Source organism: Mastigoproctus giganteus, chromosome 10 (assembly GCF_048544385.1).
Source record: "Mastigoproctus giganteus isolate SK-2022 chromosome 10, ASM4854438v1, whole genome shotgun sequence".
In the NCBI taxonomy this organism is placed as follows: Eukaryota; Metazoa; Arthropoda; class Arachnida; order Uropygi; family Thelyphonidae; genus Mastigoproctus; species Mastigoproctus giganteus.
Window position 1 is genome coordinate 213,249,522 of NC_143584.1, and position 72,089 is coordinate 213,321,610.

Consider the following 72,089-nt stretch of genomic DNA (forward strand, 5'->3'; position numbering starts at 1 on the left):
TTAATATTTTTGAAACAATGTGTATTAATTATCCTAGTTGACAACCACTGTTTTAGATCATTGAATTAACTGTTTCCTAGCATTGTGGTGAGATTATCTCTTGCTTCTATATGATTAGCAAAAGCCCAAGATTCCAATCATTAATTTATAGATTAACATAGTTATGTGCTCTTAAAAATAAAAGCAATCTTTTGCTAATTGCCTAGAATCAGGGAAGAGGATTAAAATACAGTGTTTTCCATCTTATTAGTGGGATATAATCCTATATTTAAAAGGTCTAGGGATTATTTTTGAGATATTGTTGTTGAAAGCAGTTCTTTTTCTGTTCCTGCTTGTTCAAATTAGTTTTAACCATTATATCATGTTTTTCATCTCCACTAAATTTAAAAAATAAATTCATATGTAACATCAGTTGTTTTCTACTAGTTATAATAACACTCAGATAGCATGTTCATCAGATTATTATCCATATGAAATGTTGTTTAATAACAATCAGTAATTGCTACCCATGCTGCTATTTGTTTCAAATACTCATTGCCTTAAACTTGAAAAATTTGAACTGTCAAAGTCCAATAATCTGGCGTATGCTGGCCTATATTTTTCTGTAGATACACGAGCACTGTTATGAATTCTGTAATTTTCCCCACTCTCTTCTATGAAGTTCGAATACTTGCCACAGTCAGTCAGCATCCATTTACTGGCCAAATTCAAATCCACCAAACCAACTTTTCTTCCTCATTTATCCCTTCAACTTCTGATTTCTGGGGAAGCCTTCCTTCACACAATTTTTTAAATTGCAATCTACAGAAATTTCAAATCTAATGTCAACAAATATCTTTGGCTTGTCAACCTTTAACCCAACCCATGCACAGTAGTAAGTATTATAGGTTCCAATACCTTTTTTGTATGTGGCTTTTCGTAAACAAACTTAAAAAAAACAAATATATATATTTGTTTGCATGCTAGACTGTTGGGCTTACACTGTACTTAATTTGTAGATCTATTGCTTTATATATTATTCTATCTGAATAAACGACCTCTGTAGCCGAGTGGTCAGGAGTGGGAGTGCAGTAGCATACGCTCTTTGAGTAGACCGGGGTTCAAGCCCCTGACTGCTGAATACGTCGATCTGCCAACCCGCACTGGACCAGCATGGCAGATTATGGTCCGTTTCCCTCAGCATGAATTGTTGAGGAGGCTTCCATCCTGCAGTGGGTTGATAATGGCTGCACTTTACTTTTTTTTACTATCTGAATAACAGTACCACAAGTGGTTGTCCAAGTTGCTTGCAGCTTGAACTGGCCCTGACTGTACCTATATTCAATAAAGTTTTTAATCTAAATACAGGAAATGCCTGTTATGCTTTCAGAGAGATTAGCACCAAAGAACACCATAAGCAGGGACTATTTTTAATTTTTTATCAATATTTTGGTAGATAACATTTGACTTTTTTTGCAGTGTTTATCAAGCAATGGTTTATATGTAAGTTTAAAAAAAGAAGTAATCTCACCATTTGGATACCTGAAAAATTGTATATCTGCACACTTAATGTACTACCTTTTTGCTTTTTAACAACAACTGTTTTTTTGCTTAAAAAGGATAAATTTTTAAAAAAGATTTCATTAAATTAAACCAAATGCTTAATATTGCATATGCATAATAATAATACTGTCATTAATGAAATTTATTGATGCCATGTTGAACATGCAAAAAGACTAATTACTGTAGTAGTAAGGAAAGTGGCAAATGTTGAATTTTAAAAATAAAACTGATGAGGATGTATGCATCACATGCTCTTCTCAATATTTTCGTAAATGCAACATTTTAAGTTCTCTGTACTGGTGAAACAAGGCACAGAGTTTTAAAGAGTGGCCTATTTTACTTCAGTTTTGGTTCAAGTTAAATATGAAATAAATGTCACATGCACAGGGAATGATTTCTGTGATGTTACCAAACTGCACAAATAAAGATTTTATTCTCTAGCATATATGTATCTTAGAATTTGTTCTCTATTACCCTTTCCCAAAGCCAATAGTAAAGAGAAAAAAGGGGTTATCATATTTGGGATTTATTTTGGGACCTTAAAAAAAAAGCAATGTAAACAGGAAAGCATTTATACTGGATTCTATAACCACTAAAAATGCCTGGAACTTAATGAGTGACCATAAGCCAGAAGAAAGCATTAAAATCAGGATAGTGCTATAAGTGAGTGCATCATATTGGGAGTTCACTGTATTATTTAGACATATTGAGGTGTGACCATAAAGTAATGAGACTACTTAAGTGTATAAATATATATATCCTTATTGCTATACATAATTGAACTTTCATCTTCAGAATTCAAGGGAAGCTATACTCTTGAACAATGAGTGACATCACTGGTTCATCATAATGTTGAAAACATTTGTGATCTTCATATGTAATATCTTTCAGAATGCTTTGTTTTCAATATTGGGAAATCTTTTTCAGTCACTGAATTTTTCTGTTTAGGAAAAAGTGGGAGAAGAGTGGTTCTAATATAGTTGGGGAAGGACATTATGTGGTTGTTACCATTAAGAATTATATGTATAATTAACCACTCTTTTACCGTGTGGAGGTTTTAATATATATTTTATTAAGCATAGCCTAAACTAATATATACAATAGTGTGACGTTTCTGATATCTTGCTGATACCCATTATCAGACCAGTATAGGCAAGATACCCAAAACGTCACACTATTGTATATGTTAGTTTGTTAATATATATATTAAACTCCACGTGGTAAAAGAGTGGTTATCAATGGACACTGCTCTTGGACTAATGTTATTAGTGGAGTCACCCAGGTTTCTGTGCTTTTTTTTTTCTATTGTTTTTCCTTTTGTTTTCTATATTGATTAATGATATTGAAGTCATATCAGGCTTAATGTATAGTTTTGCAGATGATACAAAGGTTGACAGGATAGTTAATCACAGTAATTGGGATAAACTGCTGTAACAAAACCTAGACAAATTAGGTAGATGGGCTTGAGGAGAAGGATTCAAGTTTTAATATTGACAGATGCAAAGTACTGCATATGGGTAGTAATCCCAGAGTAACGTTTCAACCACATGGTTACTACACTTGGGATAGTGGAAAATGAAAAAGACCAGTCTGCAGGGATCTTCTTGAATTCAAGGATGCTCTCATAATTATGGCTAAGCATTTGCTTACTCCCTTTGCTGCCTCCCTTAATATAATTGGATAGATTCCATCCGCCCCAGATGCTTTTTTAATGTTTACCTTCAACAATTTCTGTTCCACTTCCCTCTCAGTTATTACAAAATAATTGAGTTCCCTGTTAGTTTGAAAAACTCCTGGCATCCCCTTCTCTAAAGAATTCCTCATGTGTGAATTGTAGATACAAAATACTCATTCAGTTTGTCAGCAACCTGATCAGGATCATCAATAGTCAAACCATCTATCATGTGGACCAATTTGATTCATTCCCTTCCTTCTAGTGTTTACATAAGTAAAGAAGTCTTTGCAGTTTTTCTTCATCTTTTGCCAAAGGCTTCTCATCTGCCTTTGCTTGCTTGTCCTTTGACTTGATTACAGACTAGTTTATATCTACCATAGGCTTTTGTGTTGCCTGATAATTTATATATGCATCCCATGCACTCTTCATCTTTGCCATAAGTTTCATCAGTTCATCTGACATCCATTTAGGTCTATACCTAGAAGTGTATTTTTTAGTTGGTACAAAAAGCCTAGTAGTTTCTATAATTAATTCCTTGAATACTTCCCATTTAGAATTTGCTGATTATAACATCATCAGTTGGTCCCACTCCATAGAATTTAAAAACTCGGACCACTGTAGTCGCCTTTACGAAAGCAAAAACCCTTTATCCTTGATGGTAGTTACAAATTTAAACAAATCGCAAATCAATACACTGATTGCTTCCACCTAGTAGTTCTTTTATTGGCATATTCGTAATGCATGAATAGTCACTGCTGATATTCAGATCAAGAGTATTACTCTCTCTAACATGCTTCTGTAGAAAACAATCATCCAATAAATCCACAAAGGTCTTGCTATTCTGGGAATGACCAACCCACAAGTTCCAATCAATATCTGGAAATTTAAAATCCCCCTCATAAGAAGTTTTGATTTACTGCCCCACTATTTCTCTGTTCAGCTGTTCATTGTATATTCATCAGAGCCATTAGGCCTATAACACACTTCTACTCACTCTGATTTTTGCTTTTCCTGTTTTCCTGTGCTCATGTCTCACCAAACTGACTCAAAAATTGCACTGGCCACCCATGTCAACTGGATGCACTGCTTAAGATGTTGTGCTTCTTAACTAAAGCATAACCCCCCCCTCCTATCCTGTCTGCTATTTCGGTGTATATTGTACTACCCATATTCATATTCTGAATCCCTTATATCTGAGTGACTCCATGTCTCTAAAATCCAGTGTCTGCATTTGATGTCAAGACATCAGATGCAGACATTTGATGTATGATTGCACCTTTCTTGCTCTTAGTTACCCTACACAACCCATATTTACTTATTTCTCGATGACTCCCAGCATTTCTTGAAGTCCACTCCACCTTGCTTTCAATGGCACTTCTCATTCCAATAGAAGCAATGCTAGAATCACTTTTGCCTCTTTTGTCTTCAAGAGGCAAAAGTTGTTTTAGAGCAACTCTCACCTTTAAGGACAAAAAAATATTGTTGTACACATTGGTACTATTGATATTAAGATTAGGTCTGAGGTGGTATAGGACATGGTGTATGTTGACAAAAGGTATCTGTATGGTATATATTGTAAAGGAGTATGTTGACAAAAAGTCATGGGTTAGGATTAAATTTGAAAGTGTCTGCAGTTCTGCCCAGATACAATACATGATGAAAAATTGTTTAATCATGTACTACCACATGGCCCTTGCATAATTCTCTCCAAATTGATTGATAATCAATTTGGAGAGAATTATGCAAGGGCCATGGGGTAGAATTTTTCCCAGCATAGTCTGTGTGCGCTTGTTAACAGAAGAAACTGTTTATATAGGGATAGGATACACTTAAATGGAAGCTCAGGAATATGTGCTGTTGCTATAGAGGCAGCATTAGATGTTTCTGAAAACTATTAGCTTGAGAAGATGCATAGACTAACAGCAGCCACAAGCAGAAGTGAAAATAAAATTTTTGCTGCTCCTATTGCAACATGCATCTGCCCAATGCCAGGAGTATAGGGAAAAAAACAATTTGAAGTATTAAATTGTTATTTAATTTGAAGTATTAAATTGTTATTAAATATGGATATTGTGGAGACATCAGAAACCTGATGCCACTCAGACATAAGGGATGTAGAATTTGAATATTGTGAGTACAATCTTTATAAAAAGGATAGATAGGATAGCAGGTTGGAGGAGTTATGCCCATGGTTAAGAAGCATATAGAATCTAACACAGTGCACCCAGTTGATGTTAGCTGCAACATTGAGTTAGTTTGGTGTCACATAAGCACTGGGAAAACAAAAATGAGGGTAGAAGTTTGTTATAGGCTAAATGACTGTGATGGGTGTAACAAACATGAATAAAAACAAATAGTGGGCCAGCAAATCAGAATGTCTTATAGTGGAGGATTTTACCTTTCCAAATGTTGACGGTAACTTGTGGTTTGGTCACTCACAGTAGTAGAACTTTTCTGAATTTATTGGAAGACCTATTTTCTACAGAAACTTGTTACAGATATAACAAGAGAAAGCAACACTCTTGATCTGATTATCAGCAGTAAATCTTTATGCATCAAGAAGAGGAATCTCAAAGGCAAATTTCCTCTCATCTAGAGGAAATTTGCCTTTAGCCAGCGGGTGGTTGGTTGGTGGAACAGACTTCCATCCCTTGTCGTGGAAGTTGATAGCCTAAATAAGTTTAAGGCTCAGCTGGACAGGTATTTCGAACGAACAGAGGGATGAAGTGGAAGTGGTTATTTTTTATTTATTTATTTTATTTTATTATTTTATTTTTTTTTTTGGCTGATGCTGCATAAGCTTGCTTTCTTGCATCAAATGCCTCTACTAATGCTAATGCTAAAGAATTTCCAGATAAAGGAACCACTAGGTGGCAGTGACCATAGTTTATTGATGTGATTTAGTTAAAGCTATAACTACTGTCACAAGTGAAGTGAAGGCATTTTGCTTTCAGAAATGAGATTGCAAATGGCCTTGGACAGTTTTTAAAGATTCTTTTCAGTAGTACCAATTGCAAATTCTAAATGTGAAGCATTCAGGGAATCATAGAAGCTTCTAAGGTGTTTAGACATAAATGGATGTCAGATGAACTGATGAGATTAGTGGCAGAAAAGAAAAATGCATGGGTTGATTATAAAATAACAGGGGCATAGAAACCTAAAGTAAGCACAAAACTACTTTGCAATTGAGTCACTGTGGGGACTAGGCAAGCTTAAAAGACGATTATGATAAAACTCAGCATGAATTGTTGAGGAGGATACATTGTTCCATCCTGCAGTGGTTGATAATGGCTGCAGTTTACCTTTATGAATACAAATAAAAGTAGCAAAGAATTTTTTGCTTACATAATGTAAAGGAACAGGATTAATAGCATAACTATTGATGGTCCTCTTCAGATTGTTGGAGAGCCAAATATTTTGTATCTACATTGCACATTAAGTTTTAAGGATGGGAATACCAGAAGTATATCATGCTTACTGTGAAGTACTGAGAAGTGGAAGAGAAATTGTTGAATCTAAAAGTAAATAAGGTGCCTGAGGTTGATGGGATCTGTTCAGTTATATTTAAAGAAGCAGAAAAAGAGGTAAGCAAACTTTTGGCTGTAATTATGAGAGCATCCTTAGAGGCAGGGAAGTACCCTATAGATTGGAGGTGTGCAAATGTCACTCCTATTCACAAAGGAGGGATCAAAGGGCAAAGTGAGTAATTGCACACTTGCAAGCTAGACTTCTGTTCCAGAGAAGTTGAAGTTAGAAGTATTGCGGGATCATGTTCACAGGAATGGAGTTATACAGAAATCTCAAAATGGATAAAGGGAGATCTTGTCTGACCAATCTGATTAGCTACTATGGCAAAAGAACTGGATGCAAAAAAATTATTTTGACATCATATATTGGCTTTCAGTAATGCTTTTGACACCATTCCACTTCAAAGACTGCTGTACAAATTGAAGCACTGGCATTTAAAGGAAAGTTACTGGGAGAATGAGAATGAGAATTTTAAATGGGCACTTCTCTTCTTGGAATAAAGCTATTAGTGGAGTCCCTTGTGGTTCAGTGTTGAGACATTTACTGTTTTGAATATTTATTAACAATATTCATGAAGGCAGATCAAGCTTATTGTCCTAAGTTTGCAGATAATATAAAGGTTAGCAGGATGGGTAATGACAGCAATCAAGGTGTATTGCAAAAAACGTAGAAAAATTAGTAAAGGCAAAAATTTGAGAATAACATACCATTTGAATGGAACACACTCAAGGTGGTGGAGAATGAACATGACCTAGGGGTAACTGTACAATCCAACGTCAAGTTTTCTGAACAGTGCAGACAGCCTGCCAAGATAGCTTGGAGTTCTGTCAGTAGTATACAGAAATTTTGCCAGCAGAGACAAGGTGATTATTACATTGTCTATCAGTAGACAATGTGTACAATGTTGTAGTTTACTACTAGTAAACTACAACATAGTAGTCAGGGCAGGCCCAAGGTATTCCTGTACCCCCTTCCAGACAGAAAAAATTTAAAGACTTGTTTTTATTGAGTTAATATTTTTATTTTTGCTAGAGAAAAGTTAAAAAGACAAATGTAAACACACAAAAGAACCAGAATATTTGTTTTAATTGTCATATTAAAATATTAACAATAAAAATTTTACAAAAGAGTCAATTTTTTTATAAGGATATTTATCAAAATACTAACAGTTACGTTTGCCTTTAATTTATATAATAATAATTTTCTATAATTAAATTTCAGCCACTCGTGTGAAAAATGGGATGCGCACAGGATTGTAGCCAATCGCCTATATTTATACCAAATTTCAAATCGGTGTCCCATCTGTGAAAGTGGGACACAGATTTGAAAGATTGAGACAGACTGACACTTGACAATACTTAATAGTAGATGCTTACAGAATAAATATAGATTTTACCTTACAAGTTACATCAAAGCTATTTAAAAATACAAAACAAAATTTTAAGAATTTATTGTTATTAACACCAAATGTCATATTTTTGAGTGCCAAAACGAAATTCCTTTCTGTGATTTTATATCAGAAAATTTATTAATGACATTGATAAAATCCAAATTTGCAGCCACATCAATTTTTAATTGATAGTATTGCTAATCAATTTAATCTTGTCTGTGACATTGATCGCAAATGTTTTGATTAGCTTTAATTTGCTAAAATTCCTTTTCCCACTTGCTACAGCTAGTGGAATTGTCAGCATAGCTCTCAATGCTACCCATAAATTTGGCAATGTGTCTTGTAATTTATTGTTATTTATAAATTTAAAAATACTTGTCTTTATCAAGTACCTTACAGGAAAAAGCCTTATCAGCATCTAGATTTCCTGACACAAATCTTCACTATTTACATCACACTCACTTTTAACACTTAATTTAATTTCATGTGCATTACACATTTTGAATAGATCATCATGGTTTACATTTTTTTTTAATGGTTGTACAAAAATTCAAGTATCATCCATTTTTGCTAAAAACCTTTGAAAGGCGGAGGGCCTTTGCATCGGACGCATGCCACTTGGCTGGTGCATTTTTGACTGTTTACTGCACTATAGAAAAAGAAGGGGACAAAGAAATGGCCTCCACATCTTTCCCTAAATATTTAATTTTCCTCCCTTCCACAAAGCATTGAGCTTTCTCAAACCTTCAATGCCTCCAAAGCGTCAGTGCCTCGGGCGACTGCCCAGCTCGCCCATAGATTGGGCTGGTCCTGGCAGTAGTGAACTACAACAGCAGTATGAGAGGCATCAATTTAATTGTATCTCATATTGCAACTACCGAGAATAAGTAACACTTCAAGTTCTGTAGTGAATTTCTAATTTGAAGTGTATTGCACCTTCTGCATTTATTTTCTTAGTATTGCATACATTGTATACAGCAGTGGTTAGGCTACATCTTGACTAGTGCATACAGTTCTGAAAGCCTCCTTTTAAGAACAGTATTGGATATGTTGGGATGGGTGCAAAGAAGAGCAACAAGTCATGGATACAAGAGTACATTTCACTGTTAAAGATGGTTGTGCGAATTGCATCTCTTGGAAAGCCTCCTTTTAAGAAGGATGTGGATATGGTAGAATGCTGCAAATAACAGCAACAAGGTTAGTCATGGACACAAAAGGATACTCTTGCCATGAAAGATGTTGATTGTACAAATTGCACTTTTTAGAAACTAGGCACTTGAGGACTTCATTGAAGTGTTTTAAGGCATTAAATGCATTGAGTAAACTAAATGTTAATAGCAAACTAAATGTTAATAGCATTAAAAAGGGGGTGATAAATGTGAATTGATAAAGGATGGTTGCGGGATAGATGTATGAAAATTTGCTTTCAGCCACGGTGGTTGGTTTTTTTTTTTTTTTTTTTTTTTTTTCAACAAATTTCCATTCTGGTGCTGTGGAAGTGAAGGATTGGAATAAATTAAGGAAGAATTAGATATTAGAGGGGATGGTGTTTTTTTTTTTTTTTTTGCTGAGGCTGTATATGCTTGCTTCCTTAACAACACTTTCTACTACTAATATAAAGCAATAATATAATTCAATGATTGCATAATGCTAATCAGAGGAAATGGTTGGAAAAGTGGGATGCAAGGAATTGGCACTTTTATGTTGCTACAACTCTCCTGCACTCTTTACTTTTCCTTCAAGAGTTCCTTATGAAGCATTCCTTCACTGTGGTTCCTTATCTGCCATACTGATTGGAATTTGCCTCTTGTGATTTTTTTTTTTTTTTTTTTTCCTATTGAAGCCTAAAGCCTCCCTGGAAGATCACAGATTTGCAACAACTGAGGTAATTATTCAGAATGCAACACAGGGACTATTAGTAATTATGAAAGGAGTTATCACAACCACTTCCAGAAGAATCATTCCTGATACCCTTTTAAAAAGAGGGTTGAATTGAATATCAGTTTATGAAAATGGTAATGATATGGTCCACTACTTCCAGCTTTTCTAGATCACAAATTCATTCACATATTTGAAAATGAATACATGGATAAAGTCGTGTGATCTTATAATGGCATCGTATAAGTATGTTAAGAGCCTGTCACTTGTGTGAAATTTGGTTGCTAAAGGCAATGTCATTGCAAGTTACCTATGTTGCAACTGTGTTATATTACATCTTAATTTGTTTATTTTCATCAGTGTAAACTAAACTTAATTTAATAAACTTTGTTAGTTGGTTTCCTTTTAAACCCTTTTTTTTTTAATAATACAAAGTACACAGAAATCGTTTACTAATTTCGTTGTCAAACAGCAATATATGCTGAAATGCAGGTTGTATCTATAAATGCAATCAGTGTAGGCCAATTTGCATGGGATGAAAAAAAAAAAAAAAAACTGATAATTTGCAGGCATAACCCTACACTTCCTTCTTAAATGAACTAGTATTAACTCTATGGTACAAGGAAATTTGAGGCTTTTGCTGCACCGGCCAAAAAACAAAATTAATAATAAAGTAAAAAAACTACTGACCTGACTTCCTCCTCACATAGCTATCTATATAGCTGTCAACCTTGACCACCCAGGGGGGCAACCTTTTCCAGTAATTAACAACTTGTTGGCTAAAAGAAAACTTTGTGCACTCTAGTCTAAATCCCCCACCTTCCAAGTAATTTTAATTTGTGGTCCTTCATTCTGGAATTATTTATAACAGTCAATTTTACCCTCATTCTTACTTTCTCCTCTCTTCCTCTAAGGTGCTTAGTTACCAAACTGTAGTTCAGATTGAAACTACCTTTATAGAAATTGTCTTGTGAATAATTTAAACCCCATGCATAGCAATGAACCATTATGCAAAGATATAGCTGTGTGCTCTAATGAAAATAAAATAACCTAGTTCCCCCCCCTATGTTAAAAGATATGGCAAAATTATGAATTATATACTGATTGGCACATATTAAAATGTTCCACATAATAATCTAATAGCAAAGAGATTCCCCCCCACCAAGCCTTCAGAACAGCCTGAATTCATCTTGAAATGGATTCAATGGAATGAATTCAAGGTGTTGAAAGCATGTTAGAGGAATGCTGGACCATACTGTTGTAGGGTTTTAGGCACATCAGCAGCCTAGGCCATGCTTAACCCCAGAGGCTCACATCTGGTGAGTTATGGGCTTGGCACACCCAGGGTCCTGAGCTGGATATCATCATTCTTTTCTTTTCTTTCTTGGTGATTCTCTTCCCTTCTACTTCTCTCTCTCTCTATCTCTCAGGGTAATTCTGTAAATTGCATGTGTTCTGTGGTCAGTTTGCTGAATGAAAAACTAGTTCATCTAGCAAACAGCAAATGAACCACAGGACACATCTTTCATTTCTGGGAGAGAAAAACCCATGCTACCCTACCCTTGCCTGATGCCAACTAATTCAACTGCATTGTGAAAAGGACCTATTCTATTGCATCACTGATAGGATTTGTACTCTGGTCTTTTCCACACTGTGGGGAGGACAGTGATTATACTAACTGTGCTACCCATGAGGGTGGTCACTGCTGACTTAACTTCCCAGTTATTTTAGATTGCTGATCTCTGCTCTGAACAGCTTGTTTCAGCTCATCCCATCTGTGCTCATTTGGATTTAAATCTAGTGACTGTGGAGTCACTAGATTTTGCTGATTTCAGTCTTATTTTTGGAGCTAGTCCTGTGCAATTCTGGCATGGTACATTATCCTGTTGGAAAAGCCCATTTGCAGATGGATACACTGCAGCCATGAATGGAATCTGCCTATTGAGAAATAATTTCCACTCCCCACACCCATTGGTACAACCAGCCTGCATTGTTGACATCTGTCAGGATGGATCCATGGATTTGTTTTTGCTGTATTCTGGTCCTCACACCAGGCAATGCTTAAATGTTTTTCCACTCCTCTGTCCAGTGTTGCTATTCCTGAGCTTACTGTAACTACGTCCTTGTTTTTTTTTTTTTTTTTTTTTTCTGACAGGTGTGGAACCTGGTTTGTTTGTAAGCTGAAGTACCCTATACATGACAAAGTATGGTTGAATGCTTCTTTCAGTTGATTGGATGTTTAGTTAGACCAATCTTGATACTCCTTTGGCAGTCATATATGAAAACCCCTACCATGTGGCATGGTAGTAGGTATGTCTGGAATCTGCTACCATTCCACATTCATCTTTTGTCTTTCATATTTTGCACTGAACTGTACACAGCATTAATACATATCTGCCCACCTTTATATTACATGGCATGAGTATATGATGATGGTACTGAAGGAGTGCTCTTTCACAAAAATATAGATCTACTCAATGTTCAGTGTATGAATGGAGTTTTTTTTTTTTTTGGGGGGGAGGGGAGAGCAGATGCAGAATAAGTTTGCTTCCTTGCAATACTTACACCATTTTGATACTCCTATTGAAATAGTTTGTTTGCTTCCTTCAGTGAACAAGCTCAAAGAAAACTTTTATATGCTCTCAGTTCAGTATAGGCTGAACGTTTTGGTAATTTACATTAGATGATGTAATTTTTGTTAAACTTACATCATCCAAATAATTTCCCACCATTGCTGCAAAATGAAACAGTTAAAATGCAGGCTGACTACATTTAAAATTAATATATATGTATATATTTTTTTGTTATAGTTTTTCATTGCATAGCATAAGTATTTTTTTAAATTTCTTTGAACAGGAAAATTGATTTATGTAGCTGCTTTCCATTTCCATAATCTTTAGCCATGGAGACAGTAAAGAAAGTTGATATATTAATATCAAATGACTCACATGAAAGTTTGTGTGCTGGAGCTTTAAAAGTACTAAAGCATGTGAAAAACTGGGATGTTGGTCAAGTAAAATTTGAGGTAAGTTAAGCATTTAATTTATATTTGAATGCTGTGGTGATGACATGCTAACCATATCAATAATACTGGAATGGAAAGAGTGAATGAACTTGTACATATAGAATTTGACTGAGTGTTTCATGGTCTTGAAATTAAATGATTATTCAGCTTCATTTTTAAGAGTCCATTAAGTTGTAATTTTATTGTGGTGTATATTATGGGAATAAGAAGTTCTGCATTATAATTAAGGGAGGAATATAGGCCTCTGTAGCCGAGTGGTCAGGGGCGGGAGTGCAGTAGCACACGCTCTTTGAGTAGACCGGGGTTCAAGCTCCTGACTGCTAAATACGGTCGATCTGCCAACCCCCACTGGACCAGCGTGGCAGATTATGGTCCATTTCCCTCAGCATGAATTGTTGAGGAGGCTTCCATCCTGCAGTGGGTTGATAATGGCTGCACTTTACCTTTATATGGACCTTAATTTGTTTTCATCTGTATATAAATTGTATGAGATGGTTCCTGCATTGATATTTCTAGATACATTTTGATCTGAGGATTTATACCATAGCATATGCATGCAAGTTGCAGAATTGGCATGTGAATGGTTTCTGTATCTAATTTTTTTTCCAGAACAGAATCTGACCATGTTTGTTTCACTTTGTATTTATAACAATTGTGGAAAAGTGGATATGTATAGTAACAATAAAACTTCACTAACTCAGAATTTATGTAAATTGGACTGCCTTCTGTTTTTTTATTTATGCAAAACAGATCTATGCTAAATAAAAATAGTGATACAACTCAGACATTAGAGTTGTATCATTAATTCAGGACATTTGAAAAAATATATGAAGGAATGTGTGGTGTTATGAACTTGATTTGCAATTAATTTAACATTTATACCACGTGGGAAATTTTGCTATAGACTACAACAGGATAATGCTAGTGAGATACTAGCATTGGTATACTGTAATTAAGCAGCCTTGAACACACACGGATAAAATATCTAAAATAAAGAATGAAATTGAAAGATAATACTTGAAACAGGAAGCACAACTGCAAAGAGCTATGCATGAGGTGGTGCAATTGCACCATCTTATGTGAAGCCAGGAACACTCCCAACATGTGCAAACTTAAAGGCAAAATGTTAATCATAACTTCAAGTAGAGAAGAAGAAAGATAAACAAAGAACAGAGGATATACAACCTCTTCATCAGGGTGGTATTGGGGTCACTGTGGGTTCCAAATGATTGTATTTCGGATGTGGTCTGCTTGGGAGAAAGCAAACTAGGTGTAGATATCCTTATACAATTTTAAAAAAAAAAAAAAAAAAAAAAAGGAAGAGAACCATGCATAAACATGGAAGGCATCCTTGTAAAATCCAAAGCAACTGAGAAGAAAAGGGAAAACAAAGAATCATTAATTGAAGCTGTGAAAAATACAATTTGGAAATAAATAATTTTAAAATAAGTAAAATTAAACAAAGCCAAAACTCATTAAAGGAATCACAATAGCATAGAGATACTCACATAATTAGGTGGTGCAAGTGCAACCAGAGAAAGAGGATATTCAAAACACGTGCAAACCTAGAAACAAATCTACCCTCATGTAAAGCATAAATACATAAAAACCTGAAACAACCCAGAAAGGAAAACAAAGTTTTAATAAAAGCAAAGGAAAGCAAGATAAAGCTGTAATGAAATTAAATTGTGTTAATAGAAAGTAAAGATTGAAACAACCTCAAATTGCAGTAGGAACAACTAAAACAAAGACCATCATTTAGTAGTGGCATGTGATGCAAGAAAGCAAGTGTATGAGCTTATGCAGCATCAGCCAAAAAAAAATCACACCATTAACCTATCAACTTCCACAACGACAGATGGAAGTTTGTTCCAGCAATTAACTACCTGCTGGTTAAAGGAAAATTTCCGCACATCTATTCTACATCTGTCTTTTCATAATTTGAATTTATGTCCCCTTAGGTTCATAATCTGAACAAGTGGAAGGATCCCATCAGAATTCAGCATGCTCAATCCATTCAAGGCCTTATACACCTCAATCAGATCCCCGCACAGGTGCCTAGTCTCCAGCCACTGCAATTTGCATAACTTAAGCCTCTCTTGGTAAGAGGATCCCTTCATTCCCCTCACCAATCTTGTTGCCCTTCTCTGTACATGCTCAAGAAAATCTACATCCTTTCTAAAATGAGGCCTCCAGACCTGTACGCTGTACTCAAGGTGTGGCCTGACCATTGCCTTATACAGAGGGACAATCACCTCCTTTTCCCTGCTAGCAAAATTCCTATATATCATTGACAAAACCCCATGACCTGCCCTGGCAGCCTGTCTGCATTGCTCAGAAAACTTCATATCTGACTGCACAATTACTCCCAGGTCTCTTTCATTTTCTACCACCTTAAGTGTAGTACCACACAGTTGGTATGTTTCTCTGGGGTTACTTCTACCCGTATGCAGTACTTTGCATTTGTCAAGGTTAAACTTCAGTTGCCACTTAGCCCATCTGCCCAAATTATCTAGATCCTGTTGCAGTAGCACACTGCCATTACTGGTATTAACTACCCTGCCAACCTTTGTATCATCTGCAAACTTTGACACTAAGCCTGATATACCTTCATCAATATCATTGATAAATATACAAAACAACAGAGGGAGGATGGTTGAAAAACTAAAAGGAAAAAAAAATAGCCAAAAGAACTGTGCTCTCCCATAAGAAACAACATTAGAAAAAATATATGGAGGCATACTGGAAAAAAAAAATGACGGCATATATATAAAGATTAATAATTCAATCTAACACTTTTACCACATGGAAAATTTTTCTGCAAACTGCAACAAAATAACTATTAGTGAGGTGATACCTGCTGGTATGGCATGCTGTAATTAAACAGGAGTGGGAAGTGTGAAAGAGCAAGGGCAAACAAGCAACTTTGGGACTTAGTGACCGTATCACCCTGATGAAGAGGTTAACTTGTTCCTCCCCTGTTCTTTATCTGTTTTCTTTACTTGAAGTGAGGGTCGATATTTTGCCTTTAGGTTTGCACATGTTTGGAAGTCTTTTTCCTTTTCATGGCTGCAGGGCCTCCCACCACCCTGTGGAAGACCCTTCACATTTGTGCTTCCTAACATGAGTATTGATATTTCAGTTTCATTCTGTATTTTCTATATTTTAAATCTTTTAATTCTTCCTCTTTAGTCTTTGTTTAAGCTGTTTAATTACAGCACACCATGCTAGCAGGAAGCTGTAGCCACCTCACTAGCATTATCCTGTTGTAGTTTGCAGAAAAATTTTCTGTGATATAAAAGTGTAAAATTGAATTGCTAACCTTTTCAGAATGGTTTCACAATTGCTTTATAAAATAAATAATTATTCGAAAGGAAAAATTAAATGAAAACAAAAGCATAAAGAACAAAACTAGAAATATTTTTAATTTCTTAAAAACAAATTACAGTAGGAAGACCATCTATATCTGATTAAATTTATAGTTAATGTTTAACAGTAAAGTTTAGTGTTAAAAAACTGCAATATTCTATTTCATCTGAACTTCATTTTTTTTTTCATATTTTGTTCTTTTCTTTTTTTTTAATAAAGTTTCATAAAATTCATCATATTTTTGTCTTAATAGTATCTATATTTTGTTTTATTGCACCAGAATTAATGTGCATAGACTCAAAAATGAAACTCTCCTCATTCAATGACATTACTAACTAAATTCTTGAATTTTTTCTTTTTTTTTTTTTTTTTACCAGACATTTGTATCTACAAATGTAAACAGGTTCATCTCGTACATGTATACCAATTTCATGACTTTTACTGATACCTGTATACAGAGCTTTAGGAAAATTTGTACATTCAGGGAGGTCTTGTTTAATACTGTTTTTGAAGTTATATAATTCAAGGATTATATCCATGCTTCTGTTAACATTGCTGTTATTTTGAAGCATTTTTTGTGGTTGCTTAAATGAAAATTCCCAATGTGGACCCCCAATAATAATATTTATTGATGAATAAAGGTTAATATAACCCAACTTTCCAATTTGACTTCTCTGGGACAGGTAGAGAGGAGGGGTTTTATATATTATATTAAGGTAAACACTAAATGGAAACAAGTTGCACATTATTTTACCAAATTCCTTGAACTATTTCATCCACATGAAATCATATGTGATTCTGCCACTTTGAGAGTCATTTTCACCTTATTCAGTAGAGGAATGAGTGAAAAAAAAAATGATGGGAACCAAAATGAGACTCCCCCACAAACAAAACAGAATAAAAATATACATTTTAACCCATTATCACATTTTGAGCCATTGGCTATTTCGTGCTATAAAACCATTCATTTGGGTTACTCAATGACTGTACAGTGCTCGAATGTTTGCAAAAGAAATTCATTAAGACATGCAGCAAACATTAGAGGAATCTTGTCCTTCATATGCCACAATCAAAAATTGGGTTTTAGAATTTTAGCATGGTGAGTGTTGAGGATCTGCAGTGGGAGGTCTGTTATGTCAACACCTGCAAATGTGGATTGCGTTCATGACCTTCAATGTTATTCTTCAAGACTGCAGAATAACGTTGAATCAAATTGAGACAACATTTAGCATTTCTCATGAACAAGCTTACGATATTGTGGTGAATGTGTTAGGAATGAAGGTTTCTTTGAGGTGGGTCCCTGAATACAGATTAGAAGTGGGAAAAGTAAGGCGCCGTGAGATTGCAACATTTTGAAACTCATGAAGCTGTTTGTGGGGGGGAGTATGTAACTATGGACAAAACAGCAGAAGCATTCCTTTTCTCCCCTCTCCTAAAAAGTCAAGTGCAGATGCAGAAGTTAGCTGGGAAAATCATGTCATCCATCTCCTGGAATGCAGGAGTGATCATGGATCAGTGATCATCTTCTGAAATGAGGCACCACTATTAATGCTGAGTATTATTCTAACATACTGAGACAATTTCCACAAGGAATTGAACCTCAAGAGGTGTGGAAAATTGGCCAAAGGAGTTATCTTGCATCAAGACAATGCACCAGCACACACAGCATTTGTGACTCAGGCAACACAGTGTTGCCTGAATCACAAATGCTATGGATTCAAGCTATTACAGCATCTGTGATACTCACCAGATTTGGCTCCATCAGACTATTTTCTGTTTCCAAATCTTTAAAAGGACTTGAAAAAAGCAGCAATTGAGACAATGCCGTGATGGATGCAGTCAACTACTGGTTTGAGTCAATCTTCTGAATTTCATTTGAGTGGATTACGAAATCTACTGGGTTGTGCCAGAAAGTATTGATTTGTCGGGGGAGGGGGACTGTTGAAAAATAAATGGGTTTGTTTTCCAACTTTCCATCATTCCTTCTATGAGAGGCTATAAACTTTTCAGCCTCCCCTCATGCAAGGAATTGAGCTCCTTGTGTGTTATATGGAATTTGAGCTGAATGTTTATGACCGGTTGTTTTATGCAATCAAAGCATGAAGTCTACCCTCTCCACCCTGGTAAAATCTGCCGTTTTAATTATTGTTACTGCTGTGCCAAGTAGTAAACATAGAAATAAGAATTTTAACTTAAAAAAAAAAAAAAAACTGGGAGAGATAATTGCTTTTACTTTTGTGGTTAGTAACTCAGTTACATGCCATGCACTGGGAAGGGGGAAAAAAACTTAATGGCTAGCAGAATGATAAATGTAAATTTTAATATTCCTTCAGTTTATTTTTGACTTATGATCTGCATTCCTGATTTTTTTTGTTTTAATTTGAGAAGTGTCCTTTAAAAAAATTAAGATCTGAGCATTAGGTGTTCTACATACACTAGTACACCAATTCATATAACAATAGGCCTAAGAATTTGTTGAGAATGACATGAGTTGTAATAAAAAAAAAAAAAAACACCATAGTTTGGAAAAATTACTTCTAAAATAATGTTAATTTATTTTTCGTTTCACACATTTCATGTTGTTTCAGTTTGAAATTATTAGTTGGATTATAATTTTCTGCTGGTTGATGTAATTTTTATTACAAGCTTTTGGTTAATGATAAGAATGCTGTTAGTGAACTTCTCATGCTGCGCTACTTCCTCTGTACGACAATGGTTACATAGAATTGTGGGACTGAGGAATCCCTTTTGAGTTCCTCACTGTTAATTGTCATTGAGTCAGTTTTCTAACAAACAGCAACAGATAATCCTATGGCCTTATAACAAATTTAAAAGGTACAAGTTAAGTGATCTTTTTAATAAAAGTTATTATTACTCTCACTTCTGCTCTTATGCTGCACCAGACCATTACTCTAGGAAAAAGTTCAGTTATGGTGATATTTTCATTTTTTTTTTTTTTTAAATCATCTGTATTTTCATAAATTTTTTTGTGCATTGTTTTTTTTATTTCAGCTTTACAAGGATGGCATAACAAATCACTTGCTTGGATGTTTTTTAGAAAGCAATTCAGATGATATTGTGTTGGTTCGAGTATATGGAGAAAAAACAGAGCTCTTTATTGACAGAGCAATGGAAGTGCGTAACATGCAGCTCATGTACGAAGCTGGACTCTGTGCACCATTGTATTGTGCATTTAATAATGGCCTTTGCTATGGATTTGCTAAGGGTGAGGTGTTAGATGGACAATTAGTAAAAGATCAAGTAGTTTTCAGGTATGAACATATTTTCATTTGATTTTTATATAATATTATAATTTTAATTAATGTTTAAAGTGATTTCATTTTATCATAACAGGGTGGGCATATGTTCATCACATTGAAAACTGCCATAAAAGGAAATGTATAACAGATAAAGAGAAATGATTTATTTATATTATTTGAAAAAAATCCCTTCAAGTTTTCATACATGCATTAATAAGTTTCCATGTGGACTATTTGTGACCTGAAAGATTTCAACAGAACGCTCAGTTCCACTCCAGCTGTTGTCTAGCATCTGTTTTGTCACAGAAGCAACTGCATCATTTAAATGTACATGGCATTGAGTCAGTTTGGTGTGACCTAAGCACTGCGAAAGCAAAAATAAGAGTTCGGAGTGTGTTATAGGCCTAAAGACTCGAATGAGTACAATGAACAATTGTACAGAGAAATAGTGGGCTAGTAAATCACAATGTCTTATAAAGGGGGATTTTAACTTCTCAGATATTGACTGGAACTTTGTGGGTTGGTCACTCACACACTAGTAAGACTTTTGTGGATTTATTGGATGATTGTTTTCTACAGCAGCATGTTCGAGAGGCAAACAGGGGGTAATACTCTTGATCTGGTTATCAGCAGTGATCATTCATGTATTAAGAATTTGCAGATAAAGGAACCACTAGGTGGCAGTGATCACATTGTACTGATATGGGATTTACTTAAAGATAATATTACAATCAGGGGTAAAGGAAAGGGTTTTTGCTTCCGTAAAGGTGAGTACAGTGGTCTCAGACAGTTTTAAATTCTGTACAGCGGGATCAACTGACGATGTTACCAACAGTAAATTCTAAGTGGGAAGCATTCAAGGAATTAATCGTTGATGCTATTAAAAGTTTCACACCTATTAAGAAATATTTTTCAAGGTTTAGGCTTAAATGGTTATCAAATGAACTGAGACTCGTGACAGAGAAGAAAAATGCATGGGATGCATATAAATTATCAAGCAACTCAGAAGCCTATGGCAGATATAAGCTAGTCTGTAATCAGGTCACAAAGGAGGTTAGCAGGCAAAGGCAGATTATGAGAAATCTTTAGCAAAAGATGCTAAGAAAAACAGCAAGGATTTCTTTACTTATATAAACTCTGAAAGGAAGGGGATGAATCTGATTGGTCCACTTGATATCAATGGTTCGACTGTTGATGATCCTGCTCAGATAGCAAACAAACTGAATGAGTATTTTTGCATCTACATTCACACATGAGGAGTTATTAAGGTTTGAAAATGGCAGAAGGTTATCAAATTGTAGCAGGGTGCTTAATGATTTTGTAATAACTGAGCAAAGTGGAGGAGAAATTGTTGAAGTTAAACATAAGAAAGGCACCTGGGATGGATGGGATCTATCCAGTTATATTAAAGGTGGCAGCAAAGCAACTAAGCACAAACCCTTAGCCAAAATTGAGTGCATCCTTGGACTCAGGGGAGGTCCCCATGGACTGGAGATGTGCAAATGTATCCCCAATTCACAAAGGGGGATCGAAGGGTTACAAGAGTAATTACAGACCAGTTAGTTTAACTTTTCCGGATAAAATAATGGAGTCACTAGTTAAAGATGCATTGAAGGGTCATCTAGACAAGACTGCAGCAATAATTCAGACAGCATGGGTTTGTTAAGGGAAAGTCTTGTCTGATAAATTTGATAGGATATTATGTGGTTACAAAAGAACTGGATGCAAAAAATAATTTTGATATCGTATATTTGGATTTCAGGAAAGCTTTTGACACTGTTGCGTATGAAAGACTATTGTACAAATTGGAGCAGAATGGTATTAAGGGTAAGTTGCTACAATGGATAAAAGGATGGTTGAGTGGGAGAAGACAGAGGGTGGTAATTAATGGGTGCTGCTCTTCGTGAACTAATGTTATTAGTGGAGTCCCACAGGGTTCGGTCTTGGGTCCACTGTTTTTTTGTATATTTATCAATGATATTGATAAATATATGTTTAAAGGTCTCTCTGAAGAAGCTCAGGCTTAGTGTCTTAGTTTGCAGATGATACAAAGGTTGGCAGGGTTGTCAATGGCAGTGTGCTACTGCAACAGGATCTAGATAATTTGGGCAGAAGGGCTAAGAAGTGGCAACTGAAGTTTAACCTTGACAAATGCAAAGTACTGCATATGGGTAGAGGTAACCCCAGAGAAACATACCAACTGTGTGGTACTATGCTTAAGGCGGTAGAAAATGAAAAAGACCTGGGAGTAATTGTGCAGTCAGATATGAAGTTTTCTGAGCAATGCAGACAGATATGAAGTTTTCATGGGGTTTTGTCAATGATATATAGGAATTTTGCTAGCAGGGAAAAGGAGGTTATTTTCCCTCTGTATAAGGCAATGGTCACGCCACGTCTTGAGTACTGCGTACAGGTCTGGAGGCCTAATTTTAGGAAGGATGTAGATTTGCTTGACCGTGTACAGAGAAGGGCAACAAGATTGGTGAGGAGAATGAAGGGATACTTTTACCAAGAGGCTTAAGTTATGCAAATTGCAGTGGCTGGAGACTAGGCACCTGTGCGGTGATCTGATTGAGGTGTTTAAGGCCTTGAATGGATTGATCACGCTGAATTCTGATGGGATCTTTCCACTTGTTCAGATTACAAACCTAAGGGGGCATAAATTCAAATTAAGAAAAGACAGATGTAGAATAGATGTGCAGAAATTTGCCTATAGCCAGCGGGTGGTTAATTGCTGGAACAGACTTCCATCTATCATTGTGGAGTTGATAGGTTAAATAAATTAAAGGAGGAACTGTACGGGCATCTTTTTTTTTTTTTTTTTTACTTTTTTGTATGGGCATTTGGAAGGAATGGTATGTGGTTTTTTTTTGGCTGATGCTGCATAAGCTCATACACTTGCTTTCTTGCATCACATGCCACTACTACTACTTCCTTTGCCACTTACTTTAATATAACTGGATAGATTCCATCCACCCCAGGTGCCTTTCTTGTGTTTATCTTCAACAATTTCTCCTCCACTTTACTCTCAGTTATTACAAGATTATCTGGCTTACTGCCAGAGTTGAATACACCTCTGGCATTCCCCTCCTTGAATAACTCATGTGTGAATGTTGACGCAAAATATTCATTTAGTTTGTTAGCTACCTGAGCAGGATCATCAACAGTTGAACCATCGATATCAAATGGACCAATCTGATTCATCCCCTTCCTTCTAGAGTTTACATTAGTAAAGAACTCTTTGCATCCTTTGCCAAAGATTTCTCGTAATCTGCCTTGGCCTGCCTAACCTCCTTTGTAACTTGGTTACAGACCAGCTTATATCTATCATTGGCTTTTGTGTCACATGTTAATTTATTAGTATTAGTAATAGCTGCATGGTGCAAGAAAGCCTATGGCTTATGCTGCACCAGCAAAAAAAAAAAAACAAAACTGAATAAAACAATGATAAAAATAAATAATAAAAGAAAAGGAAATTAAACCTATCATCCTATGCGCTTCCCTGACCCGAAGGTACTATCCAGATGACCTTTCAATTTCCTCAAACTGTCAGCCTCTACTACCCATGTAGGCAACTTATTCCAGTAATTTATAACTTGCTGGCTAAAATAAAACTTCCTGCAGTCCAATCTAAACATTTCCCACCGTAACTTTGTCTCCTAGTTCTAGCATCATTTATAATCTCAAATTTCGTCCTCATTCATTTTACTGATGCCTCTCAGAGCCTTAAACATCTCAACCAAATCTCCTCTAAGGTGTCTAGTTTCCAAACCCTGCAACCCACATATTCTAAGTCTTTCTTCATAAGGACTCCCTTTTGCCGATCTCACCAGGCGAGTTACCCGTCTTTGCACCCTTCCAAAAGCTCTGTCTTTCTTTAGGTGCAGTCTCCATACTTGAACACAGTATTCCAAGTGTGGTCTAACAAAAGCCTTATATAATGGGATTATCACATCCCTATCTCTACTTGCAAAAGTTCGATAGATCATCGATAGGACACCATGGGCCTTCCTTGCAACCTGTTTACAATGCTCAGAGAATTTCATGTCTGATCGTATCGTAACACCCAAGTCCCTTTCTTCCAGTACTGGGTTTAGTTGAACTCCACCAAGTGAATAAGGTATTTTGAGATTACTGTTTCCCAGGTGTAATACCTTACACTTTGTTGGATTAAAGCATAGCTGCCATTTTTTTTGATGATTCCTGAAGTCTATCTAGGTCTCTCTGAAGAAGCTCAGCTTGACAGTGATCATTAACTACTCTACCAATTTTAACATCATCTGCAAATTTAGACATCACGCCCTCTATCCATTCATCAGTGTTGTTTATAAAAATTAAAAACAACAGTGGCCCTAATACTGATCCTTGGGGAACCCCACTTCTTACATCAACCCAATCTGAGGAATAGCCATTTATCACAACCCTCTGCCTCCTGCCCTGAAGCCATCCTGCTATCCATCTAAGGATTTTCCCAGTGATTCCAACCTGTTCCAGCTTATAAAGCAACTGCTCATGTGGGACTGAGTCAAAAGTTTTGCTGAAATCTAAATAAACAATGTCGAAATTATTCCCTAAATCCAGCTCATGAGTGACCCTTTCAAAATAGCGAACCAGATTTGTTAAACATGATTTTCCCTTTACAAAACCATGCTGTGAGTATCCTTGACTATTTCAATTCGATCCAAATGATCCTGAATTCCACCCTTGATCATTGCCTCCATGATTTTTTCCCTACCACTGAAGTCAGACTGACAGGTCGATAATTTCCCACTTCACTCGTACAGCCACCCTTATGTATGGGAGATACATTGGCCCTTTTCCAATCCAAGGGAATCTCCCCAGAGTCTAGTGATGCTCGTATTATTAGGTTCAATGCACTCCCTTAAGATTATAGGGTATATTCCATACTCCAGGAGCCTTACTGGCCTGTAGGCTCAAGTTTTTTTCATTAAATAATCTTGTGAAATTTCGATATCATTAATTACATATTTTTCAACTTCACTCCCACAATTTCCCATTTCCACAAAAGGTTTTTCATTTGTAAATATCGATGCAAAATAATTGTGGAGTTCATCTGCAACGGCAGCTGGTGTATTTAATACTATCCCCTTTCCCTTACGTAAAGGTTCGATATGGTTTGTCCTGCTCTTGGCATTTATATATGTGAAGAATTCCTTTTTTCTCTGTTTGCTAGTGATTTCTCATAAAACTGCCTTTGCCTGTCGAACCTTTTCTGCGGCTCTATTACAGATCATCTTGTAGCTATTATAGGCTTCAGTACTTTTTATTGCTCTGTAACCTTTCCATGCCACCTTTTTCTGCTCAAGTAATGTGGAATTTCACTATTCATCCAACTTGGAACCCTCCTCGTGGATTATTTTTTTTTAATGGTAAATATGCATTCAAGGCATCTGTGATTAATGTTTTAAAAGAAAAGCATACCACAGTTCAAATGTATTCATTCTCTGTGCGATATCTACCCAGTTAGTAGAGGCCATGTAGTACCTTAAGGCATCGTAATTTCTTTTTCTGAAATTAAAACCCATTACTTTGCCTTTTATTGCTGATACCTCTCTCATCATCATCCACCGTAGAACTCCGTGATCACTTCCTGCTACTGGTTCCTCTACTGTCAGCCCTGTTATGTCATCTGATTCATGGGTGATGATGAGGTCTAGGATATTCTTTTCTCTATTACTTTCCCTGACATGTTGATACAAATAAGTCATCTAGTTGATTTAAAAATTTTGTTCCCCATGTAGAGTTTCCTTCCCATTTACTCCAGTCATTTAGAGGTAAATTGAAATCGCCCATAATAAGACATTGGCGCTTACTTGCTCATTCCATTTGCATGTAGAGGCTTTCGTCATAATCTTCACAATCACCTGGTCTGTAGATTACTCCTACTCGCATTATACCTTTGTTTCCAACTATCTCACACCATACAGAGTCTATACTAGCACGTGAAACATCTGAATCTGGGAAATCTATCGTCGCACTCAGGCTGCTTCTGATAAGAAGCATTACCCCACCACTCCTACCTACCCTATCCTTCCTAAATACATTATACAAGCTGTACTGAAACTCATCATCCCCAATTTCCGTGTGGCACCACGTATCCGTAAGCCCTATTATGTCCGCGTTACTTGTTTTAACCAGCAGTTCGAATTTGCTCATTTTATTGACGAAACCTCTAACATTACTATATAAACAATTAAGACTTGCTCTTCTTGTATATTTAACAACCCTAACACAACCCTTGAAGTTTTTTGGGCTCTCTTCCCCAGATTAGCTACCCGCTCACTTGAAACGCTTCTGCCCCCAGAACATCTAGATAATATGTCCAGTTGGGGTAACAGATAGTAACTCTTGAGGTACGTGCAAGAGTTACCTTGACCAATATTATCAGATAAACGTGTGTCAGTATTACCCACATCTCCCCTAACTAGCAGTTTCCCTGAACCTTTAAGGCATCCTCAATAATACTGGCAAAAACTTTTGCACCACCTTTGTTTAAGTGTATCCTGTCTCTACAAAACAAATTCCTTCTACTTACAAGTGTGGGCCATGCTGATAGAAATTTCCCCTCTGAAGCCTTGCAGAGTCCTTCAAGTCTTGAGTTAATCCACAAGGCTTTTGGGCGCCTCCGTAGCCAGGTGGGAAGGAGCAGCAGTGCGCAGCACACGCTTCTTGATTAGACCGGGGTTCGAGCCCGTCACCACCAAATACGAAGGATGCGGAAAGGTCAGGGACTGACCACCGCATATCCCGGAGCAATATGGCCTTAGTTACTAATGCTCCTAAAAATCAAACAACAACAACAACAAGGCTTTTAACGTAAAATCCCTCCTATCATGTCTGGGCAGAATTGCAGACACATAGACATTGTGGCCTACCTTGCGGCATTTCCTCAGCATGGTCCTGTATTTTTCCAACAAATCTTCAGATTGTGTATGTTTAATGTCATTTGTCCCCACATGAATAATAATCTCTTTACCCCCTTTAAAATCTGACTATCTGTTGGTGACATCATTAATAGTTCCTCCCGGCAGACATACCCTGGTTCTACTCCACCTATTCTTATTACAAAAAATATTCCCCGTTTCCCTGACAATGGAGTCTCCTAATAAAACAATGTCTTTTTTAACCAAAGTAGTTTGCACTTGGTTTTTCTGTTTTGAGGCCCTAATCGGGTGTGCATCACTTGGTAGATTGCTGTAGTCTTGAGTCCCTGACGAGCTCCCAGATGCATTATTCTTGAGGGCAAGCACCTGTTTTTTTCAGGGACTCAAATTGTAATTTAAGATCGGTGCACTCCTTACATCGATCACAAAGAAAAGAATCCTCAGGTGAGCTATGATTAGTCACCAGGTCGACCTTGGAAAACATTCCACAGGTTCCGCAACGGATTAAATCACGACTCACCCGTAAATCGCCATCTGCTATTTTCGTGTGAGTCACGATACCTGTGACGTGTTTAAGGCAGATCTCATAACTACCATTATAAAATTAGCCAAATATCAATGAAAATTAACCTTAAAAAATTATATCTATAATATTATTAAAATCAAACTGTTACAGGAAAACCTATAACAAAATAATCCAACAATATATAAATAAATCAAATATTTAAAAGCACTAATCAACAGTAATCCAATCCACTTAACTGAGGAGCCCTGACAAAGCACGTCTGCTCACCTCGACTGCCAACACTCGAATGTATCCCATGCATTTTTCTTCTGTCACATGTCTAATTAGTTCATCTGACATCCATTTAGGCCTAAACCTTGAACAATATTTCTTTGTTGGTATGAAAAGCCTAGTAGCTTCCAAGATTAATTCTTTGAATGCTTCCCATTTTGAATTTGTTGTTGGTAACATCATCAGTTGGTTCCACCGTATAGAATTTAAATACTGTCTCATACCACTGTAGTCACCTTTACGAAAGCAAAAACCCTTCCTTTAACCCTTGATGGTAGTTACCTCTTTGAGTAAATCCCACTTCAGCACACTGTGATCATTTCCACCTAGTGATTCCTTTATCTGCAGATTCTTGATGCATGAAGAATCACTACTGATAATCAGATCAAGAGTATTACTCCCTCTAGTTGCCTCCTGAACATGCTGCTGTAGAAAACAATCGTCCAATAAAACCACAAAAGCCTTGCTAGTGTGTGAGTGACCAACCCACAAATTCCAGTCACAATACCTGGGAAATTAAAATCCTCCATTATAAGACACTCTAATTTACTGGCCCACTATTTCTCTGCACAATTGCTCATTATACTCATCAAATTCATTAGGCCTATAACACACACCTACTCATTTTTCCTTTCACAGTGCTTATGTCACACCAAATAGACTGAACACTGCATTGTTCACCCACATTAATTGGATGCACTTCCTTAGATTTTGTTTCTTAACTAACAGCATAACTCCTCCCTTCCTGTCCTGTCTAACCTTTCTGTACACATTGTACTCCCCAAATTCCAGTTCTGCACTGCTTATGTCTGTGTGACACCATGCCCCTGATATCCCAACAATATCTGCCTTTGATGTTTTGACTAGCACTTCAAGCTCATCGAATATATTAACTATACTCCAAGCATTGGTGTACATGCAAGTATACATGCACCTGTTTCTACTCTTAGTTGCCCTAACACAGCCCATGTATATACTTGTTCCACTATGACTGCCAGCAGTCCTGGAAATTCCCATTGCCTTGCTTTCCAGTCTGCTGCTCAATTGCATTTCAATAGAAGTAATGCAAGAATCACTTTTGCCTCTGCCTGTGGCCACTGTTTACCTTTTTAGTCTGTGTATCCCCCCCAAGCTAGCAGTTTTCCAACCCACCTAACTCTGCCTAGATAGCATCAGCAAATATTCTTGCACCCTTTCTATTTAAGTGTATCCCATCCCCGTAGAAGCAGTCTCTCCTGTTAATAAGCACAGACCAGGCTGAGAAAATTTCTACCCCCTTGAGCCTTGCAAAATCTCTCCAGGGTAGAATTGATCGACAAGGCTCTCATCATATACTCCCTCCTATCGTGTCTGGGCAGAATTGCAGACACTTTCAAATTCAACCCTAACTCACGGCTTTTTTTTCAGCATCGTCTTGTACTTCTTAAGTAAGACTAGCTGTGTTAATCAGCCTTAGGCGAGGGTAGCATTTTTCCCCTCTCCGAAAACTCCAGTTTTTCGTCCAACAAAGGGCAAATCAACCACAGAACACTCAATTTGCAGATATATTAGTATTAGCAATGGCCACATGGTTAAGAAAAGCCTATGGCTTATGCTGCACCAGCCAAAAAAAATAAATAAAAAAAAGACAATTTAAAAAAAAAATTAATAAGAGAAAAGGAAATAGATAACCTATGTGTTTCTCTCCTCCCGTAGATAATTATCCAGCTGACCTTTGAATTTCCCAAAACTGCCAGCCTCTGCCACCCACGTAGGTAACTTATTCCAGTTATAACTCTCTGGCTAAAATGAAACTTCCTGCAATCCAGTCTAAACATCTTTCTCTGTAACTTGAAATTATGTCCCTTAGTTCTAGAATCATTGATAACTTAAATTTCATCCTCATTCATTTTACTTATGCCTCTCAGAGCCTTAAACACGTCAATCAAGTCTCCTCTAAGTTTCCTAGTTATCAGGCTCTACAACCCACATATTTGAAGTCTTTCCTCATGTGGACAGCGCCTCCGTAGCCAGGTGGCAAGGAGCAGCAGTGCGTAGCGCACGCTTCTTGATTAGACCAGGGTTCGAGCCAGTCACCACCAAATACAGAGGATGCAGAAAGGTCAGGGAATGACCACTGCATATCCTGGAGCAATATGGCCTTAGTTGCTAATGCTCCTAAAAACCAAACAACAAACAACCTCATGTGGATGCCCTTTTGCCGATCTCACCAGGCAAGTTACCAGTCTTTGGACCCTTTCAAGAAGCACAGTGTCTTTCTTTAGGTGTGGTCTCCATACTCGAATACAGTATTCAAAGTATGGTCTAACAATAGCCTTATATAATATGGTTATGAAGTCCTTATCTCTACTAGCAATTGTTCGAGAAATCATTGATAGGTCACCATGGGCCTTTCTTGCAACCTCACTACAATGCCGGGAGAACTTCATGTCTGACCGTATTGTAACACCAAAGTTCCTTTCCTCCACTACTGGCTTTATTTTAACTCCAAGTGTATAAGTAATTTTGGGGTTACTGTTCCCCAGGTGTTAATACCTTACACTTTGTTGAAATCATAGCTGCCATTTTTCTGACCATCCCTGAAGTCTATCTAGCCCTCTCTGAAGAAGCTCTGCTTGGGGCACCTCCATATCCAGGTGGGCAAGAGTAGCAGTGCGTAGCACACGCTTCTTGATTAGACCGGGGTTCAAGTCCGTGACCACCAAATACGGAGGATGAGGAAAGGTCAGGGAATGACCACTGCATATCCCTGGAGTAATATGGTCTTAGTTGCTAATGCTCCTAAAAACCAAATAACAACAGCTCTGCTTGGTGGTGATCATTAACTACTTTACCAATCTTTACATCATCAGCAAATTTAGATATCATGCCTGCTATCCCTTTATCAATGTCATTTATGAAAATCAAAAACAATAGTGGTCCTAATACTGATCCTTGGGAACACCACTTACATCAACCCACTCTGAGGAATAACCACTTATCACAACCCTCTGCCTTCTGCCCTGAAGCCGTTGTGCTGTCCATCTAAGGATTTTCCCTGTGATTCCAATCTGTTCCGGCTTAGAGTAATCACTCATGTGGGACTGAGTCAGATGCTTTGCTGAAATCCAAATAAACAATGTCAATTATTCCCCAAATACATGCCCGAGTTACCCTGTCAAAATAGCTAATCAGATTTGTTAAGCATGCTTTTCCCTTTACAAAACCATGCTGAGTATCCTTCAGAGCTCCATTTTCATCCAAATGATCCCAAATTCTACCCTTGATGATTGCCTTCATGATTTTTCCCACTACTGAAGTTAGTCAGACTGGTCGGTAATTTCCCACTTCACTCCCAGAACTGCCCCCATGTACTGGAGTTAGATTGGCACCTCTCCAATCCAACGGAATGGCTTCAGAGTCCAGTGATGCTCTCACAAATGCCCAATGCACTTACTTGCCGTCTCCCCGAAGACACAGGGCACATGCCATCAACCACAGGAGCTTTACTGGCCTGTAGGCTCCAATGTTTTTTCATTAAATAATCATGTGAAATTTCAACATCACTAACTACATATTTTTCAACTTCACTCCCATAATTTATCTTTGACATAGTGTTTTTTCCCTCTTCCTAAAAATAAAGTAGCTGTTGAGTTCATCGGCACAATCAGCTGGGATCTCTAACTCTATCCCACATCCATTACACAGGGTCTGATCTGTTTTGTCCTTTCCTTCTTTACATTTATATATGTGAATTCTTTATCCCCAATCTTTCCTAATGATTTCTCATCTGTCCTTGCCAGCCCAACCCCCTCTGCGGCACCACTACAGATCACCTTGCAGCTGTTGTAGGCTTCAGTACTTTATATTGCTCCATAACCTTTCCATGCCGTCCCTTTCTGCTCAAGTAATCTGGCAACTTCACCATTCACCCAACCTGGAATCCTTCCCGTGGATTACTTTTCCAATGGCATACTCACTCAAGGCTTCCGTGGTCAATGTTCTAAAGGCACGCCCTAATTCAATTATATTCGCTCTCTGTGCGCAATATCTACCCAGTTAAGAGGCCATGTAGCACCTCAGTGCATCGTAATTGCTACCCATTTTATTTTTATCATGTTACCTATTATCTTGTTTGTATAATAATTTTGACCATTTGATACTAAATATGATAATTGATTAAAGTGAGTGTAGAATTGTTTACTGGAAGGGGGAAGATCATTGACATAGATTGCTACATGACACATTAAAAAACTTGTAAATCTGCAAAAATCAGTTGTCCATTATAACTACATTATAAGATTAATTTAAAAAAATTGCCATGGTTATAAGCATGATTTTATTTTAAAAAGCACATAGTTGTGTTAATCAATGTCAAAAAGTTAGTGATCCCTTTTTTCCTTCTCATATTAGCTTTTAACAAAAGTTTTAATAATTAAACATTTTAATTGAGCTTGTTAAATATTGCAAGATTCTGAATTTGAGTATATCCAAATGGAGGATACACTTTTGAAAAATATTAAAAACTTAAGCATATGAACATAATGAATCTTGTTTGGGTTTCCAATGTTTAATTTATCACTCTAATCAACCTCCATATGTGTAATTTCTAGGTAATCTGTTTTTGAGTTTGTTAAAATTGTTTATAACAAGGAAATTTAATATATATGATTTTGTAATGTTCTTAAACTTTTATTAATAAAGAAGCTTTAATTTTTTTTAAAGACTTGTTTCCCATCGTCTGGCACGTATGCATAGTGTTAGGCCTCAAATAAATGGAGTTGCTCCTCATCCATCCTTGTTTCCAGTCCTTTATAAATACCTTAATTTGACGCCAACATTTTTCAGTGATTCTGTAAAAGATGAAAGGTAAGAACTGCATTATTAAATGAATTAAAAAAAAATTAACACCATAAACTATTTTAATTTCTTTCCAATATCATTTAATTGTACAGGAGTTTTAGAGTTGTGGTTTCCTATCATTACTCAAAGAAATCAGGTATGAAGGAGAGCTGTTTCAAAAGAAAGATAACAGCTTAGTTTCTGAAACATCTGAACAGATAAATCTGAAACTTCACAAATCTACAGCTGTACCTCTTTTCTTACTGTTGTAAGAAACTGCCAGTTTCTAATGTACATGTAAGAAACCATGGTGACACGTGTATAAAATTGTAATATGTTTTGTAAATGCAAAATGGACATTTCTGCCCAAAAACAGGCTAACATTATATCAAAAAAAAAGCAAATTTTCTGTAGTGGAATAAATGCTGACAAAGAAGCAAAATCTGTTCAGTAGTTAAACAGAAGTGGTTGTTTCACAAGTATAATTCTTTATATTTACTTTAAAATCTGAGCAGTGACAGATAAACTGGGCACATCAGCAACAGTGTACAGAATTGTGCATGATTGCTATGATTCAGAAAGGTATGTATATTCTGGGTCTCAAATTGGCTGAAAGATCACTTTAATATATGTGCATGGAAGCTAGCCTTCAGCATTAGCACATTATAGAGGATAAAGACTTCCTGAATAGAATTGTAGCAGGGGGGATAAGATTCAATTGTATGGATGCAACCTGGAATTCTAACTTGTAAGAAATTCAAGATTGTTCCATCAAAAAAAAAAAAAAAAGCTGTTTTCTGAGACAACAAGAAACCAAATGCTGGTTTCCTGCTTGTCAATTTTCTGTCTACTAAGGAAGTCACCTGCTATTGCAGTATGTTCATGAAACTAAGAATGGCCCATAAGGAAGAAACAAGAGGTTAGAGCAGTGGTTTTCTACCTTTTTTAAATAACGGCACCCCTAAGTAATTTTTTATTTGCAGCACCCCTACTCAGTTTTCTGCCTGTTAGATCCATCTCTCTCTGTGTAATATTAAAAAATATATATGTTATATGATATTTATTACAATAATATAATTATAAAAATTACATTTCATAATAGAAATTATATATATACAGTATATAATTTTATTCTTTATATAGAGGTACTAAGTAAACATCAATTATAGATCACCACAAAATTAAAAAGATACTGTACACCTTTTTATAATGAAATAAACATATAAATTAAAAAAACTTAAGAACTTAAACCCAAATTACATGGCACTCCTGGAATGTTGCAGCACTCTGGTTGAAAACCACCCGGTTAGAGCAACAAGTTGGAGGGAAGTACTAATATCTGCCACGTAGTCTAGACTTTGTCCCTTTTGACCTCTACCTCTTCATTCTTTAAGAAGTTAAGACAAAAAAGAAAAATCATAAAATCATGGTTTAATCACAGTAGATGAATTCCTCATAAGTCAACCTAAATTTTTTTAGAACTGGAGTATTTAAAAATAGTTTTAACATTGAGTATAAGTTTATTTATTAGAGTGAAGGAAGGCCAAATTTTGTTATATTAAAATACAATTCAGGAGATCTTTTTTGTTATAGTTAGTTATTTTGAAGAAAGTGTTGATATATATGCATACTTTGGTTAATAAGTGTTGCCTTCAGGCATTAAAACGGACTTGCACATGCCTCTTCCAGTTGTTTCAGCTGTTTACTTTGATTAGGTTAGTGCAGAGATTCCCAACCATTGGTATGCAAACCAGTACACAAGGAGTGAGCTCCTGTTACGTGGGCTGTTAATGAAACCACCTGCAATTTCCCTCATGGGAGATTAAGCTTTTTAAATGTTAATATCTTAAAGCCAAAATGTCTTTATTTTTCACACTTCGTATCTATGTGAGTATTTCAGTTTTTTTTTTTTTTTTTTTTTTTTTTCTTGGAAAATGTACCTCTTTTCTTTCTTGTACTTAATTCATAGAACTTTATCTCTTTACTTCCCCTCTTTTTCTTATTTTATACGGTCAGGCTTCCTTCAGAAGTTGGTTAGTGAACATTAAAAGTAGTGTTTGCAGTTGTAGTGATTTCGCAGGTAATTTGAAATTTAGATCATTAGAAATTACGACATACTGCTATCCTCATTATTATTATTATTTTTTTTTTATTCCAGTGATAAAATTGATACTTTTAAAAGAAAATTAAAACTAATGAAAGAGCAGGTATTAAAAAACAATATGAGCATATTATTTTCACTTCATGATTTTATTCAAGAAAATAACAAATCTATGACAAATGTGACTGACGACATCCATGAACATATAAAATCTTTGCACACAAATTTTGAAAAATATTTCCAGGAAGACTTTACAGTGCAGAATTGGATTAGGATCCCTTTCGCATTGAGATCCCAAAAGATGTGATGTATAAGGAGTCATTCATAGATTTAGTGTCTGACGGGGCTTAAGGTTGAAATTTAAGAGTTCAAACTTAACAAAATTTTGGATATCTGTCTGCCAAACATCCCCTTCGTTCTGAGCAGTCATAAGTTTTAATGCCACTTAATTTGACTTGTGTGAGGCTGGATTTTCAGGAATGATTGCAATGAAAAATATAGAACTTCGATGAACATTGAATAAGATCTTCGACTGAAGCTGACACAAATCAATCCAGATTTGCTAGTAAAAGCGAAACAGATTCGAAACAAACAAAATTCAAGTAAAGAGGAGAATGTTTAAACAACATGTTATGTGAAAATGTAAACCTCATTTATAAATTGTTATTTTCTTAATAAATGTTTTCTGTTTTTAGTAGAATAGCTCGGTTTTGCTTAACTAATTATTCATGCAATTTTTCAAAACTTTTTTTTTTTTTTTTATATAAGAACCCCAAACACGAGAGGTATTAGAACCTATAGTACTTAGTACCGCGCTTGGGTTGGAGGTTGAGAAGATGAAAGAAGATATTTGTTGACATTAAACTTGAACTTCTGTAGACTGAAATTTTCAGGAAATACGTATGAATGGAGGTTGTTCCAGAAAACACCAGCTGAATGAATAAAAGGAAGATGAAGAGCTGGTTCTGTGAGTTTTACGTTGGACAGTAAATGTACGTTGGCTGCTGGTGGCACGTGTTCAGACTGTTTTGAGAGAGCAGGAATTTTAGAAGCCAATTCAGAAGAACAGTGCCCATGGAAGTATCTGTGAGACAGTGAGTGGAGAGGCTGTTAGAGATGAGTCATTAATTAATCTAATTGCCCTTTTCTGAATGGAATTTAGAAGCCTGAGATCCATGTACTCATTAATTAACACTGCATACCAGTCAATCACACTGGTTGACTGGTATGTGGGCTTATAAAGGTTAGGAACCTCTGGGTTAGTGAACTATAGCCTTTAGTTACACATGCACATAAAATAATAATGTAGCATCATAATTATAATAATTCAATATAACTCAGAACTAATAGAATGGGTTAATTGAATAGAAACATTGCATAATGGCACACTAGGTACATTTGGATATATATATTTGTTCACAGCATGAAAAATTAGTTGCTATTTCCACTCTGCATTTCAGTCATTGATGTCAGACCTCTTCCGGATAGCCAAATTTCAGATAATTGAACCGGAAAGCTTTCCGGATAAATTTAATCTAATTATTTAATTAAATAAATTTAACCTTGCCTTACAATTAAATAAAAAAATTGTAAACTAATCTTGAAAACAGAAACATCAATCCAGGCATTTTTATGATTTTTATACAAAACAGGAAAATTAGATTTTTAAATGCTAAGTTTTTTTGACTTACTGATACAAGCACGGACAATCTGTGCATCCCAGTGACATTTTAGCATTAGTTGGGGCATATAATGCAAGAAAGCAAGCTTATATAGCATTAGCCAGAAAAAAGAAAAAAAAACTTCCCATCTTTTCACTCCAAATGCTTGTCTAGTTCAGCCTTAAATTTAAGCTATCAACTTCCACACATCTATAACTGTCTTTCCTCGCTTTGAATCTATCCTCCCCTCAGGTTCTTAATCTGAGCAAGCGGAAGTATCCTATCAGCATTCAGCCTGCTTAAACCGTTCAAGGCCTTATACACTTCAATCAGATCACCTCGCAGGTGCCTAGTCTCTAGATGCTTCAACCTGCAGAACTTAAGCCTCTCTGGATAAGAGCACCCCTTTGTTCCCTTCATTAGTCTTGTTGCCCTTCTCTGTACTCATTCTAGTAAATCTACATCCTTCCTAAAATGAGGCCTCCAAACCTGTACGCAGTACTCAAGGGCCTGACCATTGCCTTATACAAGGGGATAATCATCTTGTCTCTGCTAGCAAAATTCCTATATATCATTGACAAAACTCATGACCTGCTCTGGCAATCCATCTGCACTGCTCAGAGTTCTTCATATGTGACTGCACAATTACCCCCAGGTCTTTTTCATTCTTCACCTCCCTGGTCTTTTTCATTCTTCACCTCCCTGAGTGTAGTATCACACAGTTGGTACGTTTCTCTTGGGTTACTGCTACCCATTTGCAGTACTTTGCATTCGTCAATGTTAAACTTTAGTTGCCACTTCTCAGCCCATCTGTCTAACTTTTCTAGATCCTGTTGCAGTAGCATACTGTTTTTACTGTCATTAATAACACTGCCAACCTTTGTATCATCTGCAATCTTGGACATTAAGCCTGATATACCTTTATCAATGTCATTGATAAATACACAAAACAATGGGCCCAGCACTTAACCTTGGGGGACTCCATTAATAACATTGGTCCGTGCAGAGCAGTGTCCATTTATTACCACTCTCTGCGATCTCACACTCAACCATCTCTTTATCCATTGCAGCAATTTGTCCTTAATGCCATACTGCTCCAATTTGTAAAGCAGTCTTCCATGTGCAACAGTATCAAAAGCTTTCCTGAAATCCAAGTACAGTGGATTCCGGTTATTTGGGCCACTGGTTAATCGGGGCAGCTGTTTATTTGGGACAAATCTTTAAGAACAGAACCCAGTCGAGAAAATAGCCAGGATTTACTTCACTTAATTGGGACAACATGCTGTTTAATCAGGGCAGGAGACTGCAGCACTCGAGATTTCCCTTAGATTGTCTCCCACAATACCACGTGGTTCGGTTGGGTTTCTGGAGATCAATCACAAAACAATTAGCAGTCCCCTGTTTATTGGGCTTCTCTTTTACTGCAATCTGTTATAAACAGATAATAAACTATCTTATGGCATTTGCGATAACACTGACAGCTGGAATTCTGTGTGTTATTATGATGAAATGTGTTTACACTTCCACGAAATCTTCAATCATATAAAAATAAATACATTTTCAGAATCTTCTCTTCATTCCTATTATTTAAGCTTTGTAACTTGTTACTCCATTCTGACTTGTGCTTATTGTGTTACTTGCAATTTGTGTGTTATTGATTGCTTATCTTTTACTTTTTTAAATTTTAACCCCCACCCACAAATGTTAGTGAACAGAAATATCAGCTAGTTAGTATGTTCATATTACAGTACGTATTAATTACGCTATGCACGTAAGAGTAAATTTATTTTTATTTTGCTAACCTGTGGAAAATATTCTTCAGATTTTCACGTATCATTTAATTTTAATTGGTACGGTAATCAAGTGTAAATCTGTTTTTTATATCTTTACTTTTATAGCCTGTAGATAATATTCCTCTTTTTTTTTTGCTTATTAGAATCGTTGTTTAATAGAATTAAAATTCAATTCACAAACGTGATCACAATAACCAGCACATACTACATATAGTATAGTGCACAGAGTAATATCTTACTACTCTGTAGTATAGTGAACCGTTTTATTTTACTGTAATGAGTCCATCGTAACATGATTTGATTGTACAGAAAATTGATCGTAAAGCTGTATTTGTAACTATTTAAGTGAAACTTCGCATAATTGGGGCAGCTGCTTAATCGGGCCAAAATGCACTAGTCCCGATGTGTCCCAAATAACCGGAATCGAATGTATATGATATCAAATTAATTTTTTGCATCCAGTTCCTTTGTGACCACATCGTAGTATCCAATCAAACTGGTTAGACAAGACTGGTCAGACCTTAACAAACCCATGCTGTTTGAACTATTACTACAATCTTGTCTTGGTGAACTTGCATCACTTCTTTAACCAGTGACCCCATTATTTTCCCCAGAACAGAAGTTAAACTAGCAGAGCTATAATTATTTGTCACCCTTTGAATCCCTTTTGTGAAATGGGGATACATTTGCACATCTGGGGACCTCCCCTGAATCTAAGGATGCTCTCATAATTATGGCTAAGGGTTTGCTAACTTCTCTTGCTGCCTCCTTCAGTATAACGGGATAGGTTCCATTCATTCCAGGTGCCTTTTTTTATATTTAACTTATTTGCGCACCTAGCAATAGTAACTTGCTATTTCCTCATCTTAAAACTTTGTGCAGGCATTTCTCTTTTTTAGTGGCTAGGGTTTTTCTCGGTAATGCTTTCCATAATAAGCCTGTCTCATCAACATAATAAATGTTTTCTTTCTTGTAATTTGCTTAACTGGAGCGAACTTACTTTTAGAGGACACTGCTGCTGATTAGTCTGCAGAAAGTTTCTCGTCTTGAATGTTGAGACATTCAAAACATATACCGTGTTTCAGTTTAAAATTTTTCAGCCAGCACTCTGTAAAGCTTCATTTTCAGGTTTCAACAGTTTTTTTTTTTTTTTTTCCCTGCTAGATCCTCCTATCTATAATCAACACATTCTGCTATAGCATTGGAATTTTTCTTGATGTAGTAAATTGTTGAAGTCCCCACATTAAACTCTTTGGAGAGATTTTCTAAATTTTGACCTTTCTAAATCTATTAATAATTTCTGTTTTTTGTTGCAATGTTAAAACTACGTATTTTCTTTTCATTCACATTTTACCATAAAAAAAAAATGAGAAAAATAATAAATCGCACAGTTTCGGGTTGATATTATTTTTACTGAATCTGGAGCCAAACTAATCTGAAATTCACTCATGGTTTCCAAGAAAACCAAGTAGTCTCTGTGATATTTTTCTAAAGCACATTTCTGAAGGTTGCATAGAATTCTAGAAGTCACAACCATAAAAAAATAAAAACCATTTGCAGTTTTTGGTTTATTGGGCTTTTTGTTTATACAATGTATTTATAAACAGATAGTAAACTCGATCTTTCGTTTATTATAATCAAAGTTCAATTTGCAAACATGATCACTATAACCGGCAGTTACTGTACTACTGTTAGAAAAAAAAAAAAAAAAAATAGCCTGTCAAATTATTCCAGATAACCAATGTTCTTCTGTAATTGTATATTGCTGGAGCTCTGCAGACCCCTTACTCACATAGTGACTGTTCCTGGATGATAGCCTGTGGTTTGTTAGCCTGGTGAGATATTCAAATATTAGCATCCCAGACAGATGTAGTTCATGTATATTGCAGCAAATTCTAGGAAATGTACCCACTCTCATGCTAGTTGCATTGTGTAAAGGACTTCTGTTATCATTTTAAATGTTGAACTTAGACAGTTCAACTTTCCCTGTTGAGATCTCTGTGTGTATAGGGTTAGTGGATACCCAAGCTTAAAAAAGCAGTTTGAAGGCAAAAATTCTGGACAAAATCAGAAGTACTGAGAGTCAGATGTTTTTAAAAATTCTTTGTCTCCCCTTGTGTTTAATACTATAAAATTTTGCAGCTATTATAAATGGATTATTAAGCAGTAGCAAACTAAAATTGTTGCAATTACTCTTATTTGGCTTTTAACACTCTCCCATTAATTGTAAATTGGTGTTTAGTATATCTCAACTTTCAGAATCATGAGTAATTATAAACAGATTCCTTTATTTTTGCAGGTAAAGTGAAAGGAAGAAAAAACTAATGATATAGATAGAATGAAAATAAAAATTCAATTTATATTATTTATACTACATAGTGATGTGATGACAAATACATATTTCATCAGTTATCTCTTTGGTATTATGAAGCAGCTTATTTAGTGGATCTTCTATACCCCTAGTCATTCCTTAACCCATCATGGATGACAATACTCATCCATCATATTTTAAATTGTTGCCAATAAATGGTACTTTTACTTGCAGGGATAAAGTTCTCAGTTACCTTCCTGTCTTAATCTGATTTGTTTCTGTGTTTATTAAAGGTCAGGTGGTCAGTTGGAGTAATTAGGGTGCAAATTGACCTGGAGGAAAATAATCTTCCATGTGGCTAATCATGTTAAAATTTCAGTTTTGGTTTGGATTTTTGATTGCATTGTATTTGTTCTCTTATTTTATTTAGGTTTAAGTAGAATATGACATGTTCTGCAAGAATTACAGTTGGTGATTTTAGTGCTGAGAATATGAAGCCTTATTGTTACAGCAGATAAATGAATGTACAGATGATAAACTAAATTCTGAAAATGGAGATGATATTGAAGCTGACAGTATTGGTTTGACAGTATATAGTGACCATGATTCTGCAGCTGATCAGGAAATTGATGAGACAGTAATGAAAGGCGAGAAGCAACAGCAGCTTTATTTTATTGTTGCTTTCAGGTGCATTCAACAAATTGTTACAATTATGTGATAATTCCAAAGGTAGCAGTATTGAAGCATGCTGTTTGACAATGAGTGAATCAAACAGTTTATCCTTATCAGTAAAAAATATTCAGTTGGGTGATCCTTTCATCTTTCAGTGTTTGGATTTTTGTAAATCTGTATGACAAAGATGGATATTATGACCTTAATGATAATTAATAGCATTTTAACAAATCAGCTTTTTAACTGTTTTGTTTCACCTATGTGTTCTTTTTCTCTATTTTTACTGTAATTGTGTAGTTATTATTTCTCAAAAGAAGTATTTATTCAAAACATATACTATACATGGGCAGCTAGGAATCTTAGAAGTGTGATAGATTATATTATTGGCAATAGGAAAATAGCAAAAATGATTATGGGTGCCAGGGTATATTGAAGCTATGAAATTGAATCAGATCATTATCTGCTGATAGGAAAGCTAAGGATACCACCAAGATGGAAAAATCAAATCAGAAAAGTGAATAAAATTTGACTAGAACTTTTAGAGTTACTCTATTAGATGAAGAAAGTATTCGAACCCTTTATAAACAGATAAGAACAAATGTCAGAAAACATCAAAGAAAGTAATGATATAGAAATGAATGGGAGAATTTAAAAAATATTTGCATTACAATAGCAAATAAATGATTAGGAACTAATGGAAAAGAAAAGAATCAAGAAATGGGATAATGATATTAAAACCATTATACAAGAAAAGAAAGAAGCCTATAAAAAATGGTTAAACAGCAAAACAATAAGAGCAGGAATTGAATATAAAAGAAAAGGAGCAATAGCTAGAAAGGCATGTAGAAAGAAAAATAGAAATGCGGGACCATTTCTTTTTTTTTGGGACCATCAAATTGGAAAGGGATATCAGTGAAAAGACCCAATTTTTATAAAATCATAAAAAATATGAATAAGGACATTAAAGAAAATACTGATCTCCAAATAATTAAAAAGAAACCTGGTTAGATTATTTCCAAAATTTATGGACAGAAATTGATACTAACTTGTATAATATATCAACAAATGAAAATATGGATAGGGAAGACATCTTTATGAGAATTTTAAGATGCTTTAAATAACAGTAAATCTGGAAAGTCTCCATTTGAAGACATGAAATTAATAAAATATGCTGATAATAATTTCACTAGGTGCCTGTTAAGATTCTATAATTTATTTTGGAATCAAGGGACAAGTCCATCAAGCTGGAAAAATGCCCTTGTCATCCCTCTATTTAAAAAAGATGACAAATCTTTTTGAGAATTAGAGGAATAAGCTTTCTAAATGTTGGATATAAATTATATGCATGATTGTCAGCAAAATTACGGAAATATATTAATCCTGCTTTATATGAAGAACAAAAGGGGTTTAGGAAGGGAAGATCCTGTATTGACCCAGCTTTTTCTATTAAAAATTTTAGAGGAAAAAAAAAAAGAATATATATTGAACACATTTTGCATTTATCGATTTCAGGAAAGTTTTCAATATGGTTTGTAGAAGAAGATTATGGGAAATTTTAAAACAATTAAATATCCTTAATCAATTATTAAATGCTATAATGGATGTCTATAATAATAACAGAATTGCAATAAAGTCTAATCCTGGTATAACTGAATGGAAATCAATCGAGGAATTCGTCAAGGATGCCCAATGTCATCGTCTGTGTTTAATATTTATATAAATGCAATAGTCAAAGAATGGAAGAGTTACTATCAATGGTGGTTTTAAAATCAATTGAGTAACTAAATTAAATATTTTATTTGCAGATGATCAAATAATAATAGCTCAGAATGAAGATGAACTTCAAAAATCAATTTTTACCTTAAACAATATTGCTAAAACATTTGGAATGGAAATTTCAAATGAAAAGACTCAAGTTGTGATATTTAAAAGTAATTATCCAATCAGAAGTAAAATAGTAATAGAAAATACCATCCTGGAACAAGTAAATTCATTCAAAACAATTTATCTTTCTGTTATCTTTCTTATGTCAAAGAAAAAGATACAGAATTAAAACTTTCCAATTTTCTAAAAGTTACAGGTTTAATTGACAATATCCTAAAACCGAGTAAAATTCAAAAGCATACACGGATAAAAGCTTAAAGTTGATAGCAAGACCCGCTTTACTCTATGGTAGTGGAACTTTGACAAGTAAATCAAGATGAGAAAAGGATTGAAAGTGCTGAAATGAAATTTATTTGCTGAACTGTTGGCTATAGATTATTGGACAAGAAGAAAAGTTCTGAGATTTGTAAAAAATTAAGTATTGATCCAATAATAATCTACTAAACTAGACACCTTAGAGGAGATTTGATTGAGGCGTTTAAGGCTCTGAGAGGCATCAATAAAATGAATGAAGACGAAATTTTCAAGATTATAAATGACGCTAGAACTAGGGGACATAAATTCAAGTTACGGGGGGAAATTTTTAGATTGGACTGCAGGAAGTTTTATTTTAGCCAGAGAGTTATAAATTACTGGAATAAGTTGCCGTCATAGGTGGTAGAAGCCGACAGTCTGGGGAAATTGAAAGGTCATCTGGATAGTACTTTCGGGTAAGGGAAGAGCATAGGATGATAGGTTTAATTTCCTTTTTTTTTTTATTAATTGTTATTATTTATTTTTTTTGTTTGTTTTTATCATTGTTTTGTTTGGTTTTTTTTTTTTTTTTTTTTGGCTGGTGCAGCATAAGCCATAGGCTTTCTTGCACCATGCAGCCATTACTAATACTAAATACAGAGGAAAATGGATTAATCATTTGGATAGGATGGATACAGCAAGATTACCAAAGAAGATTATGAAATATCGAACGGTTGGAAGAAAAGATCCAGGACATCTGAAGAAAAGATGGACTGAGACTGGAACAGGCCATCTGGCCTAAATCCTTGAGAGGATGATGATGATATAGTATTATCTTGGGAACCAGTACCTTTACTCTGTTTAACATGTGAAACTATTCTGTCGGTATTGATTATCAGATGATTCCATAATAAATATTCTATTAATAATATTCTGTTGATTGATAGGATAATCATCATTGAAAAAGCATTGAATAATTGTATCAATGCTGAACATCAGTTGATTATTTATGTTAGTGCTTTTTCTACCAGAAACTTAAAACACTGTTTATTGTATCTGTAAATAGATCACTAAGAACACCTATTATGATACTACAAAGAGGGGGAAATATCTGCATGTGTAAAAATGAATTTTAATTTGGAGTACAGTAGTCATCCATGCCATAACCAAAGGGTTAAGACTATTGCAGTGTCGGTATCTATTCACTATGTTATCTCTGTCCTTGTTATATACTAATCTGCTTATTTTGTAAATACTTGTGTATAATACATAATTATTTTCCATGACACACATTAGTTGATGACAGTGGACAGCCTGAGTGCTGTTTGCTTCATTATGTATTTAAAACTAAAAGAAACAGTGAAGTGGACAGGCAGTCAGCATAGGGCAGCTCTGAGTACCATGCCCACCATCCCATTAGTAATAGGCTCTCAATGCTTGGTATACTTTGTATAGAAATTTCTGAGTTTAAGGAAGCAATCATTGGAAGAACTTTTTCTATCTACTTTTTGACTTAATTCAAGTAGTTCACTATAACTATCAGTGTAATATGTGGAACAGTCATTTGACTTTCCTGAAAGAAAAGTCAGGCATAATCAGCAAATTTTAAAATGCTGATGGAATGTCTGGCTGAGAGTGAAAGAAGAAAAAGTTGACCATCTCCAGCTTTTTCAAGCTGTTTGGTAACATTATTTGACTGCTCTACACCCCTCTGAAAGTTGTACCTTGAACATAGTCATGAATTCTATTGTATTCTTTTAAGGCAGCAGACCTAAGTGTTGTGCTTTAATGTAACTGGATTGGATATTTTATTATTCTTGCCTAGATAGTATGAATCAGAGCTGTAATGCTCAATATGTTCTACGTTGATAATATTAGTAAATTAATAAGAGGAGTTTACCTCAATATAGTACGTGGAACACTTCCGTGTGATACCCTCCAGAAATTAAAACGGAAAAAACGAAAAAATCGACAACTTACCAATATATTAAAGTAAAATATAAATAATTAAATAATCAATTCAAAATCAATTCAAAACAATTAAAATTCAAATTAACGCAATTAAAAGAATCTAACGAAAATATTCAAAACGATTTTCCTTCCTGAAGCTGACAATGCTTTTCGACCGACTGTCGTGATCACAGGAATGAATTTTCATTCCTGTGATCAGTGAAAATTCATTCCTGATCACAGGAATGAATTTTCATTCCTGTGATCACGACAGTCGGTCGAAAAGCATTGTCAGCTTCAGGAAGGAAAATCGTTTTGAATATTTTCGTTAGATTCTTTTAATTGCGTTAATTTGAATTTTAATTGTTTTGAATTGATTTTGAATTGAGTTAAATTGATTATTTAATTATTTATATTTTACTTTAATATATTGGTAAGTTGTCGATTTTTTCGTTTTTTCCGTTTTAATTTCTGGAGGGTATCACACGGAAGTGTTCCACGTACTATATTGAGGTAAACTCCTCTTATTAATTTACTAATATTATTCTTGCCTATATCATAAGATACTTTATATTTAGCATCTCATAGCATGTACCTTTGGAAAGAATGCAGTTCTGCATTATCTGTTTATTTATTTATTATTATTATTATTTTTTTTTCAAGTAAGTTTTTTCTATCTATATATAAATATAACCTACTCAGCATACGCTGATGAAGTCACAATTATAATACGCCATGAGAACGAATTTGAAGTCATTCAAAAGGCTCATGATCTCTATGCTCAAGCATCAGGCGCCAAACTCAACCACTGTAAGACCAGCAGCCTGTGGGCTGGCAACTGGAAAACTAGAACTGACTCACCTGTCCAAGGCACATGGTCCAGCGAGGGACAGAAATACCTACGTGTGTACCTCGGCAATACCCTCCTTTTCTCCCAGAAGAACTGGCCCGAATTGCTAAGTCGTTTCAACAAAGTACTCGGGAAATGGAGGGTGCTTGTGGTCAATCATATGGCGGCAAGCGTTCTCTGGCACACATTCAAAATTTTCACTCCACCTGTTGACTTCCTCCACCAAATCCAGGCATCTGTCTGAAGCTTCCTTTAGAACAAAACCAACTGGATGTCCTGCTCCAAACTTAGCCAGCCACTTACTCACGGGGGTCAAGGGTTGGTCTCTCTTGACGACAAAATCACAGCATTCCGGATCACCTTTCTTCTTAAGACACTGCAAACAAATATCCACATTCCGACACTACGGATAAACTACTAGCAACAGCCACTAGAGGACTTTCTCTTTCAACAATATTGAGAATGGATATGGCACCAGCACCACTCAAACTACTGCCGTTTTATAAAGACTCACTATACTGCTGGAAAAAGCTAAACCTTCATAATCTTGAGAGAACATCCCTTCCCTGAATACTTTCAGAACCACTCTTCTACAATAAAAGAATAATAGACCCTACAAATGATATTCTTTTCTTCCCTACGTGGAACTGGGCAGGAATAAGAACCATAGGCGACCTCCTGACACCAAGCCTTGAATGGAAAGGATCAGAAGATTTGCCCATTAAATAAATGCAAAGCAGCAACACATACATCTAAAATCAGCGATCACACAAGCTCTTCCAGACATCACTACAACTAAAGGGATTGAAAATGTCACTGGATCCTCGCCTACACCAACCTTCGTCATCACAACACTAGAAGATACGGTACCTTTGTCTCCTGCACCCTCCAAAAAAGTCTATCAGCTAATCATGTCATGACATACAACCACGATTTTCCCGTCATCTGCCTGCCAAGCTGTCCCTACACTCCTCACCACAAGCCACCATCAAACTTTCAGTGGAACTTTCCGTACAGGACAAAATGTTTCAAATCGGATGCAGACATCCAGTGGAGACTGTGGCACAACATCCTTCCCACCCCAGTCAAGCTACAAATCTTTGGGTTACGCTCCTCAAACTACTGCCTCTTCTGTGCCACCCCAGGTACCCTGGAACACATACCTGGCATGCCCTGTAAACAAGGAACTCGTCAAATACGCTTTGGATGCAGCAAAGCTTGCCTGCAACTTCGCCCACACTCCGGAGGACTACTGGTACCTACTTCACTCTGAGCAGACAGCACACACCACCTGCAACTTCCTATTCATTACGGCCAAGGCCGTCATCTACAACTTCTACTTGAAGCACACAAGAAGCAGGGACGACGTGCCTCCTGTCGACACATCGGCGCAACATCTGAAGTGGAGCCTACGGAAGAAGTTGCAGAGCAGACTTCTACTCGAATTCCACAGCAAAAGACCAGAAACTGTGGATCATCTTAACAGCGAAAGGAACAGTAGCGGTCACCTCTTCACCATCACTGAACAGTCCATCACCTTTAATGTGTGACACTTAATATGATAATGATCCAACGCCAAGAAACTGTTTTTCTTATTTCCTGTAACTGAAATGTTGAAACGTTTGTATCTCATTCCAAAAAGTTTTCTTTTCCTTTTTTGTTTTGTACATAGAATGTAAATAGTTGTTGTTGAAAATGTACTCGTTTTAATCTACTCGTCTAATCTACTGTTCACGTTTTTAATAAAAAAAAATATATATATATATATAATTTTTTTTTTTTTTTTTTTTTTTTCCCCTCAGGCTTCTTTGCACCATATGGCTAATAATTTTTATTCAAAATTCTTTGCTTTGCATGTACAATTCTGGACAGTATCACTAACACCACTCTGCATGGTTTTCAATGTTTGTAAAATAATGGCTGTTTTTACTCGGTTGTTTACGCTGATTTCAGAAATATTATTGGTTTTTCTATCACATACCACTTTTTTTTCACAAATCATTTTTTAAGTTTATGTCATGAGTTGTATTATTCAGTGTATTAAGTTAGGAGCAAATTCTGGGAATTTGTAAAGTAAATCTTCACATATTGGCAACACTGCCTCCAGTCATTTGTTTCTTGACATTGAGAGCTCCATGCAGCAGTGTTTATCAGTCTATTTTTGAGGTTTGTCAGCTCAGTCTATTTTTGAGGTTTGTCAGCTCAGTCTATTTTTGAGGTTGTGTCAAACTTGTGCTGAAAAGTGAGTGAAATGTCTTCACACAAATGTTTGAACAACCCAAACTTATTTTGTGATATTTGTGGAGGTTATGTAGTCCTCAAGCAAAGGCAAGATATTACAGAATCTGTTAAATGTGTATTGTACTTATTTTGAGTGAAACTCTGGGACCAAGATAAACAATGGGCTCCACATAAAGTTTGCCAAACCTGTATTGAAGCATTGAGATTGGAAAAATGGTAAAAAGAACATTGTCATTTGCAATTCCCATGATTTGTTGGGAGCCTACAAACCACTATGATGACTGTTACTTTTGCTTGGTTAATGTAGAGGGATACAATGCAAACAGTAAGAAGGGCAATGTGTATTCCATCTGCCATTAGACCAGTCCCACATGGAGATAACTTGCCAATTCCATGCCCTCCACTTATATTGAGATAGCAGCAGAGTGCTGAAAGTGAAGCTTCTGAAGATGAAACTGAAGTCTACATGGCTGGAGAGAGTCCAGCCCTCAACTGATTTCACAGAATGAACTCAATGATCTGGTAAGAGATTTAAGTTTACCAAAGGAATATGCAGAAACCCTTGGTTCTAGATTTAAGGTAAAAAAAACTTCTAGGATTCAGACAAGAATTTAGTTCAATATGTTGGCAGACTTCAAGAAGTTGAGCTGCAACATGGGTGTCAATGTATTTTTAGTCTCCCACATAGACTACTTCCCAGAAAATCTACAAAGTATAATTAACAGGGGAAGAGGTTTCACTAGGACATTTAAGACGTGGAAATGAGGTACCAGGGGAGGTGGAATGTCAACATGATGGTTGACTATTGCTAGGTATTGAAGAGGAACCGTAAAGTAGAAGGATCTGCTAGAAAATCAAAAATGAAAATTTGAATCATTGTAGATCAGTTTTTAAAATGAGAGATGAGTGTTTAGTGGACGTATTACCACACTGCCTTTTTTAATAGTGTTTTCAACATGTATTTAAATATAAAATCTGGTAAAAGTAGCACTTTGTTATAATTTGTGCACAAAATTAATTCTGCTAAAATTAATACAAATTTGAAAAATCAAATTTTCTTCAGTGATTTTTGAAAAACCAACATGATGGAAACAAATGGAATTCAATCAGCATTAGCAAATGATTCAGAAGCACCCTTTTCTGAGAAAACATTAGTGAATATATTTTTTTTTTCTTCTCAAAATGCAGAGTAGTGTAATCATTAAGATTGGCTTATAAATTTATTTAATATAAATATTTATTTATTGTTTTGGTTTTGAAATGGAAAACAAATGTACAAAATATTTCAATATTTAGGTTTAGGAAATATGTCCCCACAAAGGATGAACTTGCACAAGAAATAAATCTACTGAAAAGTCACCTTACACAGCTTGGATCTCCAGTAGTTTTTTGCCACAACGATCTCTTGCTTAAAAATATTATTTTTAACAAGGAAAATCGTAAGTTTTAAAAATTTTTTTTTGTTTTCTAATTAACTGCCACTTGCAATTAAAAAAAAAGTTAATTTTCAGACAAACAAAAAAATTATTTTAGCCCACACACCATGAAAATATGCCTGTGAATGCACCTGTACAAAGTTCCCCCCCCCCATCCCAAATACATATTATCAGTAATTGAATCACTTTACAGATCATTAAGTGAAATACTTTAGTATACTTTCATATCTGTATTTTGACATTTTTGCATGATACAGGATAGCTGAAGTGAACTTCCTGGTTTAAAAAAATTAACTAATAAATATGGAAATTTTAATATTGCCTGTTGTACAATGATACATAATTGTAACAATTTATCAGGCCATCAGTTTAAGTGAATATAATAAATATAATGGAAGAATTATAGTGTATCTTGTAACTTATCTTTATTTTATGATACAATTATCAGTGTTAAGGTGAAAAAACTTACTTAGATGAAAAATATATATATTTAATTAGTTAGTTTTTTAATCATTATTAGCATTTAAGTGAGTGAATTATTCATTCACTGTTAAATCCTAACTTTAAACAAATGCTTTAAAGCTCATTATGAGATGGTTTGGTTTCAGAAATAGGTAATATTAGTTAAATCTGACCATTCCTTATGCATTTTACTTTTTTCTTTTTCTTATGCCTAGAAACCATTACATTTGTGGACTATGAATATGCAGATTTCAACTATCAAGCACTTGATATTGGAAACCATTTCTGTGAATTTGCAGGTATTTATTTTGTATTTCATTTTATATATTTTTTGTTATAGTTTCATTATGTATTGCATGATGCTATTTTCCCCCTCCAGCTTTGAAACATTTCGGGTCTAATTTCTTCTATACTTGCTTCCTTTCTACACTTGATCTTCTGTGACCTTTTCTACTTCAATAATGGAAATAGTATCCAAAATTTCAATCATTTAAAAAAAATCTCTCTTCTTCACAAGTCTTTAGCACCTCTATTTAGCAAATTATCAGATTATTTAACTTATGCTTTTAATATTAGAAAAGTATCTAAATATCTTTATTTTAAGGTGTTGAAAAGTTCGAGCCTCATTTATATCCTGATCGAGAATTTCAACTTCAGTGGTTGCAGTGTTATTTAGAGGCCTGGCATGCAGCTAACAAATGGAGTAAAGAAGTGACAAATGAGGCTGTAGAAATTTTGTATGTTCAAGTAAACAAATTTGCTTTGGTATGTATTTCACTGATATTATTTATTTTATTTTTTTTAAGTGAATGAACAAGTGAATGCTTGCATTCAGCAGAATGCAGCACTTACATTATCTTTTATGAATTGTATTTAAGTAATTATTTTGTGTTTTACATATTTGGCTGTTACATGTAAATTATAAATTTACAAATAAAATTTCATATCACAAATTGGAAGAGGTTTTTTTGTACTTGCTTTTTAGGCACATTCACATATGCATACATGCCTATTGTCTTCACATTATCCATTTGTCTGCAAGTAACAGCTCTACTCCCATTGAATCAATTTCATGAAATTTTATATTTGGGCCTTTTTAAAAATGTTTGTTGAGCCATCCCAAATGTCATTAAAAATCAGACAAATACTACTGGGTGTTTATTTTAAAATGCAATCCATAATTCTCAGTTTCCGTATATTATTTGTGCAAGATTTTATTGGTTGTTGGTAGAGGGAGCTGATTGAGTTTAACCAGTGAGACATAACTGTAAGCAAATGAGCTGTTAGGAATGTGGAAAATTGTGTTGGTGTATTATGCCAGAGAAAAATACAAATTTTTGATAATCAAGATGGTTCTTGAACAAAGTTTTCATAGTGAAGCATTATTTTGGTAAGAAATCATATGCATTGTGCCAAGAGGCTTTCTAACAAGTGTTCCCAGAAGTGGAGGTTCCAAACAAAACCACAATTTATCACCTTGTTAGAAAGTTTGGAGAGACTGGGTATATAATCAAAAGTATAATTACAAGCACACAATCCTAAACAATGAAGTGCTGGAAGGTGAGGCTCAATTTGTTGCAGCCTCCCATCCCTCAAATCATTCCAAAAATAGTCCCAACAGGAGAATGTCTTTAGGTAGAACAATAAAGCTACATGTTTGCTGCATTTGAGAATATTGCATCCATAACAGAGAATATTTGTTGGTACCTTGTGTTAGTTAATTCCTCTTGAAAAATTGTTTTAAGAATTTAGGTTTGTGGTACAATCTCCAGGTAATTCTCAAGTTGGGCATAGATAATCAATTTCATTCCTTTCTAAAATTCAGTCCTATCCTTATCTCTAAAAAAAGATTCTTCTGTGCCTATTTTCAATGACACTCAGATTTCTAGACAAAATCACATCTTCATTAGCGCTTACCTGACTTCTAATCTCTCTTCATGTAAGCCCATCACAAATATTGCTTTCTCTGCATCTAAAAAAAAAAAAAAAAAAAAAACTCTCAGCATTATTTTTCTTCAAAACAGCTACTCACTCTGTACAAATCTCAAATCTGTCCTACAAAACAGATGTGGGAATATTTTTCCCATAACTTCTCTGTCTTCTAGACTCCATTGAGAAGCGAACAGTTAGGTTAATTAATAACCCATATTTACAAATTCTCTCCACTCTGTCTCATAGAAGTTCTGTTTCTGCTGCATGTCTTTTGTATGAATCTGTGGGCACTGTACTTCTGAATTGGCTTCTATAATTCCCCCTTCCCCCAACCAGTCTGAACGATTGCAGCAACCAGTTAGCATCCTTTTACTATTCAACCTCAGAGCCAACTTTTCTTCCTAATTTATACATTCAACTTCCCTTTACACGTTTCCTGAATATTACAATCTTCAGAAATTTAAGTCTAATGTCAATAAGTATCTTCATCTTCTTAAACTTCAAACCATGTATGGCACTAAGTACTATAGGTTCTAATACCTTTTGTTTAGGGTTTTCATAAAAAAAAAAAAAAAAAACTGAACCAAAGGTTCAGTCAATATTTATTTCTTTAATTAAGGATTAGAGTTAACAGGGTTTAGGGGTTGTAGATGACATTTTTCTTTCCAGATATGCTTGAGGGCTAAATCTGTTTAGTGCAGAATGATTTTAGCTCAGTTAATCCCACATGAACAAAACTTTTTGTATAGCCAGATTGTAGACTTAAAAGGATGCTGAGAGCTTTGAATGGCACATTTTCATAGGTGTGCCATTGTATTCATCATATTTGTACTCTTTTGTAAGAGAGGTCCTGTGTTCTCAAAGGATTTTTTCATGTGGACAGTATGACTAATAGGTGTAGATGTATGCATGTTTCCATTGTGGAATAGCGCAGCTTTTAGGCTTAAATCTGAAGAGTCAGTGAAAAGCCTCCTTTTTTTCCAAAGGCATCAAGCAATACAACACAATTACAGTAGCAAAATGAATCTTACATAGAAAAATATGAATAAAACTTTCATTCATGAAATACAGATATAGTTGTATCTTTTTGTAGTAAATTCCATTCCTAAAGCTTAATACTCCAAAAGCTCTGCCCATGCCCTAGTTAGGTTGATCACAAGACTGCTTAATTACTCATATAGATATGAGTAATTAAGCAGTCTTGTGATATGTCATTACTTTGTTATAAGATGAGGCTTGTTAAGGTCTGGGCATTTTCATTCAGAGCCTGCATGGACTGTTTCTATGAGTGATCTGTTTTCTGCTTCTAATGACCAGATGCTGGAAGAACAGGAATGGGTAGTTCATCACTCAGACTAACTGGTCTTATGGCTGATGGATATTCAGTTAGTCAGTCCTCGTATAACACTTGTTTACATTACATGAATTCAATCATACATGATTTATAAATAGGGGAACGATATTGTATATAACACGAACCGAATTCACTTATGCATGATTCGCATGTGTGTTTACAAGAAATGGCAGTCAAACATGTCACCCCAACTGAATGCAACACGATAGGAATGAAGAGAAGGTTCTGAAAATGTATTTGTTTTTATATCAGTGAAGGGGAAACACATTTCACCATAATAATATAAAAACCCACACAATTCCAGCTATCGGTATTATCGCAAATGCAATTAGATAGTTTTCTACCCATTACACAAATGCAACTGGAAATTGTTTTTATTGTTTTATGGTAGTAACCCCCAGAAATGTGCTTTAGTAAAATGTGAACTAGTGAGGTGTTAGTGTCCCTGCCTTTACAGCGTTGTTTATTCAAATGCTACATGTGTGCAGCTTTGTTTATGTGTATCAAGCGTGCCTCCTCATTTTGTAATTGTGCTTTATTCTCTAAAAATGAGTAAAATATTTAAAAGGTGTGAAAAGGAAGCATCCTGGTGAAGACACTACAGATTCAGAGAGAAAAAGGAAAGCAATAGACAGAGGCGGAGTGGGTCAAATTCTTACCCGGGAAAATTTGTAGCGGCCTCATACTAGCGTTTATGGCCAAAATCACACTGACGTCCATTGTCTTCTGGCCTCTGGCCCACCGGGGTTTCCCCGATAAGGCTTATGGCCAGTCCGCCTCTGTTGATAGAGAAAAAATATGCAATTGTGAAACGCTGAGCGAAATGAAAGACCACATGATATTGCATGTGCTATATGCCTAAATGAGGCAACACTGAGAATTAGAAAGAATGCAGAGAAAATAAAAACAACTTTCATAGCAGGAAGAACAAAACAGCCTAATAAAATCCATTAGATCAAGACACAAAGAATTGGAAGAGATGGAACTGCTGTCATCTGTTTGGATAGAAAATCAAACAAAGAACAATTTTGTTTACGATAGAAGCAAAAGCATTAGCAATATTTTATTATGTAATAGTCTTAATAAAATATGTAAGTATTTTATTACGATTATTTGTGTTTGGTAATGTTTTGGTTACAATTGTGTGTTCAATCTTGGGTGGTCGGCACCTAACCCTATTTTTCCCATAGGGCCTGTTATTTATATTGCACGATTTTGCATTGCACAAGAGTTTCTAGGAACAACTATCGTGCTATAAGAGGACTGACTGTACTCAGTTTGGGGGGAGAGAGAGGTTGACTCCCTCCACACTATGGGAAAGGCAAATTGTAGGGATACTTTAAGTTTATTTTTTTTTAACTATTTGCTTAGATGCAAAGCGCAGTGATCTGGATGAGGAGCCAACTTCTCATCCAGATCACCTGATTCACAGCCAAAATAAAGTTTATATTCTTGTTTTAATAATTTGTTTCACTGCACAAATAAAAGCTATCTGGTCAATTAATGCACTGATATGACATTTTAAAAGCACCAAAAAATCATAAAAAGACAGTTTACTAATACTTAACAATGTTAACTCATACATTTATATCTCTGACTGATTGACTTGTTTGAGACGTTTGCTTTTTTTTTTCTTCCCTTCTTAAAAGATGCTGAAAACTGACCAGCACAATCTAGAAAAGTCTAATTACATGAAAACTAAAATGAAATATCTTGCAAACTTTGAAGAGCTAGGAAAAAAAACAGTTTGCACATTTGAAATCAGTTAGTGTTCATATTTTTATTGAAAAAATATCTTGGACAGTGTTATTTTAGAGTTGTCATCAAAGGATGCCACAGTAGAAAAATTTACTTTTAATTAAGGTTTGAATATAAAGTTTGGGAAGTTTTTCCCATTGAAAAATCATTATGCTATGATTACAGGCACTCCCCGACTTACGTCTAAGGGTTGCATTCCACGGAACTCTACGTGAGTCAGAATTTCCCTAAAGGCTTATGCAGCACTCGCAACTATGCTTGCTGAATTTGATTGAAGCAAAAAAATGTTCGAATATGTAAATAAAATTATTTATTAAATTTTTTTTATCCCATGCATAGGAAAAATTACAAGTGTGCAATTACAAAAATTTCAAAATTATAAAATTCAAAAAAGGGAGGGGACAGGCATAATGTCAGCAAGTTTTACCTTTTGAGCATCATTACCAGAATCAGTGTCTCCATCTGAGTACGCCACTTTAGAGATTGAGGGCTGTGGAAATTTTTAGAGAGATAAATAGCCTAGTTATATAGCAAATTTCAACTTCCAAGGTCTTGGAATGAATTACAAAAAAAAAAAAAAAAAAAAAATGTTACTGGGTTCACATTGCAATATTTTCACGATACCTCCATTTAGTTTACACTGGCCAGCAAAAACTTGCGTAAAGTCGAATTTACGGAAGTAGAGTATTAACATAAGTCGGGGAGTGCCTGTATTGTTGTCGTAACATTTTGTGATCCATCAGAAAATTGCGTAGCCTTTCTTTACTAATTGCTGATCTGTGAGCTTTACCAATAGCAGTCCTGCACAATATTGATTTCAAAAACTTGGAAAAAGTTGTCTTGGCATTGCTAGAATTATGAGGTTATACTGTTTTCTTATCTATAAAAGAATACACTGGAGAATGATTCAATGAATATTTCCAGAGAAGTGTTGTTTATCTAAATCTTAATATCATTAATTGAATCAATAAGTTTAATATTTAGTATAGTGTTTCCTTAAACTTGTACTGTTTCAGAAATCCAAGGTTCAAATGGATATATACACTTTATTTAATTTTAATGATAGTGATGCACATTCTTTACTTTATTTTCAGGCTGCACACCTTTTCTGGGGAATATGGGCCCTTATCCAAGCAGCACATTCCACTTTAGATTTTGACTTCTTAGGGTAAACATAGTTAATTATTTGTTTTTGTCTTGATTTTATTTTCAACGAGTTTTGAGATATTAGATTTCTCATTATAAATGATATCATTTACTTATATTTATTCCTGTGCCATGCATTTTATTTATTATTTTATTTTTTAAATATATTAAAATTATGGCTCTTGAAATGCATATAGGTCTAATCTTATTTTGCTATGTTTAAAATCCTATTTTGTATTGTTCAACTTTTAACTTATTTTATTTTCCAGGTATGCCATTGAGAGACTGAATGAATATTTTGCCCGAAAAAGTGAATTCCTTTCGCTTAAATTTCCTGCAAATACACCAAATGGTAATGGCTACTTATAAGAACTAGGTGCTAAGGTGCATTTGAAATGGTGTGTATATTTTGTTTCCTAAAATAGATCATATGCCTACTTACAAACTGTCAACTTGACTAGGCTAATGTACAGCTTTTGTGGTTGTGTATAGTCACTGTCCTGCAGATCTAAACATCTAGATACTAAAGTTTGTATGAATATATTTATATGCACATGTACATACATACATATAAGCCTGCAGCTCTCTGATTTAATTATATGTAATTGTTAAAAATAATTAGGGAATATCAAATGAATATGTATTTCATGTAACTCACAGTGGTAAATTAGTGCTAATGATAAAATGTATTGTTCAGATATATTCTTATTAAAACAGGCATATGTAAATCATGTGTTATATGCTGATGCTAGTCCAGATATGTGATATTTCAGAGTGTAGTCAAAAAGCAAAGGAGTTTGACTTAGCATTGACTTAGCATTAATCCTGATATCATGAATGTGAAATTTGTAGTTGGCATCAAGCACATGGTGGCGGTGTTTGTCTTTCAATGTGTAGTAAGAAAATAAATGTTTATCATAATGTATGTACATAAAAACTTTGTAATGTTTCTGTAAAGGATGTTTTTTATATTTCTTATGAAAATAGGTTTTCTATTTTGAATAGAAATTAGAATCTTCAGAAACTATTTTCAATTCTTTCCTATTGGTTTATGAAAAATGTAGCTTATAAAAAATGTGTAAATATGCAAAAACGCTTTCTTGTTGTGCCATAAGTTAATGTTCCTGTGCGTGCTTGATTTAGTCATTGGTTATTAAACTTTATCCATGATTATTACCAGTAAAAAAGTACACTTTGTGATTGATTTAAAATTTTTTGAAGTATAATCACAGGATTAAATTCTGTGTACAGACATTCTTTAACTGCATTTTAATAACTTTAAAATGAAAAACAATTTTTTGTTTTTTCCTCCAATTGAATTTTCCTGAAACTTTTCTACTGTCAAAACTTTCTAAGAATTTTTAAAAATGCAAAATTTTAAACAAAGTGAACTTATAAACCCTTTTGTAAATATACAATATAACCTTGATGATTTAATATTTTTATTGTATTTTTTCTGTATGGTATTGATAGTGGTGATGTATTTTGTATAGGGATATTTGTGTTTTTTGCATGGTGCAATTATGTACTAACATGTAAACCTATTTCTGGTGTTCTTTGGAAACATTTGTGACTTGTATGATATAATTACCTATCTCCTATGGTACTAAGAGTTTTTTAACATAAGTGCCTGAAAAAGAAAAAAAAAAATTCCTGTCCCACATAAAGCATTCCATGAATTTTGGCTTATAGAATAAATAGTACAGAAATTGGTGATCATTAAGTGTAAACTCATTGAGTTTGCCAGGTACAAAGTAATTTTGATTGTTTTCATGTGTTAAGTATACTGTATAATTTCTGTGTAATTGCAATATAATACTTTTGTTTTACTTTTCTGGCATGTAAAATAAGCTAATTGTAATTAATGGAATTTTCTGCATCTCCTATACCCTACAAGCATTTTAAAAATTTAAATATCTAAAATCTCTAGAACCTTAATAGGAAATTGGGAGGCAGAAAAAAATAACAGATGAGTCATAAATTACAAATCATTTAATAAAGTATATTTTTAAAAGGATTCAAGCTATGTTGTCACTTGAATGCCAAGACTTTAATAGCTACAGTTACTTATCAGTCAGTATATGTATATTGATTAACATAAATAACTTTAACTGTTCACATTTTAAGTTGCTGCATTGTTTAATATTATAACTATTAAATAAAACATAAAATATTTTAAATTTGATTGATATTTGAGAAATTTGTAATAGACTAATTCTTGTCTGCATGTACAGTTAATTACATAGTATTGCATTGATATAATGATGGGTTTTCTGGATCTCTTAAAACAGTCACTCCTTTTATTAGTCATTCATCTGGGGAATTGGCAATTCGAAAATTGTAGATCTCTGGAGAATTGGTTAACTGCTTATAGGTGTGACAGGTTTTAATTGGTTTGCGTGTTCTCTTAGGCTCATTATTATTATAGTTAACACAAGTGTACACTTTATTTATATGCTCTTGCTGTAATTTTGAAGGTTAATTTTTTTAAATTGATTTTGTTTCATGTGGTGTCAGTTTTTCTTTTGTGTAAATTTTTTTTGTCATCCATTTGGTTGTTTTAGAGTATTGTAAACTCAGCTTCTTTAATGTGTGTGTTAGAAGAAACTGAGTTTTTAGTAGGTCCATCTCTTAGAAGATGTGCACCTACTAAAAAATAGGATTGCCAGATTTTAAGTGAACCTTATTACCTAATCCTCTTTTCTGTTAATTCTGTACACATTTGCCACAGCACCATAAAATTTTGTTCTTTAAATTTTTATCCCCATTAAAGTGCTATTTCAATTTGAATTATATGTGATAAACAATTTGAACTAAAACTTGCTGTTAGAAATTGTAGCTTTTTTTTTTTTTTTGAGAAAAATGACCTTGGCAGTATTTATATGATTAAAAACCATTCCTAAGTTAAAATGTTTATTTTACATTGTAAGAAATACTTCCAAGTTTATAAAGTAAATGTAAAAACAAGTGTTGTTTATCACTGTTTAAGTTCTGTGCAGCAATTTACCTATCTTTATATTTGCAACAAACTTTTGGCAAATGCCTGCCTTCCTTCTCCTGGCTGAAAAATTAATGGGTGAAAAATGATCTATGTATCAATTTAACAGCATGCATTATTAGTTTGAGTAATTATGACACAAAGGGCTGCTCTAAATTAAATACAGAACTATTCAGAAACTTTTTTTTTTAAATAATTTGACAGAATTTTAAACATTGATATATTTTCTGGTGCTGAAACTTGTCCATTATTGTAGTTAATAATTATCCCAAATATGCATTACATTATTTCAGTTGGTGTGTGTAATGGAATTACTCTTTTTTAACTTCTAAATTACTCTTTAATTTCTGTTCCACAATTACTTGAATATTCCATTGAGTTTTGTTCTGCTTTCATTGTTGGTGCATTCTTGCAAAATGAAACTTTTTTTTTTTTTTTTTTAAATAGTGAAATACAAAGTTTTGAAATGTTGGATACAAAGAATGTTATGCAGTGTACATGTAATAATAAAATGTCATAAAATGAATTTGGTACTAATACTATGTACAGAAAATGTGGGAAGCAGATCAACATTTAGCTACTTCATTTTAAGCTTTGGAAAATGGATTTCAGATATTTAACATGTGTGTTTTATATCCTAATGTATAATATGCTTACTGATATCCCACATTTTTCATGCTTGCTAATGCATTTGGGTGTATTTGTGTTGTCATGTTATAATTGTTAATGAGTCATTTTAATTACTACATAATAGTAATATTCTGTCATAAAATTATCAATTATGTATTAAATATGAGTGTAATATATATATATTTCTTAATTATTCAACATTGTTTTTGTTGTCCTGGGCAGAAATTTTTCTTGCAAGAATTTCAAATTATAATGGAACCCAATGGGAAAACAGGTTTAGATTAATAAATTTAACTTAAAACAAAACATTTTCAGAAATGTATCCTTTTTTTTTTTTTTTTAACTGAGGGATATCTATGCTCAAAATAACCTGGCATCCTCTTTTCTCTATCCATCCATAAGATATGTAACCAGCCATTAAAAAAAAAAAAAAAAAAAAAAACTTACCCTTTGGTTTTCAAAGTTGTATCTTGTGTAATTTTCTTGTGCATTTGAACCTGATATATAACTGCTTAGTTAATCATATAAAATGTAGGAACAATAGTTTTAACATGTGCTATTAAACTTGCTATATTGTAAGTATATCAAAAAAATTGCTGCTTTCATAACTTGGACATGAGATTTCTAATTTCATAATCAAGAAATAGTGGTTGTGTAGTTTTGACTTGAATCTATCATGTGCCTTATCTGCTGTGTTTTGCAGAATTCAGTCACATAAACTTCTTATTAGTACTTGGCTACTCAGCCATTATTCCAAAATTCACTGTTTAAGTCCATCTGTTTAAATAATAAATATTCCATAGTTCTGTGTTGCAGAATCCAGTTCCTTCTTTTCCCAAGAATTCCGTGAAGCAATTTCATGGCAACCTAATTAGATTACAATTTGCTCGTTACTTTTTTTCAGTACACATTTTTTGTTAAAATTTGAACTACTAGTGCTGTTTAAAGTTATATATTTTTTTTGTTCCTCCCACACTGCCAGTCATTGTGATAAAATAATAAAATACCTTAAAATTTGAATAGAATAACTTGATGGACTGAAGCTATTATTTGATTCATTTCCATTTTTCTGAAATCTTACCAGGTGGTATTGTCTTAAAGAAAACTGGTATTTTAATGCTTCTTATGCACTCCTTTTACTTGTTTTTAATATAAGTCCAGTTAGTGTGAAGTTGCATGAAATTTGTGGGACCCTATAAAATTTGAAGTGAACTTAGAATTGTCGTGTCCTATTTCTACCTTTTACGTATGTTTTAATTTGTACTGTACCATCTTTTCAGAATATAAAGTATTAAATTGCAAATTTGTCTCAATATAAACCTATTAGCAATTTGCAAAGTCTATTTTTTCTTTCAATGTCAGATGCATGTTCAGTCATCAGACTTTCTACCAAATGACTGCATAAATTATTAAAATTGTTTCATTCTTCTGTTTTTAGACTATTGGTATTACAGTATCAGCCACTGAAGTTGAAAGATTTTCTGTTGAATAACCTTATATTTTGTGATAAAATAACTGTGTTAGAGAAAAATTCTAACTTACTGTAACAATTGCTGTATTCCAGAAAACTTTTTAAAAAATTTTGGACTTTTTTCCCCTCTCAAGTATGCCATTTATATGCGACATCCATTTTTAAGAAAGCACGAATGTGTCTTTTATACTATTTCATTCTGTCGTTTAGAGCTCAGACTTAAAAGGTAGGAGAAATTGTGTACAAATTTTACCTGCCCCTTATATGACTAGATGATTTGATAGTTGCCATCTTCTGTTCTTTTGGCACTGCCATAAACAACTTTCTCAGTGAAGCTATAAGGAAGTTAGGCCTAGATGATCAGTACAATATGTCCTTTGAGAATTAGCTTTAATTCAAATAATTGTAAGTGGATACAGTACCCTTGTTGCTTAGCTCAATGATAGAAATGTATAAAATAGAAAAGGATTTTTGTGTTTGTTTTTCATAATGGCAGTTGCAATTTGTCCATTTCATGAACAGCTTTCCCATTACATTTCCCCCCTCCCCAGTTTTCAAATGAAATTGAATTGCTTTGTTAGCAGTTGTAATAACTTTTCTTGATAATAAAATTAAATGTTTTCCATTCGTGTTGAAATTTACTAACCTCAGTCCTGAATTTTAGATCATGTTCAACTAACATGATGCCATAAGTGTTCAAATATTTGTGAATTACAATAGTTGATATGTTCCTTAAATGGTGACTTTCCTACAAGTTAAAATTCTCTGAGTGTATTATCCATACTTGTAATTTAGTTTTTTGTTCAGAATGTGATTTGTGTGAATTCTGAAATTAATTTTTTCACTTTGGAATATATTGATAGTGAAACAATCAAAATAACTAGAAAATATTTTAGTATGAAACACTTTTTGTACAATATGTAATGCAACAATTTTAACATTTTATCAATTTTTTTATTATTATATTAGTATTTTAATATGAACCTTTAATTTCCATCTCATAGGGATGTTTATATTAACTCTTTGATTAAAACATAGAAACAGGTGTAGATTTCTGAAGTCATTCAGGAACACAAATTTTAACTATATTAGATTTTGAAATTTTCTTGGTCAACTGGATTTTTTTGAATGTCTAAATAAAATTAAGTTTTCAGTCTTCAAGCAAGAGCCTTGATCTAGAGTAGATCAGAGCTCATGTTACTCTAGATCAAAACTTTAGAGTAACAAAGCATTTCTTGGACTTCTTTGAGAATTGTTAATAATATTACATTGTACAATGTTATCAACACTTATTCTGATTTGGTTAGAATTGACTACAGTCCTCGTAAAATCTAGTCTTGTCATTTCTCACAAAAAATCTTTCATTTGTGATTACCTTTTAGTATACCTAGCTTCTAGAGATGGAATTTATATACTGAGAGAACCTCTTGATTTCTAATCTTTTTTGTAGACTTATTGCATCTTCAAAAATGTTTTTCATCTTGGCAAGATGTGGAAAATCTAAAAATTCTGGTTCCATTTTCAAAAAGCAGTAAAATCAATCAATCAATCAATCTCTCTCTCTCTCTCTCTCTCTCTCTCTCTCTCTCTCTCTCTCTCTCTCTCTCTCTCTCTCTCTCATCTTAAAAACAAGTGGAATCCTATCAGCATCTCTTGTTTTCAAAGTCACTAAACTAACTTTAATTTTTTTGCTTCCATTCTTTGGAATAACTTTCATATCTATTTCCTGAAAGTTGAAACTTACAGAAATTCAAAATTGCACTTTTTTTGCAGTTATATGTTGAAAGTTTCTTCCGTCTCTAACCTAAAATTGTTCATGGTATTTTAGTATTGCAAAGTTTGACAACTTTGATTGGCATTGCATTAAAAAGAATAGAGAAAATTCCTCCTCTGAATATATATTAGAGAAAATGAGAAAGGTTTAGATGTTAAATCAGGTGTGATTTTTAATGTGTACCATTTTTCAAGCTATGAAATCCATTGTTGAGATAGTTATATACTTGCTGCAGAAATATATAGTAACTTGAGTTCTAAATAGCAGCAAGTATAATTTTATATTTTATTTGAATATTATTGAAATTTTATTTGATTATTTTATATTTTGAGGTATTGTTTCAAATGTTACTTATGAGCCTCACTAAATGTAAAATAATACATGGTACTTAATTGTTATTCAGAAACTGTTAGGAGTTTTATCCACCAGTGGTGATGCAGGGTCTGACAAACACTGCAATGAAGTATATATTTCTGCACATTAATTGTTAAGAGTCAGCCTTCCTACTCATTCATAAAAATGCTAAGTAATTTCAGAAGTGATATATTGTTTACTTGGAATTATGCATAAGAAAGATCTGACAAAGCATGTGCCACTGTGATACTGATTGTTTTCAGCTATGTTTAATCAAGTATAGTTGGATGGTTGACATTTAATGACAAGACGTTAGATACTGTTCATTTTGTTTGTGTTATTATATAAAAATGGTTTCTTGTCTTGAATGTATATACAAGCAGAAATGTGTGCATGCATGATGCTGAATTTTCATGCACTTAATGATTTTATAAACTTAAAATGGAAGAGGCTAAATTTCACATTTCTATTTTATGTTCAGTTTTTTTGGCAGAATTAAAAGTTTTGTTGAAAATAACTTTTTAAATTTCTCATTAAAAAAATAGGTATTTGAGTTCATTAGCAAAAGGTCAAAAAATTGGTATACTCCAAATAGAACTCAGAAAACTAATTTTATTCAGGAAAGAAAATTATGGATCTGCCAGATTCAGTACCACTGTTTTATGATCACAGGCACCACCACTGATGGGTTAACCTTGGGCATAGAACTTGTATTCTTCTTGCAAGCTTCTTTGTTTGACATCCTACTAATTTTAGGTTATGCAGAGCAGTTTTGGTTTCATGTAAAAAGTCTTTTGAACTTGGAAAGACTTATTTGTGGTGTAATGTTTCTTGTTTTAAAGAATACGAAAATATCTGTGAGCAAAGAAGAAAATTAAATAAGAAATTCTGTAGTCCTTTTGATGAATCAAAGGAAAATAGTCACTTGAAGTGGACATAACCATCAGTTTCACTTTTTTGAGAAAAATATTTTAACATACTCTTATAACAGTATTCATTCATTAAATATAATTTTTTTTTAACTGTTGCAAAAGCCTAATTGTATACATCTAGTTATTGTTAGATAAATAGGTTCCCAAGGGACCAGAGGAGTTCACAACTTCATAACCACTTTATTGCAGCTAATATAGTAGTTCAATATTTTATTCTAGCAGTTTGTATGACTAGGAAATAATTTCTGGAAAGAGCCTCAAGTAAATATTTGGCAAATTTTATAAGGCAGAGGAAAAATGAAATTATTTTTAGATGGTTTAAGAAGAAAGGTATTCTGCATTGTTTTTCTTTTTTTACTGTCTGGGGATAGTGTTGTGCTTCCAGTGACTGATAGAACTGGGGCTTATGCTCACTTTACAAATAGCAGTATCCACAAGTCATCCTAGAGTTACTAATATTATTCTTAATTTATTAGCACCTAGGGGCACACCTGTTATCAATTGAACTCCAAGGAACTACCATTAAAGCTGTTTTTGATGCTTCTGGCTTCTCGTCAGATGGTAGGTGGCTTCAAAACAAGCAGCCAGTTGTGTAGGGAAGTAAAATATCCCATTAAACACAACTTTCATTACATGTATAATTTAATCCCTATTAAATTGCACATATAATGAAACCCTTATTCCCCTATTCCCGGGCAGCAGCATTGGTCCAACACAACAAATATCAAAGTGTGGTGGTTTTTCAACACTGGCATGAATATAGTTTCTCCAAAGGAATGGCATTTTGCATTGTTTTATCAGAAACTATTTCAATGCCTGAAATATTACTCCACTTTATTGATTTTCTACATTGTACCAATGCAGCCCAAAAATAGGGGTTAAATTGTACACAAAAGTTAGGTGTTTAATAGGAAGTTTACCTCCACACACTGATCTTATATTCATTTAGATTCAGTACATTTATTCAGTTTGGTATAGTCATTGAGGCCACCTGTAATCTGATTCAAAGCCAGTAACTTAAAAACAGTAGTACTCTGGAACTATTTAATTAATAGTAGGTTTGACCCCAGGTGAGGTTATTAAATTAAATTATTTCTTAGTAACTTTAGTAATTTTAATTGTGAATAACAAAATCATTTTTAAAGCCAGCCTGAGCCCAAACTCTCATGGGAGAAACTGTAGTGTCCCTAAACAAAGACAAAACATAACTCAGTAGCATTGTTTTCCCAAACTATTGCCCATGTTGAAAAATAGTATACAATAGGAAAAACAAGTTGGCAAAAAGAAAGCAATAAAAAGTGAATCTTTTATTACTACTGCAATTTTTTCCTTATTTTCTGATTTTAATCCTTTGTATGGACCATAGCATTTAAGAGGATATGTTTTCAATTTAGAATTTCAAAATATTTTTCATAGTTTTTGTTTGTATCTTCCAAAAATAAGCCAGTAAAATGCTTCTGCCAAATAAATATTTCACTTAACTTTGCTTAGTTTGAAATTGTTAAGTAATTGATCTTGATTTTAAAGAAACAATGCTATAAACAAAACAATTTAGTTTTGTATTGTCAAAATGGAATATAGAGTTAAAATGAAAAGCACATTGTATTTGAACTGGATGTTTTAGAGATAAGAAAAGAAAAAAAAAAAAACCAGTAACTTAACCCCCATGTGAATTTTAGTATTACTTCATTGTAGTTAAACTTTCAGCATGCCCACTTCTGTAACTTTTTTTTTTGCATGACCAGCTTTATTTTAATAAATTGAATTAAAACCTTAGCATAATAAATAAGTCCCCTTTATTTTGTTATTTATTATTATTTATTATTATTTTTATTTATTTATTTTCAAAAAAAATTGATATACAACTTCCATGTCCTGCTTTATTAACCAACAAAGATTGATGTAGTGATTGGTGCTCTGTTGTGTTCTTTCTATAAAATTATTTTTTGTAGTTGTATGCCTTATATTGTTAAAACAATGTATGGCATCGCAAAATGCACAATTTTAAACTATTTCTAACCTTCATTCCAGATAAACTGTTGGTGCGTAATGTATGCCAGACTTTGCTTGCAAGTGACTTTTTTTTACCTGCTTTGAGGGTTAACATAAAAAGGCAAAAAGCATTTATTTATTATTGATTCTGTTAACATGTTTACTGCCAGCTTGACCTACAACCTTAATGAACAAAATTTAAATATTGCAGGATTGAGTCAATCTGTATTGGGGAAGGTAGAGACATTTTTGGGCTTTATTCTCACTATGGCTGAATTAGTCATCCGCTCGTGAAGATTGCTTGACAGAAATATGATTTTTTTTTCTGTCAAATCGAAAGAAAATGATTTTTAAAGTACTGGGGGGGAGGGATTCCCATCCATGTGGATTAAACACTCCATGCACATGTGTCAGCCAGCAGCAAATGTGGTAAGAGAGGGCAAAAATGTAGTAAATACAACCTGTGACTGAATTTAAGGGGTGTTTTTTTTTTTTTTTTTTTTGTCGGGAAAGTTAATCTCGTATCCCTGATTAAGCCCAGAATTATAGTGGGTTTTCACTTAATTGTGAAAATAAAAAAAATAATTAAAAAATTGACTTTTCCCGATGTTATTTTATTTGTTATGCATTTAATCCTCATATCTGAAATTGCAATAAGTAAAACCATGTGATAATTGAACTGTCTAATCTCGAATCTTTTGAATGGGGAAAATCTGTCCCTTCCTCTGTGGTGCAGCAAGTTTGTGTTTTGCCATTGTTCAGAAAAGTATCTAGATTCAGATTTCTTATTAACACTTTATAAGTGAAAATGTTACTTTTATAATGTGTTTATTTTCAAATTGTTTTGTACATTTTTGATATATTTTATTTCATATTTATCTTTTGATATACAAAATTGTTACTGTTTAAGAGTAACCATTTTATATGTCAGATCTGATAATTGATGTCCCAAAAATGACACCTGTTATAAACTTAAGTTATCTGAAACATTTTAGGATCCAGTCATTTAAGATATAAAATTGTGACTGTATTTTGTAATTGTTGCATACATTTCCTTTATTAAGCATGATTTGAAATTAGATTAGTGTTCAAGAGATTTTACAGACCAAATACAGCTTGTTTGAATTATGTATTAAATTATCTGAACTAAATGACTTGTGATTCTTTTTTTATAAATTTCAATTATTTTTTTGCTCTGTGCTGAGTGGGTATATCAGTACAAATTATTTTTCTGTTTCATTGTTATTTCATTTGAGTTGGGCCTATCTTGATGTGTCCATTTTAATATTTTGTATATATAATTATATTTTGTTATGGATATTTTTAATAGAAAAGAGCAATAGTTATAAAAGCAAGAAAAAAGTAATATGTAACCTTTGCTTCTGTTTTAGCTCAAAATGCTACACAAATTTTGCTGATTTATTAAAAGGGTGGTTGAATTTTTTTTAATGAAAACAAAACAACTCTGAAGTAATTTTGGTGTATGTTAGTCAAATCCTATTCATGTTTGGAATAAATTAGTTAGTTTTTTAAAAATATTGTATTATGTCAGATAAAAAAAATGCATTTTTCATTTACCATAGCACAATTTCATTTTTTAAAAAAGTTTTTTCAAAGTTTAGTGATTGAAAACCAACAAAGCATTTAAATCAAGTAATGTTCCTGCACTATGATGATAATTGAGACCTCCCATCAGATATTTCAGATATTTCAAGTGCTGATGTTCTATAATAAAAAAAACCAAAACATTCCCTTTGCATTGTTTAATGTCAAATTACAGGAATAGCTTTATTACATGGCTCAGGGACCCTCATAAAATGTCTTTTAATTCTACATAATATAGATTATAGCGCACCATGTGGAATACCTGGCATTGAGGGTATGAGTATCCCGAGTGAGGTTATGGCAATAAATGTACAACAATCAATGAGAAGTTGTAAACTGCATGTAGTTTACTTTAAATGTTTTCCCTGTGATGTATTATGCATCATCTTGAGACTGTTTTTCAGTGTGTAATTAGGATTGCCATTTTACTGTACTGTTATTATTAACGAAGAATTTAATCAGTTACATTAAGGTTTTGCCAAGTACAGTGTATATAAAACTTAAATCATTCCTCTTTCAGAAGTGTTTCAGGACTGAACCAGTGATAACACATAATCAATTTCAGTTTTTTTAAAAAAATTGAAATCCATTAAAATTTGATTTTGAAGCATAAATGCTGTTTCTTGTTTGTAGTTTTTCTTCTTTCATCCTTATCCACTTTGGTTAAGTACTATTTTGTTTTTAATGTTTTTACTGAGAATTAAAAACTTGATTTAGCATAATTAAAAATCTTCCATTTCTTAGTTGTAAACTATGTACTTATTGCTGCTGTTGCTGCCTTTCTGATTTAGTCACTCCCTTATACAAGGGGATTCAAAAAATTTGTATTCATCCAGAAGTAGTGATGGTTGAAACAAACACCATGTATTACCCTTTTTCAACAGTCTCCAGACAAAATGACATATTTTTGCCATTTCTCAATATGCTTCTGCTGGCCAGTTTTGTAAGAGGCCTCTGACTGTCCATCAAACCAAGACTTAGCAGCAGAAATCACCTGATCATCAGCAGCAAAGTCTTTTCCACAAATAAAGGACTTCAGTGTAGAAAAGAGGAAGAAATCTGAAGGTGCAAGGTCGAGGGAATAAGCAGGATGTGGCAGTATTTCAGTTTTTCTTGGCATATTGACAGCATTTCATGTGCACATTGTGACATTTCTTTCTTCTAGTAAGGTGTCAGAAGTTTGGGAACCCATCTAGCAGACACTTTACTCATACGCAACTGTTGATGGATGATGTTCTCCACAGACCCTATACTAATTTTGAGCTGAGCAGCTAATTCTTTGATGCTATGACAATCTTCCGGGATTAATGCCTCAATTCTTGAAACTTCTGTTACAGCAGTTGCTGGGTGTCGTGTGATTTATTAATCGTGCACTGAGATTCTTTCACATTTTAACTGTTTATACCAATGTGCAACAACACTAACCTGAGCAGCCTTCTCCATAAACAGCAACCATTGTTTTTGGTGTTTTCCCTTGCAGAAAGAGGAATTGAATCATTGAGATGTATTCCATTTTATCCATTGTGATACTTCACTTTGTTCAGTGCTGCAAAGAAAAAAAAACATTGTCATATTGAAACCAAAATTTGTGTGGTTGCTATAGATATTTCAAGATATCAAACAAAAAAAAAAAATTTATCTTTCTATCCCAACTTCTTCTGGATCAATAAATCATTTTTTAAACTTTCCTTGTATTTAGATTGCCATTAAATAGTGAATACATTCTAGAAACAAGGATATCAGGTTAAAATAATTCTAGTATTTGATAGTAATGGCAGATGTATTCTTTTCTGCATACTACTAGTTTGTAAATTAAAAATATTCTGTTTGCTTTGCTATGAAATATGTATTTCCTGCTCCTTTTGTAGTGTGATATTCCTTTTCAGTTTTATGTACTGAAATTGATAACACAACTTAACTGCCAGAATCTCTGTTAGAGCATACATTGTATGCCTCAGACTTTTGTCATCCAAGTTGTACTTAGAATTAAGATTACATACACTAAGCACACCTGCATACAGAGTGATTGCTGTCGAACTGTTTTTCAGAACATAATTCTCCATTTCATGTAATTTTCAGCCAAAAAACTTTTCATAATCAAGCCTTGAAACAGTTAAAAAAAAAAAAAAAAAAAAATCATTTTTGAATATGACTGCAGTGTTTTGACAGTGTATAAATTAACCATTTACAGCTTCATAACTGTAATAGGTATTTATGATATAAAAATTAGCACAAAAACAGAAAATGCTGAAAAAAAATTAGAATAGTTAATTTTCCGCTTTTTATCAAATGTCAATTGTATAAAAAATATAAATTGTGTTTATCATTGTGCTGTATAATGAAGTTCTTGAAAAAAAGCTTTTGTGTTTTATAAGAGACTTGCCATATGTTAGGAAGTTAGGTTTGTTAATGGAAAAATCATTTTCATAATAGTTTTTTACATTTGTTAACAGCATAAGTTGAATACAGAGATTCTGGACTAGTCAATACTAACTAATTTAATGTTTGTTAATATCCACTAAGAATTTCAACCTGCCCATTACTGACTTTTGGTGATGTGAAACTGTTTGTTGCAAGTCTTATAAGCTCTCTCTCAAATTTTTGGAATTTTGAGAAAACTGAACAATTTTGAGCAAGTATTCAGGCCCAGTGAAGTCCATAAGTGATGATCCAACTTTCAAAGTCTAGTTTGTTGGCTTTGCAGCTTGGAGGCATTTTGTCTTTAAAACTTCAAGTTGTTTTTTGTAAATGAGAAATTAAAAACAAAAATCTAAAAAACAGGAACACTTAAATAGCTTTTACAGTGTTCCTTCTTTCAAAACATTGGATATGCAATCTTTGTCCTCTGAAAAGGTTTCTTTTAAGTCAACCCCGATAACTTAAAATATAGTATTTATATAAATAGTGTTTAGAGAAGGTTTAGCAAATAGATGGTACTAAATTTTACTTAATAGCTAAGTTAGTTTTAATTTCCTACTATCATAGTGTAACTTCAGAAAGACAGGCATCTGCAACAGTGAAGGATATCTTAGGACTTAGCTAATTGAAAAATTTACAAGATTAAAACTAATAAATTATAGCAACTAAGATATTTATTATGAAATTTTCAATGTAGGAATCAAAATGGAAGCTTTCATTTAATGATTTACATTTTTTATGTTTTTTTTATTCAACTAGATATACTATTAAAGTTATGCCTATACCCAAATTGAACAGTTCAAGAAATAAAATAAAAGGGCTAGATATCCTGACTATATCTGTGAAGTAAGGAAATCTTAGTATGAAATAATTGTTTGAGTATGGGTAAACTGTCTGCTACCAACAGTGCAGGAGACCAACCACAGTCATCTGCTTGTGGCTTAACGGTCACACTTAGATCGGTGTTTACTAGGTAGCATGCCAAAATCCATTTTGCGCACATTAAAAGGAAACTGAGTTGAACAGTATTATGCAAGCCGTTTAGACTTTTTTCTATGAAATAAATACCATGTTATACAACAGTACTGTTCAGTTCTGTAATACAAAGAGAAAAAGTTATCTATCTCAGAAAATGGCTACTGTGCATGATAAACTGAAGTATTCGTTAAATTTTCTTAGGAACTGAGGTGTGTGTATTCGGAGTGTTCGGAGGTATAATACTTAATTTGTATTCAGCTTTCAGAAAAATTTCTTATCTACTGTTACAATTTTCAACCATCAAAGAATATCAAGACTTTGAACAAGTGATTTTATTTGCAGATGTTATCTATAAAGATTGATACTGATTACTTTATCTTTACTCCACAATAAAATCATTTATTATTGATGTACGTTACAACAGCTTTACCAAAACCTTGATCACTTCCAACCTGGATTAAAGCCAAGTAAAGAATAATTGGTGCTACTGTAAGTGTGCCATCTACTGGATGCTATAGTGTGAGAATACACAGCATGCAGTCTATGGGCACTAAGTTAGATTACTTTAAGCTCCAAATTCAGGAAGGATTCTACCGAAAAATGTTTAGTATATGTTACTGTATACTCTATACTAAAAAAAAAAGATTGTTAGTACACCACTAAATTTGGGATGGGTTCTAGCAAAAGACAAGTGTCCATAATGTTTAGTATGCACAGTTTTTCACTTAAATCCATCCTGAATTTGGTGGCTTAAACTAACCTGACCTTTTTTACACTAGTAGCACCCATTTCCAATAGTGTAAAAAGGTTGTTAGGTTAGTTTTAGCCACCAAATTCAGGATAAATTCAAGCAAAAAATGCATATAACATTATGGACATTGTCTTTTGCTCAAATCCATCAGAAATTTGTCATAATCTAACCTTTAGTATAGGGCATACAGTAACGTACGCTGAACATTATTT

The 72,089-nt window shown here is 34.1% G+C and overlaps 1 protein-coding gene across 1 annotated transcript; it reads left to right on the forward strand.

Annotated features, from left to right (window-relative positions):
- Nucleotides 1-12,915: 12,915 nt before the first annotated feature.
- Nucleotides 12,916-56,469, forward strand: LOC150079872 (ethanolamine kinase 1-like). The gene is made up of 8 exons (XM_090383267.1): nucleotides 12,916-13,038; nucleotides 19,420-19,679; nucleotides 32,073-32,216; nucleotides 49,183-49,325; nucleotides 50,000-50,083; nucleotides 50,389-50,549; nucleotides 55,923-55,996; nucleotides 56,244-56,469. Exons 1-8 carry the CDS (start codon nucleotides 12,916-12,918, stop codon nucleotides 56,341-56,343), a joined length of 1,089 nt encoding a protein of 362 aa, XP_090239393.1. The 3' UTR covers nucleotides 56,344-56,469.
- The last annotated feature ends 15,620 nt before the right edge of the window (nucleotides 56,470-72,089 follow it).

Bases quoted from the DNA above. Each gene is read 5' to 3' on its own strand.
- LOC150079872 (XM_090383267.1), top strand. From the start codon at position 12,916: ATGGAGACAGTAAAGAAAGTTGATATATTAATATCAAATGACTCACAT. The intron at 19,680-32,072 runs GTATGAACATAT...TTTTTTTTAAAG, and splicing joins AAAGATCAAGTAGTTTTCAG to ACTTGTTTCCCATCGTCTGG. The intron at 49,326-49,999 runs GTAAGTTTTAAA...TCTTATGCCTAG, and splicing joins TATTTTTAACAAGGAAAATC to AAACCATTACATTTGTGGAC.